The 70,090-nt window shown below is 39.3% G+C and overlaps 7 protein-coding genes and 3 pseudogenes across 8 annotated transcripts; 3 read left to right on the top strand and 7 right to left on the bottom strand.

Moving 5' to 3' along the window:
• Window positions 1–1,059: 1,059 nt before the first annotated feature.
• On the bottom strand, window positions 1,060–3,460 carry LOC137747293 (senescence/dehydration-associated protein At4g35985, chloroplastic). The gene is made up of 5 exons (XM_068487380.2): window positions 2,698–3,460; window positions 2,190–2,317; window positions 1,937–2,103; window positions 1,659–1,743; window positions 1,060–1,393 (listed from the first exon to the last, which is right to left on the bottom strand). Exons 1-5 carry the CDS (start codon window positions 3,286–3,288, stop codon window positions 1,201–1,203), a joined length of 1,164 nt encoding a protein of 387 aa, XP_068343481.2. The 5' UTR covers window positions 3,289–3,460; the 3' UTR covers window positions 1,060–1,200.
• Window positions 3,461–5,699: 2,239 nt separating this feature from the next.
• Window positions 5,700–7,517, bottom strand: LOC137719877 (Ribonuclease H-like superfamily protein). Its single transcript, XM_068458873.2, has one exon. It carries the CDS (start codon window positions 7,515–7,517, stop codon window positions 5,700–5,702), a length of 1,818 nt encoding a protein of 605 aa, XP_068314974.2.
• An 8,923-nt stretch (window positions 7,518–16,440) lies between these two features.
• Window positions 16,441–18,265, top strand: CB5LP (cytochrome B5-like protein). Its single transcript, XM_068488815.2, has 6 exons — window positions 16,441–16,583; window positions 16,906–17,023; window positions 17,128–17,159; window positions 17,253–17,330; window positions 17,420–17,511; window positions 18,013–18,265. The coding sequence occupies exons 2-6, from the start codon at window positions 16,945–16,947 to the stop codon at window positions 18,077–18,079; spliced, it is 348 nt and encodes a 115-aa protein (XP_068344916.2). The 5' UTR covers window positions 16,441–16,583; window positions 16,906–16,944; the 3' UTR covers window positions 18,080–18,265.
• A 432-nt stretch (window positions 18,266–18,697) lies between these two features.
• On the bottom strand, window positions 18,698–23,893 carry LOC137747630 (uncharacterized). Its single transcript, XM_068487772.2, has 14 exons — window positions 23,504–23,893; window positions 22,778–22,833; window positions 22,472–22,646; window positions 21,915–22,016; window positions 21,562–21,633; window positions 21,240–21,356; window positions 21,069–21,146; window positions 20,837–20,899; window positions 20,636–20,732; window positions 20,263–20,341; window positions 19,969–20,180; window positions 19,648–19,793; window positions 19,280–19,402; window positions 18,698–19,155 (listed from the first exon to the last, which is right to left on the bottom strand). The coding sequence occupies exons 1-14, from the start codon at window positions 23,597–23,599 to the stop codon at window positions 19,006–19,008; spliced, it is 1,566 nt and encodes a 521-aa protein (XP_068343873.2). The 5' UTR covers window positions 23,600–23,893; the 3' UTR covers window positions 18,698–19,005.
• A 4,727-nt stretch (window positions 23,894–28,620) lies between these two features.
• On the bottom strand, window positions 28,621–29,893 carry LOC137746665 (rRNA methyltransferase 1, mitochondrial-like; annotated as a pseudogene).
• Window positions 29,894–42,611: 12,718 nt separating this feature from the next.
• Window positions 42,612–54,117, bottom strand: LOC137746965 (disease resistance protein Roq1-like). Of its 2 annotated transcripts, none has more exons than XM_088689518.1 (9): window positions 53,673–54,117; window positions 53,079–53,153; window positions 51,179–51,834; window positions 46,597–47,689; window positions 46,083–46,364; window positions 45,478–45,960; window positions 44,811–45,356; window positions 44,148–44,693; window positions 42,612–44,025 (listed from the first exon to the last, which is right to left on the bottom strand). In XM_088689518.1, the coding sequence occupies exons 4-9, from the start codon at window positions 47,272–47,274 to the stop codon at window positions 43,366–43,368; spliced, it is 3,195 nt and encodes a 1,064-aa protein (XP_088545644.1). In that variant the 5' UTR covers window positions 47,275–47,689; window positions 51,179–51,834; window positions 53,079–53,153; window positions 53,673–54,117; the 3' UTR covers window positions 42,612–43,365. The 2 variants fall into 2 exon arrangements, with proteins under 2 accessions (XP_088545644.1, XP_088545647.1); XM_088689521.1 differs by having other exon boundaries at window positions 44,148–44,690.
• On the bottom strand, window positions 49,021–51,720 carry LOC148698823 (toll/interleukin-1 receptor-like protein pseudogene; annotated as a pseudogene).
• Window positions 54,118–57,499: 3,382 nt separating the features above from the next.
• LOC137747222 (mitochondrial import inner membrane translocase subunit TIM17-2) lies at window positions 57,500–59,757 on the top strand. The gene is made up of 2 exons (XM_068487292.2): window positions 57,500–58,518; window positions 59,456–59,757. The coding sequence occupies exon 1, from the start codon at window positions 57,815–57,817 to the stop codon at window positions 58,499–58,501; it is 687 nt and encodes a 228-aa protein (XP_068343393.2). The 5' UTR covers window positions 57,500–57,814; the 3' UTR covers window positions 58,502–58,518; window positions 59,456–59,757.
• Window positions 59,758–60,422: 665 nt separating this feature from the next.
• On the top strand, window positions 60,423–61,673 carry LOC137747221 (6-phosphogluconate dehydrogenase family protein). Its single transcript, XM_068487291.2, has one exon. The coding sequence runs from the start codon at window positions 60,452–60,454 to the stop codon at window positions 61,496–61,498; it is 1,047 nt and encodes a 348-aa protein (XP_068343392.2). The 5' UTR covers window positions 60,423–60,451; the 3' UTR covers window positions 61,499–61,673.
• Window positions 61,674–62,701: 1,028 nt separating this feature from the next.
• On the bottom strand, window positions 62,702–64,242 carry LOC137746517 (ubiquitin fusion degradation protein 1 C pseudogene; annotated as a pseudogene).
• Window positions 64,243–70,090: the final 5,848 nt, after the last annotated feature.

The raw sequence follows: 70,090 nt of genomic DNA, 5'->3' as shown, positions 1-70,090 counted from the left end.
GTTCGATCGAAAGAGTCGTTGGAGCTTTGGGGAACGCGGCCGACAGGCCCACATGGGTGGGTCCTGGGTGGTCGGAAGGAGTGCGAGTTAGGCGTGTTTGGCGAGTCCACGGGCTGTGTTTGGAGCCCAAATGCTGAAAACCACTCTCTTCGGTGGGGCCCACTCCGATTTTGGGCTAAATTTTGGGTAGTTTCTGGCCTTACTTCCCCTTTTAGCATCTAGCCCACATTTTCCCCTTGGGTTGGAGTGAGTGTGGGGGAAAATTTTGGAGGGGAATTTAGCACTTAGCCCACCATTGAATGTGGTCTAAGGGAGATGAATAATAAGAAAAAGACCAACTTCTTCCCCTAAACAATATAGTTCCATGTTTTTTCAGGTAATAATCACGTTGTGATTGTTAACGGTAGATGTAGTTTCATGTTCTTTTTTACTCTTAAATTGCGTTTGTTACAAGGAAGTATATATGTAGTATAATGTACCAACTCGACCCAAAAAAGTAGGCTTATTATTAGCTACGCTCCTTGTAACTTCATTTTGACCTCACTTTGTCTCCTATAACTTAAAACTCATCGCTTTATTCTTTGAAACTCAAAATTCGTTTCACTTTGTCTTGTAGACTCTCTCTTGTCCTTGAAATTTATAGGTCACTTCCTGAAACATATGTGAGACCCACCACCGAAATAAATTTAATTATAAATCTTCATTATGTATAAACATTCAACAATAAAAAAAAATAATTAAGTTTAAAAGAAATTGAAGAGATGAAAAAAAAAAAATTGATTAGCCTGGCGTTGCCAAATTAAACTCACATAAGAAATTAACAGATCAAAGGCAATGTGAATCGAATTTTGAATTTTATAGAGACGATTTTCATGTTCCAAAGGCAAAATGAGATCAAAATTGAGTTCTGGGTGGTAAAGTGGAGCAAACTATTGAGTTTCAAAGAGTAAAGTGACGATTTTTTAGTTAAAGGAAATAGAAGAAGATTAAAATCGAGTTCCAAGAAACGTATATAAAAATAAGGCAAAAAAAAAAAAAAAAATGAAAGAAGATAAAGAGTTTCAAACTTGAAATTCCCACTTGGACTATGCAATTGCTTGTTAAGAATAGGTTCAATAACGATTAGAATTAATCCATAGTGGCAACTTTTTACACATCCATCAAACATCCCAACACTAATTAACAAATCTCAGATGGCTTTTAAGAATCTTTGCTTCTATTTTTGACTGCATTGTTGACTCCTTTTTTGACAGCATTCTTGAGCACTCCTGTTTTGACAGATGATGCTGGATTGATGGCCTTTCTAATTTTGAAGACGTTCCAAGCAATGCAAACACAATGCCCTGCTGTTGCAATCGCATCCTCAGTTGCCTCCCCTGCACTCTCCCCAAACCTGCCGGTTCTCAACATTACTAGCAATTCAACTCACATATCCAAGAATCAAAAGTGTATATATGACGGGAAATATGCATAATTAGAACTGGTTATAATCTTTTGATAGAAAATATAAATAAAAGGACACCAAACAGACTGTAATTAAGCTGTCTATAAACGCGGTTTAGGACTTCATTATGTAGTATAGTGTCACTCCAGTTGTATATAATCATTGTAATAGTCAAGACCCTTCAATTGTAATTTGTATGATTGGTCATTGTTACCTGTTGCTGACGATTCTACCAGCAGCACCTTTGGTAGCTGATAGGGCTTGTTTCTCTGCAACTTCAGCTGCATCCAAAATCTTATCTGCAATTTGCAGGATGAACCATATTTCAATATGTAGCCTTGGCAATGTGGAGAATTTTTCGAATATGCATTCAAACGAACGGCTAGATTTAAATGTTTTAGATCAAACCATCATATATGACAGTATACTGAATCTCAAAACGCAATGTATGGCAGAATTTTCGATGTAAAGAATGTATGAATTTGAACTTACTGATGGCATCAAGTGAAGCCAAGAGGACCTGTCCCGGAACCAAGGCGAAGAATGCCTTCCCTGGTTTGGAGTTAACTACCGGCCCCATCACCGATCCGGTCGCAATACCAACCCCATCAAGCATAGCTTTGCTGAGCTTTGATGTCATCTTTGACAAATTTTTCACACTGAATCATGGCAATACAAAAGATCCATTCACTTGAGAACTTTTCAATACACGCTCACAAAATAATGTAAAGCAAATGTGTCTAACCGTTTTAAGTTCTTGTTGATTCCACTCTTCTTTTTTGCAGCAGATTTGCTGCTACTGCTTCCTTGTTCCTTGACATAACTTTTCCCCTCCACGGGACGAGCCAATGTCGCTTCCCCTCCTTTTTGGACCTGTTTTCTTCTCCCATCATGCAAATTATTGTTAGATGTTTAAGCTGAAACTGATCATTTGAACAAAAAAAAAAAAAAAAGTTTTAAGTTGTCACAGAATAAGTTACCAATATATATCAAACTTATATCGTCCCAGACATATTACAGTACCGCAATTTGTAAAATCTTTGACCATTAAAATTTTGTAAATCGGGATATTAACTTTTGTTACATGTTGTACTGTTCTTAGGGTAAAAAGAAATGTTGGCTCGGCCAAGTTAACTAGGGCGTGTGTTTCCCATATGAAGCGAAGTTCGAAATCTTGGCACCTAATTTAAATAAATTGTGTGTAAAATACTAAAATTAAACCGCTTGTTTAAAATAAAAAGCCAAAAACAAACCTGATTGGTGTAAGCATTGCTACACATGAAGATCCCCCTCACAATCTGACCAGTCCCTCCTGCAATCGCCTTGGCCAACACATTATTATAATCCTCAATCCTTGGAGCATACTCCTTCCAATCAACCCCCTTATTTTTATTATTCTTGGTCGATGTGGCACTAAAGCAAGAGTGCTCCATCAAAAACGAGTCCAGAAACGCCAACTGACTCTCACACTGATCGGGAAAAGTGACACCGTAGCTCAGCGGATCGCCGTCTTTCATGGGGAGGGAGAAGAGGTAGTTCAAAGCGTCGAGCTTCACGACCGGCTCGTCGTTTGTCAGCGGCCACTGAAGTTCTTCGCCAACTTTGATTATGGTGGCCAGAGTAACGTTGTTTTCCAAGATGTTTTCGAGGACGAAGTCGCCGCTTGCGAGCTCTAGGGTTTCTCCTTCGTCCATGAGGTTGACTCTGCATCCTGGGATTTGGAGGAAGACTTGCTGCTGGATGTTTTTGGGTTGTTGGTATTGCTCAGCAGGGTTTTGGGTTCCGTACTGCGGCGGAGGTGTGGTTTTGGGTTTGGAAATGCGTGAACGACTGAAGCAACCCATTTCTTTGTTTTGAAGGAAGCTAAATTGTTTGTGGTTGTTTTGAGAGGGATTGGAGCAGCAAAGAAGGTGACGAAAAAGGTTGCTGGTTAAGAGGAAAAGTTGTTGAAATAATTGATGCTTTGTTTGTATCTTTATGCTATTCGTCTGCGTCAGTGTAATTATCGTGTGGCTTTCGGTGGAGAATTTAGAGGGTGCCAACTGTCGATATGATGCTGAATAATCAGTAAAGTACAGACAAACCTTGCAGGTTTCAAAGAGGTTTGAAGTGTGAACTCAAGTGCTTTTGTTTCAGATTATCGACATAAGGATATTATTTGTAGAGGCAGATTGTCTGTCCTCTTGTTATCGCATCTTCTCTTATTTATGCAATTACGGTTACATTATATTAATTTTTTAATAAAAATAATAAGACAAAAAATAATAGGAATATAAAATATTGATGTGATTTAACTGTTATTATACAAATAGAAAGGGATGAGAAAGGTACAAGAGGACACACAATCTACCTCCATTATTTGTGTTTCCATGTCACTTGTGACTAATGTATTTTATTGTTGGATATTATTATCGGATAGTTTAATTTTTATTGTTTAGATATTATTACCGGATAGTTTATTCTATTTTTTATCATTAAAAAATTATTTTTGTAAAAAATTATTTAATTTATAGATCTCGTTTAGTTATTCATGCATGTGAAACAATAAATAATTTTGATAACAAGTATTTTTTTTTTTATCACGAGTTAATCATTTGTTTGATACATGTAAATAGCTGAAATAATATTTTAAATTGAATAATTTTTTGTAGATATAATCTTCAAATTATGATAAAAATTGAATGTGTTCGATTGTAATATTTGTAAGGTGAAATTAGGTTAACCATAAGTGGGGTCCAAGTAGACTCCCTCCATATAGGAGAACACAAACATTATTCTATAGAGAATTAAGTTTACTATCACAATAGCATTAGTTTTAATAAAATAATTCATATCATTGGATTTGATGGGTACATATATTGGATCATGATATTTTACTTGCTACTTAGTCCTACGGCTTTAAATTTTAATAAAATAATTTATATTATTAGTATAAAAATATTATTGTAACTAAAGAAGAAATATAATATCTCACTCGCAACCGAAAGCCTTAATTGACTAATCTCCTACGTTGAATGTCAGTCACCCAATAATATTAAATTGAATGGTGAGCGAACTTCAAGTATTAAAGCAAAAGTCCAAACGCCCACTGTAGCAAAGCACATACGTGTGTGACAGATTCCAACAAACACGCACTGGTGTGTTGATATTCAACAGCCTGCACTTGCGAACCACGTTGCACGGACACTTCGAAACCTCGAAGTGTCGGTGTCGACATTCTAACATGAATTTAAAAAAAAAGAACTAATCATAACTGCTTCATACATGATTGGGATTGGCTGAAACGGATGAACAACCAACGCTTCACAATAGATGGAATTTGGCTACTATTGCATATATATAATGAATTCCTTGCTCATAGAGAAGAAATTCTAAGTTCAAAGATCTATCACCATTAGAATATAAAGATCTTTAAGTGAGTAGAAGAATTCTTTTACAACTACTATAACTTCAACAGGTAAGTCTTGTACTCATATATATTAATATGTGATTTAGGATTCATGTTGAGTTTAATATTAGTTCCAACACACACTTCACATACATGGTCAACAGTATGAACACGATCAAGACACAGTAGAGAAATTCTTGTAAATATAAATAGCATTTTAGGGCAATTTTGTAAACCCAAAATTTGCCGATCTGGACAACAGTCGGTCCTCTCTCTCTCTAAATCTGTCGCGGCTCCTCCTTTCTTCAGTTTCTCTCTCTTTCGAAGAGACCCGCAGAGCATTTTCTTTCATCTCCGAACAGATATCCTCAAATCATTGACTGGATTTTCTGAACTTTCCGCTGAAGGACAACCTTAAATCATGAGTCAGTAACTCATCATCTTGACCCAACCAATTAGTCAGACAGGTACATCGTCTCTGCGAATTTGCTTGAGTGAGTATGCAATGCATATAAAACACTTTCTTCTATCTAATAAGGGTGCGTTTGTTGTATCGGACTGAACTAATTTCAGGGACTAAGATGGACTGGCTTAGACTAGACTAAAGCTATCGGACTAAGTCATGAACCTTTTTTTTTTTTTTTTTTTTTGTGAAATTCAATTGTTTTTCAAATTTTTAATTCATATTTACTAATATTTTACTATTATTAATCTACAATTTTTTTTTTTTTTTTGAAACACAACGAACCATATTTAAGAAGCCTACAAGAGGCAAGCAGAAGTACAATACTAAGCAATGATAATGGAGATACCACCAAGACCCCCCTACCAAGCAGAGGCGTCATCCCCATCACCACCACACCCAAATTAGTGAGGACATGGAAGCCCATCATTGTTCAATACAAAGACCAACGAAGATGGAGGCCTATCGACCCACACAACATCACACATCTCCGGAAAATTAACCGACGCTAACTCATGCGCCACACTATTGGCTAACCTAGGCACCCATGACCAACGACAGTCAATAAAAGCCCTCCCCAGCTGCTCAACACGAGCCAACACTGGAAAGGCTTCCCAACTGCCCCCAGACAGCGAGCTAGAGAGACAATTTATAGCCTCCAGCGAATCAGATTCCAAAATGACATACCTGAATCCCAGAGTCGCACCTAACTGGCAACCATGCATCAGCGCAGTGGCCTCCGCAGCAGCCGCCGAAGGAACCCTGATAGCGTACCTCGCAGCTGCCACCATCCTTCTGTCCTGACCCCGCGCGATCACTCCGACAAAACCCGATTTTGAGGCCTTGGACCAGCTAGCATCCACGTTGATCTTCACAAAGGGATTGACCGGAGCACACCATTGCGCGGCCTGATCGTCCTTCCTCCCAACACCCACAATTCTACACTCTGCCGCTGCCTTTGCACCAAAAAAAGAGCTCACCGCCACAGAGATTGCAGCCACCACTTTTGGAGGACATAAGGCCACCCCATTGAACACAAAATCACACCGGGCCTTCCAAATACACCAACACGTAAAAACAATATAAGATCGCCTCCACCTCGTATCACCCGTGTTGCACATATTCGGTGAGAAGACTGCCTGAACCCAGTCCACCCAATCTGGGAGAGAGAGCCGATCCACTTTATACCCCAACGCCCCACCAAACCAAATTGGTTCCACCCAAGAACAGGACAAGAACATATGCTCTATGGTCTCGTCTTGGCAGCCACAAATAGGACAAATGGAGGTCTGCGAGGATCGCCGGCGGAAGAGAGCATCCCTAGTAGGAAGACACCCATGCACAGTGAGCCACAAAAAATGCCTCAACTTGGGAGGCACCTCCAACTTCCAAATACCTTTCCAAAGATTACTAGGGACCCCGCGAACAGAAGGCCGACGAGTATCTCTCCTCTCAAGCGATCTATCTTGCAGCCATCTATACCCCGACTTGACCGAGTAACACCCGTTTTTGTTGAACTCCCAGACAAGCCGATCTTTACGATTTAAATCACCCAAAGACGTCTCCTCAATAGCCTGCATATCCTCCCCCGAAATGATATGCTGCAAGAACCCAAGGTCCCACCGCCCCGACTCTGGACAAATAAGAGCATTAACACGTAAGCCAGGAGTAACCACAACCGGCCCAATCGGCTTTGGATGTCCAAGGGGCAAAGATGGCAGCCATCTGTCCTTCCACACCCTAACCTCCTGACCCCCCAAAATCTGCCAATGAGAACCCTCCCTGATCAAGTCCCTACCACAAAGAATGCTACTCCACGCCCAAGACGCCCGACCGCCCTTCTTAGCATCCCATATCGAGCAATGAGGAAAATACCGCGCCTTAATAACCTGAGCCCATAACGATTCAGGTTCAGTAATTAATCTCCAGCATTGCTTAGCAAGCAAAGCATCATTAAATTCCTGAAAGTTTCTGAAACCTAAACCACCCAACTCTTTAGGAATGCCCAGAACCTCCTTTGACACCCAATGAATCTTATGGGCTCCCTCCTTACATCCCCACCAAAACCCAGCCACCATCGCATCCAACTCATTACAAACAACTTTGGGGAATTTGAAGATACTCATAGGATACGCCGGAATAGCTTGGATTACAGCCTTTATTAAAACCTCCTTACCGGCACGGGAAAGCGAGCTTTGTTTCCACCCTTGTAACTTTGCCATAACTCTTCCCTTCACATAAGCAAGGCCCCGCTGCTTCGATCGACCCCAAATAGCAGGAACCCCCAAATAGGTCCCCGGATTGTTTACCACACCCATGCCAAGTAACCTCCCCATCTGAACAGCGACCCCTTCGGCACATTAACCCCGAAGAAAACACTAGACTTATTTAAATTAATCTTCTGCCCAGAAGCACCACAGAAACTATCAATCAAAAGTCTCAGATTCCGGCAGTTTTTCTGATCAGCACGCAGAAACAAGAGAGTATCATCAGCAAAGAACAGGTGAGATATAACAGGACCCGAGCCGCCCATCTTGACACCCTCCAACCGACCCTGTTCAACCGCACTTTGAATCATTTTGGACAAAACTTCCCCCACAAGAATAAATAAGTAAGGAGACAAAGGATCCCCCTGACGGATACCCCGAGAGGGAGCAAAGGACGCCCCGGCCTGCCCATTTAGGAGAACCGCAAATTGTACCGACGAAACACATCCACTAATAATCGATCTCCATCTTCCACAGCAACCCATTTTTTCCATAACTGCATCCAAAAAGTCCCATTCCACCCGGTCATAAGCTTTCTGCATATCCAGCTTAATACCCATCTCAAACTTGTTCCTAGCTTTCCTCCCCTTCAGAAAATGAAACATCTCATGGGCGATACCAATGCTGTCCTGAATTTGTCTGCCCGCCACAAAAGCATTCTGGGACGGAGAAATAATTGTTGGTAATAAGATCTTTAGCCGGTTGGCGAGAATCTTAGAGAGGATTTTGTACGAATAGTTGCACAAGCTGATAGGCCTAAATTGCGACACATATTCCGGATTTGGAACTTTGGGAATCAACACAATATGGGTCAGATTTAAAAGCCTCGTACCTGCTGACTCCTGAAACAAGTCCCTGACCAGAGCAAAAACGTCCTCCCTCACAACCTCCCAGTACTTTTGATAGAAAATCCCCTGGAAACCATCAGGGCCCGGAGCCTTTAAAACGCCCATTTGCATAGCAGCCTCCTTAATTTCCTCCTCCGTCACCGGCGCAATTAAAGCCACATTCATCTCGCTAGAGACCGAGGGATTCAAACAGTCCAGCAACGTTCCCCAATCCCGATCCCCGGCCGAGCAAAAAACAGAGGTAAAATGGTTTTCCACTAACTGGCGGACTTGAGACGGGCGATCTACCCAGCTACCATTCTCATTCCTTAGCTTCATAACCTTATTTCTCCGACGCCTCTGGAGGGTGGAAGAGTGAAAGAACTTAGTATTGGCATCCCCCTCCCTCAACCATTTAACTCTTGACCGCTGGCACCAGTAGCTCTCCTCTTGAAGCCTAAGCTCATCCACTATCCGAGACTTCTCCCTTATCTCGGCATAATTCGGACCCCAATCCCGCTGAAGTGTATCTAACTGGGATAGAAGCTCCTGGATTTTGTAGCTCCGCCCCTTGAACTTCGCGTGGTTCCACCTACTTAGACGAGAGCGGCATTCGTTAATTTTTCTCACCCATCTAATCACAGGACTGCCATGCTGCCGACCTTCCCAACACTTTTTCACCAGATCCTTACACTCCTCCTCCGCCGCCCAGTAAGCCTCAAACCTGAACAATTTCCTCCCTTTCGGCCCCTCAACACTCGAGTTCAGGACAATTGGGCAATGGTCCGAGGCTAAGTCCATTCCATGCACAACATGAGAATTCGGCCAGCACTCCTGCCACCGCTCGTTCGCAAGGACCCGGTCTAAGCGTTCCTCCACCCAATCCCCTCTTCTCAAACCTCTCCAAGTAAAGGCCGACCCATGAAAGCCCAAATCCAGCAACTGAGAAGAAGACATGAAATCTTCTAAGAACCTGGGCCTATTATACAACACCTCAGCACCTCCAGACTTCTCATGGTCCCAAATAAACTCATTAAAATCCCCTCCACAAATCCACGGGATATCCGTGGGGGAAAAGTGATTACCCATCCAACTCCAGAACACTAACTTCTCATTTCTGTACGGTGTTCCGTACACCCCCGTAATCCGACACCAGTTGGTTTGCCCTTCTCCTTTCATAACAGCATCAATAATATGTTTGGATGAAAATATAATCTGAACCTCCAGGTTATCCTCCCACCATAAACTCAGCCCTCCTGATCTTCCATTTGGCGAAACATCAAAACCATTTGAGTATCCTAAGCGCCTCCTCACCCCACGAATTCTATGATCTTTCATCTTAGTCTCAGATAAGAAAATCATAGAGGGTCGTCTCTTACGAATTAGCCCATGAAGAGCCCTGACTGTCGTGTCCGACCCTAGCCCACGACAGTTCCAGAAGATATAACTCATGGCTGACCTGCGGCTGTTGAAGGCCAGCCGCCACCGCCCCGAGCTGTCATGCCCGCCTTCCTTGCCACCCTCCCCTCACTGCCAGTTTCCGACCCCCCATCCGATAACTCCTTTCTCTCCTGATGCTCATTTATTCCTTCCTTGTATGCACCTGCAATACTTGCCGCACCTTCCACCAATAGACTCACTTCCTTGGAATTTATGCTCCTCCGTAGTTCATCCACCCTACCTTGGCATTTCTCCTCCATCTCCAGCCCTCTGGGTTTCTTCTGTAAGCCTGGAGTTAATAATATCTCCTGCGATTCCACACCCCTTTTGAACCCCCACATTGGGTCTCCACCCTGGGCCGACAAAACTTCATTGCCCCCCTGATTATTTCCCCATTGTCCTTCCCCCCTTGGTTGTATGCGTTCCAAACTAGAACTGGACGATGAGTCCTCGCCCTCCACCCGCTTCCTTCTCCGCCACCTTTTTGGACCTGTGCTCTGAACCGTTGATGTCCCCCCCGACTCGACTATTTGTATATGGTCCTGTCCCTGCACAAGCGGATTCCTTGCTCTGTCTTGATTCTTCATAACCGCATTGCCTGGTCTGCGCACCGCACCTGCCTGCCGGCGTTCTCCTCTTCCCACGCATTCCACTCTCGGAGCTGCAACCACATCCCTGACCGGAGGCGCCTTTAACCATTCTCCATACGCCACTGCCTCTTCTCCAGACACCTCAACCGTGCACTCAGTGTTGATATGCCCTATCCGACCACACCGGTAACAAAAATCCTGGAGCCGTTCATATCGAAATTCCACCCAGGTATCCCTGTTAGTATCCCTCCGAATCCAACATCCCTTGAATAACGGCTTCTCCGTATCCACTAGGATTCGAACCCGCAGAAAACCTCGAGCAAGGCCGGGATCCTCCATGGCTAAAAATTTTCCAGCCTCCTTGGTTAATCGCTGGATGTTATCTACAGAAGCTAGGCCCAATGGAATTCCCCTGATTTGAACCCAAAATGGAACGGGATCCAGTTCCAGCTCCTCTAGAGCGAGCTCCGGCGGCCATTTCACTACAGAAAATACCTTTTTCATCACTGCCCATGGTACTTGCTCAAGGATTTTGGTAGCTACACTTTCATCTCTGGCCGATATGACAAAGACATTCTCCCGTACCCATTTTATTTCAACCTCACCCAAATCTTGCCAAGCTGCTCTAAGAATATTCCTGACTCCCCATTTATTCACTGGTTTCGGCGTGAGAACTTTCCCAACCAATTTAATTCCCTGCTCCATGGATGATAACTCCAACGTCTGATTCAATTGAACTACTAGCTCCTCCACCCCCCTATTAGCCATTCGGTTTGAAGCCAACTTTCGCACTCTCCCAATCTGATTCGCAGAGTACCCTTTAGTTTCTGCACACTTCCTCAGAGAGCACAAAAATTCCACTCGGTTTGCCTTCTGAAGCCTTTTGTCAGCTCGGCCTAGTAAACAGCTCACCAATAAAATCCTCATAAATGTTAATAGTCGCCCATAAAGATCTCTGGTTTGCCAGACTTGTTGGGAAAGGCCACCTAACTGCACAACTGCGTGGAGCCATTCACTTTCACATTTAAGAGCTATTCGGCCCTTTGTCAGTTTCCCCATTACTCCTCACCCACCAGACCACCTTCCAGACTCAATTAGCCTCACCCCCCGGACTAACTAAATGAAATTAAAGCCCCCTACTGGACTCCTGCCAAACCCCCACAACCCTCTAAAAGAAGACTGCCAGTTATGAAAAACCCCCAAATCGACCCTTACCCTAACCCCCAAAAAGACCCTTCACCCTAACCCTACCCACGCAAACCCAAATTGGGTGAAAAAAGCTTCCCCCACCAGTTCAACACACCAACCGCAGCAACCCTCAACTGAAGCACACCCTGACTTGAAAAAACCCTCCCCCTGACCGCTGCCCTAACTCTGCCCTCACAACCCCACAACTCTCCCTATTCACGATACCCAACAACCAACAAAAGGAAGTACCAGAGCAGAACCAAGAAAATCGCAGAACACGCAATCAAAACAAACCTGTACCCACGCACGAAGGCGGATCTCACAAGGGAGCAAGCACTCTCACGCCGCGGAGAGAAGTTCACATTGAATTTTCTTTGGCTAATAGTCAGTCTTTCCTACAATTTTTTTTTTCTCACTCACTCTCTCTCCACTCTATGTATCTTTTCTTTCATTTCTCATGTATCCCGTTGTTTCCGTCGAATTGAACTCTACTCTGCATCTCTGTCCTCTCTCTCTCCCTTTCCTTTTTCTTCTCCCAATTTCAAGCTTAGTCAAACCTTCTCTTTCCCTTTCCACCTCTTGCCCTTCTCTTTGGGTGTTTTGCAATTCCTAGATGTGGTATTTTTGCAATTATCAGAGGCTTGGCGAGGTAACTGGTGGGGAGTTAGGGTTTGTGGAGTTGGGGGAGTGAGAGACAACGGTGGCATGGGGTTGGAACACTTAGATTGCTTGTGGGGCTGCATGAACCTCTTCGAAGTCTCTGTCATGGCCGTTCCGACTTCGCTTGTAGAAATTCGAGATGGACTTGGATTTCTTAGATTTGTTTCCATCAAACCCAGTTGAAGGCTAACGCAAGAGACGGTCTTAGTAGTCCGAAGCATTTTGGGGGGTCTCGCTAAGACCTCCTAGCGAGGTCGTTAGTCCCTGCGAGTCCCATCTAATCTCATTAAAACTAGTCCTTGCCAACCCAAACACGAGACTGGACTAAGTGTTAGTCCAATCCAGTCCAGTGATAGCTAGTGAGGGCAAACAAACGCACCCTCCTCTTACCATTTATGAAAAAATAAAATACAAAATAGAAGTTATATATGTTATGTTCAATCAAAGTTTTAAAAGACGCTAGAGCTAGTTGGACGGTGAATTGACGTCTAGCGGCTAAGCGGGGTTTAAACGGATTTATGTAAATTTAATATAAATTAATTAAATTTACTATATCATGTATAAATAATGTGTCTTTTTACAAAAATAATATATGTGATGTTAGGGTTTAAATACATACTAATGTAAATTGTCTTAAAAGAAAAAAGAATAATAAAACAATAGAAGATTGAGGAGATGGTAAGGAGAGTTCCAGGAGGATCCTTGCCGGATCCCTTTTGTGAGGATTTCAGGGATTCTCTAATTACATCCGTTCATCATATATCATGCGATCAGAAATCATTATAAATTTTTTATTTAAAATTGAATATAAAGAGTACTTGACAAAAATTGACTGCAAGATGTACGATGAATGAATGTGATTAGAGGATCTCCGACTCGGAATCCTCACAAAGAGAATCCGACGAGAATCTTCTCTCAAGAGAGAGTTATTATTCTTTTTACTAGTTTATGTAAATGGTCTTAAAAGAAATAAAAAAAATTAAAAAAATGGTAAAGAGAGTTATTGGGATCAGGAAAGAGGAAACTTGTGCAACCAAAATAGAGGAGATTAGGGGTGGGCATAAAAACCGCCAAACCGCAAAACCGCATCGAACCGTAAGAAAAAAAACCGAAAAAAACCGTGTTGACCGGAAAAGTCAACTTTGAGTGAAAAACCGAACCGAACCGTTCAAACCGGTTTCGGTTCCGGTTTCGAAGGACCAAGAACCGTTCGAACCGAACCGAACTGTTTTATTAATAATAAATAAATTATATATACACACACATGTCGTGGTATAATAAGTTGAAAAAATTGGTTTCACTAAATTGCAAAACAGAGGATCCTATCCCAATTAGGGTTCATTTTCACTTACACACACACGGAGACACCTTCACGCCTTCACGGCTTCACGCTGCACGCACGCCGCTCATTTCAGATTTCCTTTCCCCCATTCCTATTCCTAAATCCTGATTCCCCCATTTCAGATTTCACACAGATACTGTTGAGACCGAGTCTGCCTGCCAAACCCTCGCTTTCTGCAGCTTCGACCTCTCTCCTCGCCCTCGGGTACTCCCTTTTTTTGTTGTTGTTTCAACTTTCAGCCATTGTTCAAAGTTTCAATTTTTGAATTTTGGGTTTTGGAATAGCTCATTAAATTGAATTCTTGATTAACTTGAATTTCAGGTTCCACAAACATTGTTGTCATTAAGTCAGAGGATGAATACAGCAGCGCAATCAGCAAAGCTAAAGGTAATTTTTCTGGGTTTTTCGAATTGTTTTGTTGTAAGAAAACTTATCAAACATTTATGCAAGTTAATATTCTCATGAAATTTGTCCTCTCAATATTAAACTGTTGTTGCGTAGGGGCAGAGGCATTTAAACTATTGTTAATTTATTTTCTCATGAAATGGTGAGTGTTCCTAAGTGTACTCAGTAAAAGAGTGAAGTTGGTGCAGGGTTCTTCCTTGCTGTCATCGTCTCACGTTTCAACTCCAAAACTTTTTGTGAAGAAACCTGTGTTGAGATTCATGTTTGGATTTAATATTTAGATGAACTTAATTACAATGCATGACACTTCAATTTATGATTTTTGCGAAGAGGCATTTAATTGCAACAATGTTTTAATTTTTAGTACCATTTTCTGGAATCACCATTATTGTGATCATAGTACCCTGTCTGTCTTACCTTTGCTTTTCCCTCTCCTTCACGTGTCTATGATCATCCCAGATGGTTCTTTTTTCTGTTCTTACTATAGTAGTTTGTACTGTGAGAAGATTTAAGGCTAGTGTTTTACTTATTTAGTAGTTACTGTGAAATTGGTCCCAATTTCTTGCAAGTTGGTAATAAAATTTAACATGAAGCCTTCTCTGCTGCTGATTCAAAGTTTGTAGTAATGTATTTTTGATAGGAGGGCAAGCCTTTTATATTGTTCCAATTAGTCCACAATATTTCCCCCAGTATTATAAGGGTGATACAAAAAGGTCTATTTTAGCATATGTTCTTCTCGCTTCAAATGTTGCATTTTTTTGGGGCTGTTGATGGCGTGCTCAATTGCTGTTTTGTTAATTAACTTTGGGAAACTTATGAGTTGAAAGTTGCAACTCAATAATGACTGCAGTAGCCTGCCTTAGCTTAGAAATGTATGTCACTTAACCACGTAAGAGCAAATCTGTATGATCAATTGAGTTTAGATGGTCGAATTCTTGTTTCTCTGTTTGGATGAACTCAGTAGACATATTTTAGGTACTATGAACTGATTTAGTTGTTTATCAGTGACCTAATTATAGTTTTGTCAAACTGCATTTCTACTTATTTGTCATATCAGAATGCATCTTTCCCTGATCAGACAGTACAGAAATTTCATTGTACAAACTATTCCGATCATTTCTGAGTTGTTTGAAGTCTACTTTGAAATCCCATTTTAACCAGACTTTTTTCAATTATCCTCTGACTGCTATTTCAAGCCGTGATTACAGTTACAATGATTTTGGATTTTGTAGTAGGAGCAGTCGTGGAGGGAACATAAATGGTTGTGGCAAACCACATGGGAGTGGCAACGGCAGTGGTCGTGGACGCGGGCGTGGTCGTGGTGGAGAAGGGAGGAAGAAGCCTGTGGAGAAGTCGGTTGATGAACTCGACAAGGAACTCGATAGCTATCACGCAGATAACATGCAGGGTTAGTTCAAAACTGGAGCTGTGGAACTTTGCTTGCTGGTATCAGTCAGTGTTTGAGCTATGGTAGCTGTACAAAATATGACGGTTGTGATTTTCGGGATATAGACTAATTTCTGCTTGGATGTTAATGTGGATCAAACTAGATGTGGTTCAAATAATTTATTATTAGGAACCGTAAACCGGCAAGAACCGGATCGGAACCGGTGTAGACCGAACCGTAATGTTCTAGTAATAAATTTAAGTGGAACTGCACCGAATCGAACCGTTAATATATTTCGGTTCTGGTTTCAGTTTAGGGGTGGAACCGCACCGAACCGCACCGAACCGCACCGTGCCCACCCCTAGAGGAGATGGTGAGAACATAAAGAATTCACCCGTCCGTTTAAATTGAAAGTTAATGTGGTGGCCCCCACCCGTTCATCTTCTTCCTCGTGACCTGCAACATCATTTTTCCGGATTGATAAAAAATTTTAGATCCCTGTGTCTTCTCATATGCCGGCCTAGCTTTCGCCTAGACTTGCATAGCTCCGCCTAGACCCGACTAATCCCACCTAGCGTCTGCCTAGTATGTTTTTCGATTTTGCGATCGATTAGGAATTAATGGCAGTGGTCGATAACCGTCCAGCACCTAGGCAACTGCCTAAGCCAATTTTTAGAATACAATGTTAAATCAAGAGTTGCAACCTAAGCCGTCTATGCACCTTTTCTTATTTTTTAAGTGCCTATTAAATAATTATAGCAATGGTCACTAAATGCGAGGTCTAGACAGCACTAACATTGAACATGACATTATGCAAAGTTGTGCACCTTCTAATTTATTGTCATAAACCTAGGTGTACAATTTTACTTGAAGCAGTGCTAGTAACTTTTGTTCTCTACCAAAATGGGTAAAACATATTTGTTCAAACATCCATCTCGTATACAAAAATAAATAAATCTTCTCCTGCTTGGGCCCATTGAGGCCTAATACTAAACCATTATCAGATATAGGCTTCTCACAATTCAGCAACAAAATCTATATGGCCCACACGATGACACAACACAGAGTGCAGAGAGAGAGAGTGCGTCTGAATCATAGACAGTTCCCCCTCTAAGATCTCGAAGCGAATCCGCCTATCAAGCTCTCAGTCGCCATCGCCGGAAAACCCACTCCAATCTGCAGGTCTCTCTCTCTCTCTCTCTCTCTCTCTCTAATGTTGCGCTCTGCCTCAAAATCTAGAATCTTTAAAAACCTCGGTAACTCCAAACACATTCTGGTAACTCGTACTTCAAGAACCCAGTTGGTCTTTCGAGTCGGTTAAAATCCTAGTAAAATGCTTGGTTTCAAAAAAATGCGAACCCAACAAACAGTGTCTTTTGTGTGTGTGTGTGTGTGTGTGTGTGTGTGTGTGTGTTTATTATCTAACTTAATTGAAAAAGGAGCTTGAGCTCATGTGAAATTATCCACATTATCTTATCTGTTCTCGTTGGTTGGTTGGTTTTAGAATTCCGATTCGGAAGTGTAAAGATCTCAGCTTTGAGATATGATGATCGCCGCGGTGGCGCTGGTGGCGGTTATCCTTCTGGTAGCTTTCTTTTTGATCCCACGAGGCCCAAAATATGGTATTTTCTTCTTGGTTAATCTTGAAAAAGAAAATGAAGTTGTACGAGATTCAAAAGATTCAACTTTTATAAAAAAATAAAAAAAAATGTTTGTTTCGATGCAGGGAAAGTAAAGAAAGTTCTGTCGAATGAGAAGGTAATTGTAATTGTTAACAACATTAACACCCAAAAATTAAGATTGTTTTTTAAGGAAGTGTTTGTGTTACCTTAATTTTCTGGTTTTCTTCAGCCCGCCAGATTGTACACGAAAGCTGATGTCTCGTTGCATAACAAGCGAACGGATTGTTGGATAATTATTAAAGACAAGGTAACATTTCGATTTTTCAGTTGCTTAGGCTCTCTTGTTTTCCATGGATTCACACTTGCATAATCCTTGTGCTAACAACAATGTTGTAGGTATATGATATTACCTCGTACGTAGAGGAGCACCCGGGTGGTGATGCCATTCTAGATCATGCTGGGGATGATTCGACTGAAGGGTTTTTCGGGTGAGTATCGCTTGTTTTCTATGTCACTAGATATAAGCTTGTTTTCTTCACTCACACTCATGGTTCCATCCCTAAATTCCTACGACAAAGCCTCACTCACCAACTGATAACTTCGTGATTGATTATTTCGTTGGATGTGTGCTAATTAATGTAAGTGACTGCATAATTTTCAGAAAAGCCTTGTCCATCTACTTGGGATTGATTACTGATGTATGTTTAGGAGAAGCTCCGAACATAGTGTCTCATAATATGTTGTAATTGTTCTTAGTTTGTGCAAAGTCTGAATGTTTGTTACGTTGATAGTTCCGGTACAGGAAAGGCAGAAGTTCTTGTCCTCCTGGGCTCTGTTTAAAACTAACCCACTTGTTCTTTCTTAAATCTTTCCTAACCCGAAATCTAAGAATCAACGGAATGTATGTAGACATCAGCACATTCTTTTGCATTTGCAAGGTTATATCAGTTCCTGATATTTTCTTGTTATCTCTACTTTTCGTGTGGTAGGCCGCAGCATGCAACCCGAGTCTTTGACATGATCGACGACTTTTACATTGGAGATCTGGTGCTGTGACCAACTCGGAGTCACTTTTCTTTCTCTTTTGTAATATCGGTTGGAGAATGTACTTTGCCATTCCGTTTTCTCTTTGCATTTCCGTTTCTTGATTGCAGCAATGTATCTTTACACACCTTCCAGTGGGTTTTAGGGAGAAAATTTTCCTTTATCCGCTGACTAAATCGAAGGGGCTCATTACCGAGATATCTTTTAGTTGTCGATCGTGTTCGTGTTTAAATTTTAGGGCTCCTCACAAGTACGCCCTTCAAAACTCGTATTTCATAGTCAAAACGCTTGCGTTTCGTTCTCTAATTCAAACTTTCAAAGTTTTTCGGCTTTTGAGATTGGCATGACTTTTTACTTTGGCTCTTGAGATTTAAAATCAATAGAAGTGGTCTTTAAACTTGTCTATCATCAATTGTTTTCATTATTTCGTGAAAAATCTTCGTTAAATTCAAGGTATTTTGTCAAATCAACCCTTTTACATGAACTGGTGGTTTCTTCAATGATACGAAGTTTTTTTCACAAAAGAACCAAAATGATTGACGGTGGACAATTTTAGATAGCATTTTGGCTAAATATCTCCTTCGCTACAGATGAAAATGAAGGGAAGAGCCAACAATGCAAGACTGGAAATGGAATCAAATCTCTACTTGCTATCATTTGAATCTCAACTGTAAGAATTTGAATTACATAACTAAAAAGTAAAGGGTGCAAATTACAAATCAACCGAGGCAGGTCAGGTTTGAGGCTGAAGAACAAATGGATTGAATGGGGTTTTGAAAAAATGAGACTAAAATTCCTAAAACACTTTACATCAATCAATAATTGAATGGCCAACCAATCTAACCCCAACAATTTTTTTCTTCTAACAATCTCGTCGCCCATCCGATCTTTCAACGCCGGGCAAACCGATCGAAAGGCGTTTTCTCCAATCACATTCGCTAGATATCGTATTTCTTCGGCTGACGCCATTGTGCCAAACTTCTGGCCAAAGAGCTGAGGAATGGCAGTTTCGGAGGAGCTCCTTTCTTCCCTAAATGCTTTCCTCCCAAGTCCGTATATATCGGACCCATATCCTTGCTTCGTTCAATCTTCAGCGAAAACATACAAATTATAATTCAGAACATGCAGCTCAAACGTTGTACATTGTTTCCCTTCATATGTAGGGAAAAATGAAGTCTTTAAAGCTAAGAAGAAAGGCCTTAGACGGCATACCTTGAATATCTTCCCATCCTTTAAGTGATATCGAATACCAGACCAATTTATCGACTGAGAGAAATGAGAACGGAAGGCAGAGATGGGGTACAAAAAATTATCCACTATAAGTGCGATAAAAACCTGCCAAATCGAAAACCAGTGAATGAGGATTAGAGAATACCCAGTAGCCATCATCAAGACGTTCCAGAGCTCCAACGAAGTATGAAGTTTGGATCTTTAAAGAGATGGAGATTACGAAACACTGTTTTTTCTATGGTACTTCAAAATACTTTCAGTCAAGATATTTAGTTAAGTGTAATATACAGCATTCAAGACACAAATAATGAAATTCACAATTCTTCGAGCGTATAGAGATGGATACTTACAAGGCTCCAGTTGTAAGTAGCAAGTGAGAGTTTAGGAGTCTCTGGCGATAACAAGTTGCATAAATGAACTTCTATCCTGGTCAAGTTCCACATTGAAAGAAGTTCGATAATTGTGCATGTCGCTAGGCAGCCTACCAGTTTCAATCCTGAGAAAGGGTGGTTGAACATTTAAGAGTTTGAGAAACGTTTGGTTTTTTTTAGGCAAGGAATCATAATCATATAAACGGGATAGAGAATCAAATTTTATCTTGCACACTGATTTTCTACATTAGCATTTGAATCAACGCTATTAACCTACCTAAAAGAGAAAAGAGTGCTCACCACCAAAAGTGAAGGTTGTTTCCTCGATTGAATACCCTGTAATATGCATTCGTAGGGCTGCGGTGATATGAATAATGGCCATTAAGAATGGTGTTACAAATCCCCATGACAGATAGCAGTGGACGGTAAACAAGGCACGGTTCATAATCCAGTTAACTGTTGTTGTATATGATTCCAACACAAATGTCTGCTTCCTCAAGTAGTTCCAATACCTACATGAAAAGTCAAAGGATGTAAGCATGAAGTATGACTGCATTTTTACTTTTTTTTAGTAAACAAGTGTGCATTACAAACCTTGGAAAACTAAGATCACTTGCAAGCGGATGGGGGAAAACGGCAACTGGAGGTGATGTGATGAGCCTTTTATGAGCACCTGGAAGAAGGTCATAACATCAGCAACAATGCATAGCCACTTTAAAACCATACAGAACCAAATCATGCAAAAATCCCTGATGTAATGTCTCCCTTCCCTTGTAAACGTTTCCGCCCAAAGGCGATTTAAAAACACGAAAATACAATGGGAGAGCACTAGTTTAACATTCGAACAGCCAAAAAAAAATGGTATGCACAAGACAGGGTATAAGTTGGCAGGGTAATTATATCAGATTGACAAGATGAATGCATCTAAGCCTTCACCTAGCACAGAAAACATCAATGAGTATATTACCGGCTATAGCTGCAAGAGTCATATCATCAGAGTAACCGCCATTTTTAAGTCCTGTGACCACTCCATAGCGGTCGAGTCTAAAATCATCTGCATGCATCTGCAAGGAATTTAAAACAGTTAAAACAGCAAGAAATTTAAAACAACTAAAACGGCATGACGATTTTGTGCATGCAGGACTTAAAGAAGGTTACTACTACTTACCATCATGCATCCTCCCCACAGAAAGAATGTCCTTCCACCAGTAGCAAAGCCCATTGAGCAAGGCTATACAAAACAAGATGACAAGGAGTCCGACTTCAATTAAGATATAGTAGGAAGCTTAAGATAAAATACAAGAAATAACTACTAAAAATTATATACGCATGTATTTACTATTTAGATGTTAAAATACAGATATATGTATATGAATTTTTTTTGAAGAATAAGTAGGTACCATATGATATTCATAAATGCAGTAACTCCCTAAGCTTCCCGAAGGCAAATCAAGGGGGTATCCGGTTTGGATAAATATCTGCACAGTATTTTAAAACAGAATTAACACCATAACAGAACCCACAGCTAACACACCACAGTATAAGATAGGATCAGCATACAAAAATCTTACATCAGGATTTTTCTCCATTTCGGAGGTTAGGGCTCCAATTGATCCAGGGTGAAGTCTAACATCATCATCCAAAAATAATACATACTTGCTGTCTTTGTGCATTTTCTCCACTCCAATCTGCAAAAAGAGATTACGATCTAGTAATTGATATAATTAGTCACTACAGAATGACATGCTTTGAAGTTTGAACCATGTATGAAAAGAGATTTAAACAAGAAGAAAAGTTACATAACAATGAGTCTGATGCTTTATACAGTGTAGACATATACCCTACTGCACAAGCATAGTAGCAAAGCATAAATTATTTTAATCAGGTACATACCAATTGGTTGTGAATTTTCTGACTACAGGTTGTTGAAAGACCAGCCACAACAATCTTAGCATCAACCTCGTCCTGCATGGAAACGAAGTTAAAGTTAAAACACATCATCTGGGCACACATGTAATCATATACATTTTACACATTAAACTTATAGGGAAGATGAAAGACCAGCCACAACAATCTTAGCATCAAACTTGTCTTGCAAGGAAATGAAGTTAAACTTAAAACAGGTCATCTGGGCACACATGTTAGGCATTAAACTTATGCTTCCAGGCATATATTATATGACTTTTCCTGGATGTTCTTGAGTTCTTATATTAAAGAAACCATAATTATTGGGAAGTTGTGTATACCTTAAGATCTGATAGCAGCAAAGATACAGCACGATAAGCAGGGTCTTCTCTGCTTTCCACGATAAACATAAATTCTAAGGGACCACCGTAGAGAGAAGTGACCTGTGTTCGTTAATGAAACAAAATAGTTCAGACCATACTGGAAGAAAACCTTGGATACAAATTCAACCTATTAAATCAGTTAGCACAAGGATTTTGAACACTTCACCATATAATCTATCATTTAAAAGGTGTTGAACATATGATAATTGTTCAACAACTCCTTTTTTCCCCAAAGAAGAAAATATACACACACAAGAGCGTACCCTCTAAACCAAAGAAAACTCCTAGCATCCCCGTCAAAAGATTTATAATTTGATATGTAAATTGGGGATTGGCAACAATACTTACATGTATTGAATACAATCACCATCTTGATTGTATTAAATACAAATATTCACATGAATTATATATGACCATCAGATGGTGATTGTAGTAAATACATTTAAGTATTGTAGCCAAATTCATAAATTTATGTTGTTTTTATTGACAGGACCAAAGCAATGCGCCCCTTTAACCTGACTTCTCCAATTGTGTAAATTGTGTTCTCCAAATCCCTTCAAAGGCATAACAACTGTTACTCTGGGCAGTCTGAGCTGATTTGAGTGCTCAAGTTCAGCGATATCATGGCAAAGGAAAGCAAAGCTATTGCCTCGTTGCATACTATCCTTCATCCGATTAATCTCCCTATTCCTGTGCGGTTCACAATACGAAGACAAAAAAATTGTTGAATATCAAGCACATAATGGATTTAACACCGAACGAGCACGGTGACCATGCTAGTAGTTGATATTACATTGAAGTCGGAATATAAACTCAAGTACCTGACATAAGCCGCACAAGCCCATCCGAAGGCAAGAACCAAACAGATTAGACATCCCTACGGCGCAAATACAGAAATTTAGACGTGCCCACCAAAAGAAAAACATAGTTTAACTATGTTAATCTAATACCACAAAGATATTAATCTTCCAAATCTCAGTGCCCAATAGAGTGTAATTTGAACTTCATATGAAAAAAAAAAAACTAATCTTTCAATTTGAAAATAACATAAATAATCGCCTAAGAAATTGCGAAATCAAGAAGTAATATAAGTCGATTTTTGAAGTGCCAATAACATTTCCCAATCCTAAAGCAGTCTACTTTTTTTTTCAGTTTAAACCTCATTTTCTGGATTTTTGACTTCTCTCTCACCCAGAAATCAAATAGTTGACCTCCATTTATTGCAACTACAACGAATTTCACACAGAAATTCGAAAATTACTTTTAAGCTAAAAAGCATGAAGCTTTAATTTTTTTTTTTTTTTTTCTTTCAATAATCGAAAATAAAAACTGCCGCCATAAACCGAAATTGAAGAAACTCAAACTTCGAATTTGAGGAATCGGCAATTCGAGAACCTGAGTTCGAATCAGCCGCGACGCCAAATTACAAATCAAACACAACGAAAAGAAAATTTTCCACTGAATTTTCTCGGCAACCAAACGGACCGGGATCTGAACGAAACATAAAATGGCGAAAAAAATCGAAACTTGAAGGAAAAAAAACAAACCTGGATCTGAACGAAGACCGCTAGGGGGCTGCAGAACGCTTTGCTGAGAGAGAAGAGTATCGAATCGAGAGGATCCAATGCAGACATTATTACCATACGCTCGTGTGATTGTATATCTCTCTCTTTATATAAATATATATATATATGTATATATTTTAGGTCTCTTTCTTTGTTTCTCTCGGATTGCTTGCTAGAGGTAGGAGGAGTCTAAGATTAAGGCGAGGAGAGAAGCCGCAGACATTCTCTCAGACCGCCATGGCCGACGAACAGCGTCGATATCGCGACGGAGGGACGTAGGGGAGAGAGAGAGTGAGAGGAGAGAAAGGGGATTAGAGTGAGAGAGCGCGTAATTTTATATTTCGAAGGAGACAGAAAATTTCCAATTGCCTCGCTGGCTGCGGCTCATTGACCACACAATATAACAGTATTTCCTTCGTGCACTTTTGCTGGCTTTGAAGAGAAAGGGTTGAAAAAGAACGAAGACCGATACCGTTACATTTTAATTCCTCGTTTTTCATTGGTTGTTTAGTCCGACTACAACAACGATATTATTTATATTAAGTGATGCGAGATAAATTAGTATAGTGATATCAAGATCTTCGGATACGAGATTTAAACTTACAGTCTTTCATTTCTAGATGAAAAAAAATATTGTAAAATTGTAGTATTAAGTAACATAATATTATCAATCTTTGGGTTGTGAGAACATCCTTGGGCGTAGGAAAAATCTCTCAATATTGCTAGACGGAGGTATATGTAAAATAATCTTTCCTATTTAGTCGCATATCATCATTTGGAGAGATTTTTCAATGTGTTGGATGACACAACATGCACATCAAAATTATAATTCAAGTGGTTGGACTGTGTCTCGGCACATTGAAAAATTTCTCCATTATTTGACACATTAGCATCAATATCAAAGAGTTTTGGCACACATATCAACGTCAAGTTATTGGTTGTAAGGAAAAAGGGACTTTTTACATGTATGAGCTAAGCATTTTTTGCGTAGTATAGAGATACGGGAATTTACTACTTCATGAAAGAAAATTATTTCCATGTGTCATTTTTCTCATTTTGCTTACACTCTGATTCTCATTTGATTTATTCAATTGAAATACCGATACCAAAGATAAAAAATGCTATACAAACAGAATGGGCCATATTTTATGTATAGTAACGTAGACAGCTACGAGTTTATATTTTCGGTATAACATTGATAAATAAAACACGTGTTATATCGAATAAATTGATAAAAGAATAAAAATATTAAAATAGAGAAATTGAGACGGCCAATCAGAGGTCGTGAGGTGTCATCTTGTCATAAAAGGAAGATGCTTATTTAAGATCCGAATCTATAACTTCGTGTCGTTTTGAATAACATTGTTGTGCGTCACTGTCTTTGTACGCTACCATCGGATATCCTTTCTGTCGTGTTTGTTTTCTTTAATCCCTATCTTATTATTTAATTAATTGATTAATTAATTTACTCCCATAATCCCTTTTGTTTTTGCTAACTGCACGACTCAATCTATATCTTCTCTTTCATTTTCATTTTTATTTTTATTTTTATTTTTTATGTTTGGTCGTCGAGAAAATTAAGAAACTATAAAGAAAAAGAAGTTTAATACAATTTCGTAATTATTTATTGTGCAAAGCAATTATTGACCATGAATCAAGGCAGTTCGTGTACCAACAAGATTCTTTCCGGATCCCTTTTTATGAGGATTCTGAGAACTCGTGAATCATGTCCGTTCTTCGTACATTATGCGGTCAGTTTTTGTCAGATATTGTTTGTGTTTAATTTTAAATAAAAATATTTAAAATGATTTATGACCGTACGATGTACGATGAATGAACACGATTTACGAATCGCTGGGATCCTCACAAAGAGGATCCGGTGAGGATCCTCTTTGTTTCGTGTACGCTAATTGAGTTTACTAAAATACTTGTTTTGATTTATTTTATCAAATAACAATGGTAGACTGCTGCATGTTTTGAATTTAGTTAGTCGGAGAAATGTGCTCTACTTTGATGTGAAACCGTTTTTGGTAAAAATGTTTTTGAAACAAATTCTTATATAAATTTAAGTGGATCTTGAAAAAGTACTCAATGTCTTTTTTTTTTTTTTTTTTTCAAATCTCTTTCAAAGTCTTTTTAGGTATTTGTCTACCCTTTTGCTTTGACGGCTAACAACTTGTCTTGTAGTCGTATTTTCTAACCGAAGCATCAGTAAGAGTTCAGTTCACATGTCTAAACCATCTTAAATGATCTCCACTAACTCTACAAATCAACCTAATTCATAGGCTCACTCAATTAATTTGAAATTTGATCCATTGAATAAGGATAGAAACCTATACAAACACATCATCTTGTGATCACATTGGTAGGTACAAGTAGCATCATACAAACTTATGTTTCAATGTTGCATGTAACATCTTGAGCTACCAGAGACGACTTTTGGAGATAACTTTGGGTCCGGGGATGTATGAGTAGGACACACAACGTTGGTAAGTCAAAGGAATAAATTTTACCAATCTTGACATAAGTATCGCAGGCTGACTCTTGGTTACAAATTATAAATTGACACGTATTATAAAGACAAAAAAATAATGTTTGCAAGTGCGTTGAACCATAATTTATCTGCAAGGAGCACAATAAGGAGCTAAGTATTTTTTCGAAGTTAATTAAAGAGTTTGTTTAGAATTGCTTTTGAAAAGGTTAAAAGTGTTTTCTATCAACCGAATCACTTATGAATTGTAATAATATTTTATGGACAAGCGGGTTACATGTTTTTTTTTTTATAGCATATTTGGCACCAAAAATATTTTTGATCATGTTTAGCAGAAAAAGTTAAAAGTGATGTGTTTTAAGATGCACTTGCATTTTTGTAAAAAAAATTTGTAGTTAGTGAAAATGCTTTTGAGTACAAGTGCTTTTAAAAAAATACATTTCCAAGAAAGCAATTGAAATTTTAATAAAATTTCTACATGTTTATAATAAAGACACTTCTAACAAAAGTGCTTATGAGTATAAGTAATTCACACGTATGTAATTCCAAATAAGCCATGAGAAAGAATGGAACAAATTCGGTGCCACCACCGTAGTTGTGACGATATTCCTTGCAAGTTTTGCTGTCGCCCCAAAGAGGTGGAAAAGTGCTTTTGACTAAAGTGGGCTGTCAATGGGTTGGTTTAGCTTAATATTGGCAAGGAAAGGCGGCTGGGAAGATGGGGGGACCAAATCAGAACCTCAGACAGAGAGAGAGGCATGAGGAGGAGGCATCTTCAATTGCACATTTGGCATCCTCTTCGTGAATCACATGGTCTTGCCAGATTTGAAGCCAATGGAACATGTTGATGGATCATACAACTAACATGGCAACAGTTTATATTTTAATTTTTGCTCTTATTTTTTTTTTTTATATTTGGGATGGTTGGATTTGGTATATTGTGATAGGGGTCCCCACAAACAAATCCTTCTAATTTGACTTGTACCTACAATTCTTGGTCGAAAGAGGACTGTTAGCTTTTTGAGGGCATTTCCAACGCATAGGGAGTAAGATTCTCTGTCCTTCAAACTCTCTTTTCCTCTAATCAGAAATTCTGGGATGGGAAAAAGAATGCAAATATAGAGTTATTTTTTTTTACATTATCCAATGATACGGGTCTTTTACATCATAAAATTTCCGGCCAATTGGAGTAAAAAACTAGGCTTTAAGGTGTAAATTGTTCATTTCAAGACAATTTACATCTCCTGTTGGAGATGCCCTCAGAATTCCATATGCATCGATTCGCTTCCAGACTCTTAAGGCATATTTACTAAGAATCGGCGTGCGAGATATGTGTATTATCCTCATTCTTAAACCCGAACAAACAGAGAATGCAAAAGTAGGTCCCTCGTTGAAATTCGGTATGTCACGACTCATATTTGAACAACTAGGTATCAGATCATTGGGGGAGTAGTTTTACAACTAGAAGAACGGGTATCATTCTCATTCATGACTTCTCCGATTCACGCTTCAAACAGCACTGGGAATCTGGATTGGATGAGCTTTGGGATGGAAAATAATGGACAGAATGTGACACAACTGCTATGGAGATCCTATTCACCTATTCAGGTTGGCAAATTTTGCAAAATTTCGTTTGATCACATGCATCATATAAGATTCAGGAACTGGAAAACAAAAAAGATGGATGCCATTTTCGAACCACATATGCTCGAAAACAACTATGCATAGGCGATCAAGAAACAAACAAAAACTCATAAGCATTTGACATCATCGCTATATCATATGCAGAGCCTACAGAACAGGTCTCGTACCGCACGTTTAGTTGCAGAAAACTTAACTTTCAGCTGTAAATGCAGACAATTCTGCAGTGTAGTGAGTAACAATTGAAAGCTAACCATACTTCATATCATCGCGAGATTTGTGGTACTCATTCATTAACATTGGAACACCACGCTCATAGATTAGAGGGAAATGTATGTGTTTTGTGATAAGGGATAACGGAAAGTTGCAGGAAACACGACAGCAGTCTTTGAAGACGATTAGTTGCTGTTTCTAGTTTCTATGAACAAACGTGAATAATAGCGTCCAAGTAGGGCCGGCCCTGAGATTTTAGGGCTCTGTGCGAAAGTGAATTGGAGGCCTTGCTAAGAATTTATTTATTGATTTTTTTTTTGTCCAAAAAAATAAATTTAGTTTTCAATTGAGCTTCTATAAATTCTAATAGCACAAACAAATTTAACAAATTAACAAGTGGAAAGGTGGCGTATTGTTTTACCTTAACTATTTAGAGGGTCAGGATTCGAATTTTCACGTTATTGTGTGAAATTTTTATATTATTTTGTGAAAGCTTGTGCATTTAATAAAAATAAACTTAAAAAATGATGGAGACGAGGTTCAAACCCATCCTCTAGGCCGATGTAAAGAAGCAATAATACCATTTGTGCTAAGGCTCAAGTTTGCAATATTCTACACATACTACAGTATATACGCATATGCATGCAAAATTGAAAAATCGGGGCCCTTCTGATTTGGGGGCCTTGTACCACTTGCCCCCCACCCACCCCCGCGGCGGCGGCTCTGCGTCCAAGCTTCAAATAAATCAGTAGCATGAACTGTGATGCACAATTTAATGATCTCAACTCATTTAAGATAATCATTTTAACACCAAAAATTAGAGTTGTTATGGCACACATTTCTGATCAAGAGGCTATACGGAAATAAAAACTGTAAACCTACTCCCAACTTTAGATAAAGCTCTACAAAGTGCTAATATAAAGTACAATGTTTATGACGAACCTCAGTCAAGTTCGTCAGTCTGTTGATTAACTACATGGACATTCTCATCGTTATTGTTTCCTGTTAAGCGATGAAGCAGCACACCAGCTGCAACACTGACATTTAAGCTCTCCACGGCCAAAAATGATCGGAACTCTTCAGCTGAGCATGCATGATTCTCTTCCACGGTTTCAGTATCATCAACTCCACCAGCAGTAATTTCCACAGGAATATTCCCGGGATTCTAATCAAATCAGTGCAAGATCTTTCCACCAAAGGTCTCAACCCAGTGCCCTCACTTCCCAGAACAAGAATTGTTGGCACACTAGGTGCAACCTCTTTCAAGGGTAGAGCCTTGGAAGAAACAGAACCTCCGAGAACCCGCTAACCACTTTCAGCCGAGGATGTTAGGAACTGCATCATATTCTTGCAGTATCTCAACTCCATCAACTCAAGTGAGCCTGCACTTGCTTTGCTCACAACGCCACTCAGTGGGGCTGAATTCTTGGCACATAATACCACCCCAGAAGCTCCAAAGAAGTAAGCCGACCTGATGATTGACCCCACATTCTGAGGATCTGTAACCTCATCCAAAGCAATCCAGAGAGAACTCTTATCTTCCTCAACTGAAACAGGTTCTAATTCGTTAATTTTCACCATCTCCAACGGAGAGGCATCTAGAACCAGACCCTGATGAGGTCGATTATCAGTAGCCATATTAAGATCATGCTTAGAGACATCCTTTACGTTTAACCCAATCTTGTCAGCCATCATTAAAATTCTCTCAAAGCCCTTGTCCTTCTTCTTCCTATTATTTTTGCTCAAATCCATCCCTTCTTGAATATACAATGCATAAAATTCTCTTCTTCCAGCTGACAAAGAAGCCAAAACTGGACCAACACCATAAACACTCGGCCAATCATCCTAGGCACGGACGATTCAGTAGCCTCTTTCCATGTCTTCTTACCCCAATCTTCCTGCCTATTCCACCTTCGAAACTCAGGTCTCTCACGTCCAGGTTTTACATTTTCCATTCCCCTGAACTTGTTTTGAATACGATCCCACCTTGGATCATCAACTGCCTAAATTCTTCTTCTCCTACTTCTTCTTCTGCAAATTGTTTTTGCGATCATCCCCAAGCGCCTAACTCTTGCCTCTCCGAACCTTGTCGGGTTCTATCGGCCTGAAGATCTCCTTTTGGCGGTAAACCATGAACTCCTTGCCTGCAGCCATTCTCAGATTTCTCAACCCTTTGCCAGTTGCTCAATGCTTTATGTTATGCTCTCGGTAAAAACGTCTGCAATCGAAATTCGATCCGCAGTGGGTAAATTTTTGAAGTGAGAGCATCTTCTGTCTATATTAAGTGAATTACTACAGATGACAGAAATGGAAAAAGGCAAAATTTTTGAAGTGAGAGCATCTTCTGTCTACATTAAGTCACACCCAGATCGATTCTATGGTGAGGCACGATCAAGCCGGTGATGCATAGTCATCATCAGCTCATCCACATCATCACATATCCGAGTTTATGGACTACAGATCACAGCCAGCTTCACCATCAGCAACTCAATATTTCATACTTCTTTCAGATTCTTATGATTTTTCCAGTAATTGTTTTGAATTTTGAAGATATATTGCATCCTGGAACATTTCAACATTACAAAAACTGATATAAGACACGCTTCTAATGACTTGATAAATACCACTCGAATTCGCAAAATTACTTGCCCTCCAAGTGCACCCAACGCTTTCTAGTCAAATGCATGTTCTCATTTTACCAGCGTAATCATACTTAATAGTCAACACTGGACATTAAAGTTTGGGACTTGGTAGGTAAATTCAAGCTAGGGGCTCAAGTCTATTCATCCCTAAGCTTACTCACCAATTCCCTCCCGTACGGATAAATTTGGTTTGATAACATCCTTGGTGTTGACCAGGAACACATCACCAATGTAATGATGGTTCGTGGGAACATAAACACAACACAACTCTTCATCTCCAGAATAGCTCTTCAAAATAATTTTGGGGACAAGGAGAAATAAAGTCACCACTACAAACAGTCTGAAAAACCAATTACGTTTAAAAGCACAGCCTGTACAACATCATTTCATCCGTTGTGTTCTCGTTTTTCACAATGAAAAGTTATTAGCATACCCGAAGGACAACGGATGAAGTGATGAACCCGAATGCATGTTCACAAATCCAGGACCTAACATGTATATGGAAGATGAAAGGTCAGTTATACATTGTAAAACCAAAACAAAGCAGAATCACTGAAAAAGTATGTTTTGACTGTAAACCAGGCATTATATAATGAATGTGAAAGAAGCATGTAGTGTCATATGCTGCATTACGGGTATATTTCTTGTCTAAATCCAACATTGACCATACCATATGCGATGCAGGAGCCAAGTTAATAAATTAGAGTCCTAGTGTCTCATGTACTAAATGCAGTTTACATGTACTCTGCAGGTTCATTGTCTTTGAGTCTCTCTATGTTACAAGATCAATGTATTAGGTGTTCATAAATTAGTCTTTAGAATTCCAAGTATATTAATGTGAATCTTTCCAGATCCATGTACAAATTAGCTTATAAAAGGAGCTACTCTGTAAGCTTTTGGATTTCCTGCTTATGTGTGAAGCACAAGTTGACTTGGAGTGATTCCAAATTTCCAAGTCGCCTTCGGTGTGATGCCAGAATTTATCCAATTGCTCAATTTATGTGAGATGCACCTTTGGCGTGATGCCAAAGGCCAAAGTGATTCCGGATCTCTCTTTCGTTCCCATCTCTTCTTATTGTTACATACTGTAGATAAGATACAAGGTCACTAGTGCAATCAAAAACCATTTTCTAAGAATAAGACGATTAAGCATCCAAGTTAAAGAAAATCAAACCCCTAGCTTCACCAGCATCTGGATTTCCTTTCTCTAAGGATTGAAACTGTCTTTACTGAATTCAGATTATCGCACCAAAATTTGTGTCTAGGATTAGATGAAGAGAGAAAATGGACTAGATACTTAGCTCAGCAACGTCATACCCCAAGATCAATAACTAATGCAAGTTAGAATGTACCAATCAAATAATGGGGTTTAAGGAATGCATTTCAGAATACTTTGATGTTTTTCAAAGATTGAGTTGTATATTCATTGTAAGTGTTACAAGAGAGTGAGAACACTCTTATAAAGAATCACAAAGAGAAGCTACAAGGGAGGAGCAAACACAATCCCTAAGAACCTGCACTAGGCCCGTGAAAAACAAAAGAATAAAATAAGGAAAGAAGCTCCTACAAGTAAGTATGAAGTCCTAAGAGGTAAGGGACAAGACAAGGTATGGGAAGACAAGAGAGTAGGGTTAAGACCATCACTTTAGCCCATGACTTAGCTAAAGTGAGGATGACAACCCATCCTTGAGATCCTTACAAAATACTTTGGGAAGTTAAATACCAACTCCATGAATTAAGGAGTTGACAACATGTCACTAGGAAATCAAACTCAGCCATGCATGCAACCCGAAACCCTAAAGTCCATTAGACACCTTCCAATACTCCCCCTCAAGCTGGATCCAGAAGGTTGATGGATCCAAGCTTGGACAAAAGTCGCTGAAACTGATGAGAAGGCAAGGGCTTTGTGAGAATGTCAGCCAATTGGTCGGAGCTTCTGGTGTAGTGTGTCTGAATTACTTATGACTGCACCTGCTCACGAATGTAATGACAGTCAACTTCAATGTGCTTCGTTCGTTCGTGAAACACGGGATTGGAAGCTATGTGTATGGTAGCTTGGTTGTCACAGAATAGAGACATAGGAAGAGTTGCAGAAAACCCTAAATCACATAGAAGACCCTTGAGCCAGATTAATTCACATGCTGTTGAAGCCATTGCACGATACTCAGCTTCGGCACTGGATCTGGCGATGACAGTTTGCTTTTTACTTTTCCAGGTGACCAAGTTTCCACCAACAAAGGTGCAGTAACCACTAGTGGATTTGCGATCAATGGCATTGCCTGCCCAATCTGCATCACAGTACCCCATGATGTGAGTGTGATCATTCTTTGTCATAAGAATACCACGACCAACAGACCCTTTCAAGTAACGTAAGATCCTCTTTACAAGATTCAAATGATCGATGGAAGGAGTGTGCATGAATTGACTGACAATGCTCACTGCATATGAGATATCGGGTCTGGTGATAGTTAGGTAGATCAGCTTACCAACAAGCCTCTGGTATGAACTGATATTTGAGAGTGGAGTTCCGCCCACGTTAAGTTTGAGCTTGCTATCAAGAGGAGTAGTGGCAGGCTTGGACTCACTCATGTTAGTGTCCTTGAGAAGATCCATGACATATTTTCGTTGATTAAGAAATAAACCCTTGTGAGAAGATGCCATTTCAATCCCAAGAAAATATTTCAACACCCCAAGATCTTTAATCGCAAACTTTTGTTGTAGTGACTGTTTGAGTTTGAAGATCTCGGCAGCATTATCACCAGTGATTATTAAATCGTCCACATAAATCAGCACCACTAATTTCCCACCAGCTCCAGTACGAACAAATAATGATGAATCAGCACCACTTCTTTTGAAACCAGCACTATGAAGGACTGAACTTAGTTTAGCATACCAAGCACGAGGCGATTGCTTCAGTCCATAAATGGACTTATGTAACTTACACACCAGATCAGGGACCTGACTTTGAGGATGTCCAGGGGGCAATCGCATGTAAACTTCTTCTTCGAGATCACCGTGAAGGAAGGCGTTCTTTACGTCCATTTGATACATAGACCAACCTTTATTGACAGCAACAGACAATAACACCCTAACTGAGTTCATTTTTGCAACAGGCGCGAATGTTTCTTTGTAGTCCACCTCAAATGGTTGAGTGAACCCCCGAGCCACTAGCCTGGCTTTATGCCTCTCGATTGAACCATCTGCATTAAACTTGATCTTATAGATCCATTTGCAACTCACTGCCCTTTTTCCTTTTGGAAGTTTGGTGATGTTCCAAGTGTTGTGTTGGTCTAGAGCTTTGAGTTCATCTCGCATTGCTTCTTGCCACACAGCCTGATTATTAGCCTTATGGAAACTTTGAGGCTCCTTGTAACTGGAAATGTTGTTAAGAAAGGCAGCATGCGATGGAGTCACCTTTTGATATGACACATAACTTGACATTGGATGCTTTGGTTTATATATATATCAAAATCTTGAAACCTGGTAGGAGGCTGCCTATCACGCCGAGGATTGCGTCGAGGTTCTGGGAGAGATGACTCACTTTCGTGTAATATTTCAGCAACATCTTGAGGGTTTTCTTGGTTCTCGCTGCCTTCATCTTGTATGAAACCATCAGGCTGAGAGTTTTCATGGTTACATTCGTGGAGACCAGCATCAGTGTTGTCATGACTGAGCTCTCGGTGGTGTAGATCCTCAGGTCTGATTCTTGGTAATGGGAACAGGTCCAGGATGCCATCCCCTTGGTCTATGATTTCACTTGCTTTTAAAAAAAGAGTTAGTCTCATGGAATCTAACATCTTTGGACACAATCACTTTCCTTAGTTAGGGATTATAGCATTTATATCCCTTTTGAGTGGATGAATAACCAAGAAAGATACATTTAGCAACTCTGGGATCCAATTTTTCTCGGTATTGAGATTGAACATGCACAAAACAGATGCAACCAAACACTTTAAGATGTGAGACATCAATTTTTCTTCCTTTCAGGACCTCTAGGGGAGACTTGAGTTCCAAGACTCGACTAGGTAACCTATTGATGATGTATGCAGCTGTCATAACACCTTGGGACCAAAAACTCTTTGGTACATGCATTTGCAACATCAGTGCTCTTGTTTTCTCAAGAAGATCTCGGTTTTTACGTTCGGCTACCCCATTTTGTTGAGGGGTTCCAACGCAACTCGTTTGATGCATAATGCCATGAGCACTTAAATAATGTTTCATGATATGGGACATGTATTCGGTGCCATTGTCAGATCGTAAGGTTTGTATTTGAGATGAGAAATGGTTTTTTACAAGGTTATGGAAATCTTTAAATACTTCTACAACTTCACTCTTAGACTTTAGCAGATACAACCATGTGACTCGAGAGAAGTCATCCACAAAAATCACAAAATACTTGTAACCATCAAAAGATTCACTAGTTGGTCCCCATACATAGGAATGAACTAGTTCAAAACACTTACTTGTTCAAGACAGAGAAGATTGAGAGGGTAATCTAGTGTCTTTAGACAAGTGACATGCTTCACAAATCATATCATCCCTTCCTAAGTTTGGGAATAAAGCTGACAAAATGGGTGAGGAAGGATGAGCTAAACGTTGATGCCACAACCAAGTATCACGAGTGGAGTCGAACTTGGCTTGAAAGCCTCTGGGATTGCTCTTTGACATGTAATAGAGACCATCTAAGTAAAACCCTTCACCAATCGTCCTTTTGGTGGCACAGTCCTGAAAAATCACATTGTGAGGAGAAAAAATGGCTAAACAATTCAAGGTATTTGTGATCCTTCCCACAGATAGAAGTTGGAATGGGAAGGAAGAAACATACAAAGCTACTGACTCGATTTCATCAGACATCAACTTGATTTTTTCTCTCCCTAAAACCTTTACGTGATTTCCATATGCTATTGAGACTTGAGAAGGTTTTGTCAATCTTTCAAACTTTTGAGAATTAGACACATGGTTGGTCATATGATCTGTGGCACCTGAATCTATAACCCAAAAATCATGCAACATATTTAATTTGAGGGCAGTTTTAAAGGTTTTCATAATACCTGGCATGTCTTCTTGGGGTACAGGATTTGTGTCTGTCAAGAATCCTGTAAACTTGCCAAGCATTGTTGTCGATGTTCCTTCTTCCATGGTATTAATACTGTCAATTTGAGCACCTCCTTTCTTGCCTTGAAGAAACGACATGAACTCATTCATGAGTTCTGTTGGATTTGCTGTGAAATTCTTGAATGAATCTGACCTATTGGAGATGGAGGTGGATGCATGATTTGCTCGATGTGGAGTCCGATTCACCCTTTGTACACCCTTCATGAAATCAGGCTTTAACTCTGGATGTAAAATCCAGCATGTGTCCCTAACATGACCTGTGTTATTGCAGTGTTGACACTTTAGGTGAGGGTGCTTTCCTTTGTACCTTCTTTCGTTGGTTACATATGCCCCAGACTCAGGTACATTTGGCATTGTACTCATGTTCATGACTTTCCTCCTTACTTCCTCACGTTGAATCGTTGCACACACGCTTGGAAAGGAAGGTAGTTCAGTGTTCATGAGCATGTGACATCGCAGATCTTCATATGTTGAGTCAAGACTGGACAAGAGTTAGAATATCTTGTCTTCTTCTGCCCTCTTTCGTAGCAACACTGCATCGGTCGTATGAGGACGATAGGTTTCCAACTCGTTCCACATGGTCTTCATGCTTCCCAGGAGTTGCACGAATGGCTTACCATCTTGTTGCAGATCGGAGATGTCCTTCTTTAATTGAAAGACCCGAGCAGCATTATTTTGGCTGCCATACATTTCCTTGACTGCTTCCCATAGTTGATAAGAGGATTCTGAGTAACTGAAAATTTCAGCTAACTTTCGTTCTATGGAATTCAAGAGCCATGACATCACTAGCTGATCCTTGCTCAGCCAGGATTCATAGTTTGACGAGGAAGTATCAGGAACTTTGATGCTTCCATTTATGAACCCTAACTTGGACCTGCCACCCAACGCCAACGACACAGCTCTTGACCATGGCAAGTAATTGAACTCATTCAATACGACTGAGCTTAACCTTTGATTTGGGTTGACATCCACTTCATGCACATTTACGGAGGAAATTTCCGGGGAGCTATCAGCCGTTGATGCTGCCGGATTTTCTTGAGACATTTTTGAGATTGAAAACTTTTGGAAAGCAGTATAACAGGAGCAAGTTAAATTTCCTGCTCTGATACCATGTTGTTTTTCAAAGATTGAGTTGTATATTCATTGTAAGTGTTACAAGAGAGTGAGAACACTCTTATAAAGAATCACAAAGAGAAGCTACAAGGGAGGAGCAAACACAATCCCTAAGAACCTGCACTAGGCCCGTGAAAAACAAAAGAATAAAATAAGGAAAGAAGCTTCTACAAGTAGGTATGAAGTTCTAAGAGGTAAGGGACAAGACAAGGTATGGGAAGACAAGAGAGTAGGGTTAAGACCATCACTTTAGCCCATGACTTAGCTAAAGTGAGGATGACAACCCATCCTTGAGATCCTTACAAAATACTTTGGGAAGTTAAATACCAACTCCATGAATTAAGGAGTTGACAACATGTCACTAGGAAATCAAACTCAACCATGCATGCAACCCGAAACCCTAAAGTCCATTAGACACCTTCCAATATACTTCATACCAAAAATGTTGATTCCAAGTTGAGCATGGATTGGAGAGAAGAAGCTATCCACAAAGTGAATAAACCACCATGCGATATAAAAAGTGATCGCTATTGGAAATAGGATGCAATGCAATGGAACAAAGAGTGAGCAGCTAATATGATATATATGAGCAAAAAGCAATCTCGAAGAAAGAGAAGGAAGCCTTGACCTCGTTAAACAGATGCATCAAGAAAAATCCACACACACCTGACAAATTAGCGTAAAATTACATTAAATGGGCTCAGTCTAAAACTTATAAGAGGCTAGGTTGTACATTCGTTGAATTCATCTAGCGAGGGCTATTTCTCTATCTTATCCACCTATTCCTTTGCCTGTAAGAAAACTCCTAGAGTTCAAACAAATGATATACTTCTGCTTTCAGAAAAAGAGAAAAATAGATTATAAATACATGGCAACGATCTAAGTTTAAGTTCCTGTCACTACTAAAGCATTCCATCTTTCAGCATACCTCATGGCCTGTGTGGTGAGAGGAGGAGGAATATGAGGAGGGTGTTTGGACGACGCATCTTCGTCACCGGAGTTGGCCACCGGGATGAGAAGCTCACAATCTCACGGTACCTGGTTTGGTATTGCTGTGCTTTGAAAAAAAAATGATTCTGCTGTGTTGTAAGAATAAACAGATATGAAATAAAGCAGCAGAGTGTTTGGTAAACTTTTTTGTAAAAGTGCTTTTGAAAAAAAAAAGCAGTATTATAGTGTTTGGTAAACTTTTATGTAAAACAGATGTGAGAAAAAAGCCGATTTTTCAAAGCTGGGTTTTGCAGCTTCTTGTTTTCTTCTTGTTTTTGGCTTTTTTTGACCCAAAACTGTGAAAAAAAGTTGAAGCTGAATGTTTACTAAACACAAAAATAGCTCCCAGCTTTTTTTGATACCAGCTTTTTTCAGAATCATCTCAGTACCAAACGAGGCCTCTGTCTCCGCTCGCTATTCCTTTGTAGTTTCGGCATTTCAAATGTTTTGTTTTGATTTAATTAAATTAAATTATTATTTTAATTGGGTGAGGATTATTAAAGAATGAAAGTCCTATTAGATTAGGAATATGATTGTGTAAATCCTAGTATATCCTAGAATATCTCTTATATTCCTATTAGGAGTATATTACCTATTAAATGTTGTAATCCTAAAGGGAAAGATTTTACCTATCCTACTAGTATAAATAAAGGCACAATGAGATGAAATAGAACACACCTCAATTACACATCTCTCTCTTTCTCTTTATCTATGCCGCACCCCTCTCTCTCTGGCCTCCTTAATTGTTCAGTAAATTATGCCTACAACATGTTATCAGCACGCTCTTGACACTTGTTGTGCCCACTTATATGAGAAAATTTTCAATATGCTAAAAATACAGTCCAATACATTTAGTGTTATAATACAATGGGTTGATTTTTTATTATTTATTATTAATTTTTTTTAAGTTTTAAGCCAATTGTATTACGACGCTTGTTGTACCAAGTCGTGTATCCGACAAACTAACAAATCTCTGCACTCCCATGACCACTAATTAGTCTCTAAGAATTCCATATCTTCTTCTCCATATATATTGTGGTACTTTTTAGTATGCTAGGAAAGAAACAGTATATCCTAATAATAAGTTAACCTTGCACAATTTTGCTCCATTTAACCATATTTTAATGTCATCAGAGACAAAAACTGATTGACTTAAATTGAACTTACTTCGTAAATAGTTCGACCCTTAACAAAAAATATCGAAGGGATCGAGCAATCCTACTAGCCTGTTATAATTTCTCAATTCATCAAAGCTAGTTAGTCAGCATAAAAACATGAAAAACAAACTACTAATTTCTTATGCAGCAGGTGCATAATCATAACCACCATCATCGTTGTCACCATCATTAGCTTCCATAGATGCTGCTGGAGCATAGTCATAAATATGAATCATTGTCATCACCATCACCTTCTATGCATGCTGCAGGGGCATAATCGTATCCGTCATCACCATCGTTGTCATCATCCCCATGCTTCTTGCACCATCCATGAGGCACTTATCATCAATTTTGAAAGGGGAAACAAATTGCCAAAAAAGACCTCTCTTATCTCAATATTTCTTTGTTAGGGGTTGTTTGAGAGCACTTCTCTATATTTCATTATTATTAGGAAGAAATATATATAAAACTAGACGAATACTAGGTTGTTTGAGAGCGCTTATCTATAAAACACTTTTGTTAGTAACACGTTTACGAAGAAGTAGTTTGTTATTTGGCAAACAACCCAATATGTACCTTTATATTATAAAGAAGTGACTTTACAGCATAAAAAACGTGTTTTGATATTGAGTGAAGTGTTTGGTGCGAGTATTTCTTAGTCTATTATGCCTGATTTATGTTATATGATGTTCAAAGTTCAACAAACTTTGAAACATACTTTTCAACTTCTTTAGGCTTCCTCAAACTTCAACTTTCAAATCTGTGCAGTGGTCTATATCAGGAGTGGCGCATCCTTCCATCGGAAGGTGCTGCCTTGTGGCTTCCTTCTCAGAATATTTTGTTTACTACTGAGTTGTACAACGGACCCCTTTTCGGTGTTGTCTCGTTGTCCACTCGTCATTGTGCATCATGGTGGAGCTGTTTGTTTTTGTCAAATTGGTCTTCGCCTTTGTGTGTTGCGTTTTGTTAGTCTCATTTGCTAAGTTGCTAACGATGACTTGATGTGATCTCACTCTTTAGCGATGATTTTTTGTGGCCTTGCATTTCAGCGATGTCCATTGTGGTTATCTGTATTTTTCTATTGCTGCTATCGTTTATTGTAACAGATATGTATTGGTAGCTCTTGTGCACTTGGCGTTTGTATGTTTGACCTTGTGGTTGTCGTTAAGGGGTTTCCTCTTATTTGTCTATTTGTGTAATTCACTCCAGATCAATTTATTGGTCACTGAAGCTATGTACCCAAGGACATCCTTGTAATGGTTTGTATTGATTAATGAAATTCACTATCGTTTCCTGTCAAAAAAAAAAATAATAAAAAAATAATAATAAAAAAAAAACTTCAACTTTCAAAAATGTTGCAATCATAAGGAAATAATATGTCCAAGTCTAAGTCCGAAGTCATTTTATGTCTTTCCTTTCCCTTAACAAAAACCAACTTAAATTCTTTTTTTTATCCCTTCCCTTTGTTCATCTACAAATGCTATCTCAAATAAGATATCTTTTAATTTGAAAAAGTTATTTATGTATCTACATTGAGCTCCACTTTAAATTAACGGTAGAAATAGGTGGGCATGGTGTTTAAAAAGAGAGAAAATACAAAAATAATGTTAAAATTGGCAGCACTTATTAAAGCTGCTATTTCATGTGACTAAAACATTTCAATTAAAACCAAACTCAATTGTGTTTTCTAAAAGTTAATGATGTCACTATAAATTTGACATCTTATTTAAAAACGCTCTTATCATTTTTCAATTTAAGCTCGGTCTACTCATTTCAATCCGTTCTTAAGAATCCAAAGCTGATGTTGAATAATTTAAAAGACCAACCAAATTACATTCCTAATTAAGAAGCGTGTATGTATAAATATTCAACAACTCTCTTATCTAAAGATTTCATTGCCAAAAAATTGAGAAACATTTGAGAAACAATGAGAGATTAAGCATTAATTAATCCGCCCCCTTTTTAATTAGCGGTACAACAAAACACAACATTTCCTTCAAGTCTCATATGCACGTAATAATCCGGCTAGCAGAGACAGAGAAGCGCGTTCGTGAGCTTCTCATTCCGGTGGCGGACTCCGGCGACGAAGATGCATCGTCCAAACCCACCTCGTCTTCCTCCTCCTCCTCCTACCGCACCGGGGGAGGAAGATGCTCCTTTTTCTTAATCTTCATAACAATCATTCTTATCTCTTTTATCTCTGCGCAGACGTTTTCCAGAGTTGTTAGATGTTGGTCATCTAAAAAGTTCATGATAGGATGATGGCCATTTCTTTCTTCTGGCTCCTATTTTGTTTAAATCATGTTTGTATGCAATACTATATCGATACTTGTGTGTGTCAACCATCAACCCTATGCTGTGGGGAGGGTCAATCTTTAAAGTTGTTGGATTTCTGATTATTCTTAAGATATAGAGCTGAGAGTAGTTGTTAAATTTATTAGCTTGAGCCATGAGGTATGCTGAAAGATGGAATGATTTAGTAGTGATAGGAACTTAAGCTTAGATTGTTGGCATGCATTTATAATCTGTTTTTCTCTATTCTTCTCGCATTTGTTTGAACTCTAGGAGTTTTGTTACAGGCAAAGGAATAGTTGGATAAGACAGAGAAATAACCTCTCGCTAGATGAATTCAAGAAATGCACAACTTAGCCTCTCATAAGTTTTAGACCGAGCCCATATCTTGTAATTTTATGCTAATCATGCCGTGTGCGTTGATTTTTTTTGACGCATCTGTTTAATCTAGTAGCTAATGAGATCAAAGCTTCGTTCTCTTTCTTCAAGATTGCTTTTTGATCATATTCACTCTTTGTTCTTTTGCAGTGTGATCCTATTTCCAGTAGCGACTTTCTATATCACGTGGTGGTTATTCACTTTTTGGACAGCTTCTTCTCTACAATATATGCTCAACTTGGAATCAACATTTTTGTTACGTCGTATTCTGAAATGCATTCCTTAAACCCCATTATTGGATTGGTATATTCTAACTTGCATTAGTCATTGGTCTTGGGGTTTGATTTTCTTCAACTTGGATGCTTAATTGTCTTATTCTTAGAAAAAGGTTTTTGATTGCACGAGCGACCTGGAATCACTCTGGGAAAGGGCCGATTCTGATTGCGAAGCTCATGGGAATCGAAGAGTACCCCTCGAGACCCTTGCAGGCCGCTATGAAGAAACAGTTTGAGGAAGGTGAGAAGACTGTTTCAAGTCAATATCTCGGCAACCAATTACTGCAACAATCACAATCTCGAAACGCTCATCTCAGAAATGTAGCATGTAACTCAACTGAGCGGAAAAGAAATCACTTAAAGAAGGAAAATCCAGCCAAAAATCCTAAAGTAACTAAATCAGTTGTATGTCTTCCTTGTCTCAAAATCGTTTTAGAAAATTTCTGCTTTTTTTTTTTTCATTTCTTCACCTTACAAATATAACTTTACGAAGCTAAACGTAGTAATGTTCTTTATGCAGACCAAATATGTCGTGAGTGAAGAAAGTGAGAAGAGAATTATTACGGAATATAAAAGTGACGCTTCCCCAATCAAAGCAGGTCTTGCAGGACGAAAACCCTAAGGAAGAAGAAACAGATGCCTTTGTATCTCAGAGTGAGTGGAGGTATGGCCTTCTTGAATTACAAGAACTTGATTATGTAATGTCCAGCGTTGAATATTAAGTATGGTTGCACTCGTAAAATGAGAGCGTGCATTTGAGAAGAAAACATTGGTGCATTTGTATTTCTGCGAATTCGAGTGCTCTTTATTGAATCATTGGATGCATCTTATATCGGTTCTTGTAATATTGAAATGTTTCTGAATGCAATATATCTTCAAAATTCAAAACAACTACGTTTTGGAAAAACCATAGGAATCTGCATGCGCACAATAGGAAGGCAATTAGAACTTAGGGGAGAGAGAGGGAGGGGGGAGATAGATACCTGTATGATGTTCTTGCCAAAATCAGCTGTGAGATTGGTAAACCTTTTCATATCAGTCCATGTCATGGGGTTTAATAACTTATCCAAGCGTGGTGCCTCAGTGAGTTTGGGAGAATCACTTGCTTCCAGTTCTTCATATTTGACATTTCCAAAAAATTGGGCATTGTTTCCAATGCTGGGCAATCAACGGCATACAGAAATTTCAAACTTGTTGGTAAATCACAGATTGTATGAAGATATATGCATCCATTCCCTCCAAGCTTTGAAAGGCCACTGAGGCTGGGTAGGGTATGAACATCATTCCCTCCAAGATCCTTAGGGATTGCATCATTAGGTAATTTGGGCAAATGACGAGGCACAGTAATCAGAGATAAAAGTGAGATTCTTCAATCCTACTATGGAAGGTGGTACTTGTCTTATGGCTGTAGAATCTGCTTCAAGAACCCCAAAGAACCTCAAACTCCAAAGTAACAGCTTGAAAAGATAGTCGCTATATAGTAGCTCCTCCCAATCTTCTCTGCCTACATAACATTGCACGAATCGACCTCAGGATATTACTCATACTGAACTTTCACATTTGGTGGTATATCAGGGATTGTACGACGGTTAAAGCATTTATCTAACCGCAGAGTTTCAAGCTTTGAAAGACCACTGAGACTGGGTAGGGTATGAAAATCATTCCTTGAAAGATCCAAAACTTGTAAAGAAATTAGACTCCCAAGATCCTTAGGGATTTCATTATCAGCTAATTGGCAACTTGAGAGATGTAATTCCCTTAAAGAGTTTAAGCCGTGTAACGAATGTGGCAAATGAATACTTTCCACACCTGATAGGGATAAACGAGTGAGATTCTTCAATCTTACTATGGAAGGTGGTACTTCTCTTATTGATGTATCCTCTGCTTCAAGTGTTCTCAGTGATATCATCTCCCCTATATCCTCATGCAGTTCTCTGAATTTTGAACAGTCATTAAGAATAAGAGTCTCAACAGATTTCAATTTATAGAAATCCCTTGGTAGAGAAATAAGCTTATCACACCACTCAAGGTTCACCAAAGAAAGTCTTTTAAGATGACCAATGGAGGGGTGAATCTCGGACAAATTCAAACAGCCATCCAATATCAACTCTTCAAGATTTGGGACTTGTGAAAAGTCCGGTGATCTTTGTAAGGAAGAGGAATAGCTGAGATCAAGGGTTTTCAAGTTATGTAGGGACTGTTGCAGAAAATGAAAAGAAAATTGAAATTAATATCTGAAATGAAGATGTTATGAAAAAAAAGAGATGAAATCCAAAAAACAAATAGAAACAGAACATCATCAGGTGTAATTGATTGTACCTTGGAACCCTCCCAAACTTGTACCAGTTTGCTCCACTGCATCTCTAAAACAACTAGTTTATCTTGATTAAAAAAGTCATCTGGTATGGACTTTAAAGGGCATCTTTTCCAACGCAACTGTATTAACTCTTTGGTTGTACGCTTTAAGCTGATGTGGTCAAGGGATAAACGAGTGAGATTCTTCAATCCTACCATGGAAGGTGGTACTTCTCTTATGGCTGTATGCTCTGCTTCAAGTGTTCTCAGTGATATCATCTCCCCTATATCCTCATGCACTTCTCTGAATTTCCAACACCCATGAAGAAGAAGAGTCTCAATAGATTTTGACTTATAGAAATTCCTTGGAAGAGAAATAAGCTTACGACATTGTGTAAGGTTCACCAAAGAAAGTCTTTTAAGATGGCCAATGGAGGGGTGAATCTCAGACAAACTCTCACACCCTTTCAATATCAATTTTTCAAGATTTGGGATTTGTGAAAAGTCTGGTGATTTCTGTAAAGAAAGGGACTGGCTGAGATCAAGGGTTTGCAAGTTATGAAGCGTCTGCTGCAGAAAATCAAAAGAAAATTAAAATTAATATCAAAATGAAGATGTTATAAAAAAAAAGAGAAGAAATCCAAAAAACAAAAGATACAGAACATCATCAGGTGTAATTCATTGTACCTTGGAACCCTCCCAAACTTGTACCAGACTGCTACGCTGCATCTCTAAAAGAACTAGTTTATCTTGATTAAAAAAGTCATCTGGTATGGACTTTAAAGGGCATCGTTCCCAACACAGATATTTGTATTCTCCTTTGAGCTCTACGCTGATGCAGTACTCGTCAAGGGATAAACGAGTGAGATTCTTCAATCTTACTATGGAAGGTGGTACTTCTCTTATGGCTGTATGCTTTGCTTCAAGTGTTCTCAGTGATATCATCTCCCCTATATCCTCATGCACTTCTCTGAATTTTGAACAGTCATTAAGAATAAGAGTCTCAACAGATTTCAATTTATAGAAATCCCTTGGTAGAGAAATAAGCTTATCACACCACTCAAGGTTCACCAAAGAAAGTCTTTTAAGATGACCAATGGAGGGGTGAATCTCGGACAAACGCTGACAATTTTTCAAAATCAACTCTTCAAGATTTGGGACTTGTGAAAAATCCGGTGATTTCTTTAAGGAATAGGAATAGCTAAGATCAAGGGTTTTCAAGTTATGTAGCGACTGTTACAGAAAGTCAAAAGAAAATTTAAATTAATATCTGAAATGAAGATGTTATAAAAAAAAGAGAAGAAATCCAAAAAACAAAAAGAAACAGAACATCATCAGGTGTAATTCCTTGTACCTTGGAACCCTCCCAAACTTGTACCAGACTGCTACTCTGCATCTCTAAAACAACTAGTTTATCTCGATTAAAAAAGTCATCTGATATGGACTTTAAAGGGCACCCTTCCACGCACAACCATGTTAACTCTTTGGGTAGATGTTTGTATCCTCTTACGGCTGTATGCTCTGCTTTAAGTGTTCTCAGTGATATCATCTCCCCTATATCCTCATGCACTTCTCTGAATTTCAAACACTCATGAAGAAGAAGAGTCTCAACAGATTTTGACTTATAGAAATCCCTTGGAAGAGAAATAAGCTCATGGCATCGTGTAAGGTTCACCAAAGAAAGTCTTTTAAGATGACCAATGGAGGGGTGAATCTCGGACAAACTCTTACAATTTTTCAAAATCAACTCTTCAAGATTTGGGACTTGTGAAAAATCCGGTGATTTCTCTAAGGAAAAGGAATAGCTAAGATCAAGGGTTTTCAAGTTATGTAGCGACTGTTACAGAAAGTCAAAAGAAAATTTAAATTAATATCTGAAATGAACATGTTATAAAAAAAAGAGAAGAAATCCAAAAAAACAAATAGAAATAGAACATCATCAGGTGTAATTCATTGTACCTTGGAACCCTCCCAAGCTTGTACCAGTTTGCTCCACTGCATCTCTAAAACAACTAGTTTATCTTGATTAAAAAAGTCATCTGGTATGGACTTTAAAGGGCACTCTTCCCAGTACAGCCATAGTAACTCTTTGGGAAAATGTTTGTATTCTCCATTAAGCTCTACATCGTAGAGCTGGAGCAATCTCAGGTTCTTCATATTGGCAAATGCTTCTGTACTGAAACTAGCATTGTCATAACCATAAGGTAAACATAGAGCAAGTCCTTCAACTTCTTCAGTTCCCTGTTAACAAAAGGTTATACTGCGTAAGAAAGGGATTGCTTATGTTTACATGTATTATTATTTATCAGGCAAAATCACATACAGTGAATATATGCAAGTACTATTGTTGGCTAATTGAGTTTTCCTTGCGCAACCGCATATATTTACACATGAATGTTGTTTAAAGTATAATTAATAGACATGCTTTTCTTGTACGATGCAAAAATCCAAAATTTTATTGGGATGTACTTACAGATTTATATGTCAATACATCGATGACATCTTCACAATTCCATAACCTGCTCCATTTTCCAGGGTGATCAGGAGATTTCTCAGAAATGATTACTTTGGCCATTTCTTGAAGCAAATCATGCATACTCAACGTGTTGTCTTCAACAGTTATAAGGCATCGTTCACAGAGGACACCAATTCCTACTGTTGCAAAAAATCCACATGCATCTAATAATTTTGCAACACGGTCCGTGTCCTGTCCAATAAAGAAACAAGCTATGTTAAGGAATGTAGCCTTCTCCGTATCATCTAGCCCGTCAAAGCTCATTCTTAGTGGTTTTATTATTTTTCCATTAGGAATTCTTTCCAATTTCTTCAATTGACATTCCCACCATGCTATGGTTCTTTTAAACAAAGAAGAACCTAAAACTTCAAGGGCTAGTGGCAAACCATCACAGTAAGAAACAACTTTTTCTGAGAGTTGAAGATATCCTTCATTAGGCCAACTATTTCCAAATGCATGCCAACTAAAGAGCTCCACAGCTTCTCCTTCATTCAATTTCTGAGCCGGATATACTTTGTCCACATTTATTAGTAGACGTACATTTCGTGTCGTTATGATAATTCTACTTCCTGGACCAAACCACTTGTGATTTCCAGCTATTGCATTGAGTTGTTCCACTTCATCTATGTTGTCCATGATGACAAGTACCCTTTTATCTGAAAATTACTCTTCTATCTGACAGATACCTTCATCAACCGTGCTTATTTTAGACTCTTGATCCAAGATGTCACAAATAAGTTTTTTTTGCAAATGAACCAGGCCATGTTTACTTGAAGTGTCGCTAACGTCGGCAAGGAAACTCTTCGATTCAAACTTAGGATGAATTTGGTTATAAATGGCTTTGGCAGCTGTTGTTTTACCCAATCCACCCATCCCCCAAATTCCAACCATGACCACATCTTTCGATTCACCACTCGAGAGATAAGTAATAATATCTCCAACACGAGAATTGATTCCAATTGGGTACTTGGCCACATGTAATTTGTTTGTGCTGGGGAGCCATTTCCAAATATTCTCATAAATAATTTTCTGAATAAGCTTTGCTTCATGCCTGAAAACACAATTTGTAAGAAAATACAAATGGTGGTGCAGACTTGCAGTGACTTACTATTTGCAAGAATTAACTAATCAGAAGAAACATATATTGTTGATATAAAAACAAAATGTAGATGAAATGTGTTTTCTGGTGGAGCTGATTTTCTTTGTGGACAGATAATTGACCTATTATTACGAAAGTTGTCACGTCGACAAATAAGTAACCTATTATTACAAATTATTTACAACTTGTACCAGTAACACCTATTATCAAATGTGTCCTTACGCCATTAGATAACCTACAGAATCTAGACAACAAAATCTAATTATTTTCTTTCCGTGTTTTTAAATATTGTATTGTGTGTTCAATAATTATATCTGCAAGACTATGTACATTAACCTATGCATTTTGAGCTTCTCGTAATTTACCTAGATTTATATTGATTTACTAATTTATATTCACTAATTTAATCTGCAAGACTATGGATATTGTATATATATGTTTACTAATGTATTTGGAAACTGTTATTAACACGTCAAAATCTCATTATACACACCTCACAAGTTTATTTTTCTTTTTAATTATAGAAAGTTTAGAGTGCCAAATAAGAATTTTGAAGTGATAATAACAATTTCCATTTATTTAAATTGCATATTCACTAATTTATCTTTTTTAATTTGTGGCATTGCGGGCTTATTGTAATTGTGCATTTTGTTCTCTGAGTAATTTACCTATATATTGTATATTTATCTAGATAGCATAGGCAAGTTATTTACCTATAAGGCACGTTTGGTGGGATAAATTTTTAGTTGTAACGGGAATACAAGTGGTACATCACGTGTTTTAATAAGAGTGGTGAGAAATTTTATTTTTTAAGTTATTAACTTTATAGCATACATATTCCATCATTTATATAGTGACACGTGATGTACCATTCCGTGTATTAGTCACACTGAAAAATCTCTCGTTTGGTGGAGTGGTTAGGCTAGGATTGGATGGGATGGGTTTGGCTATCCATCTACATTTTGGTGTAGATGATCTTTGGATTGAAAAGCAGAGGTGCAAAGAAAACACAGATTGAAAAGCAGAAGTGCAAAGAAAACACAGAAAGGCCGATCCCACGCACTAAACCGAACATTCCAGAAACGAAAACAAAGCAATTGAGATCAAAGAAAATGCAAAAAGGATAGTAGAAAATTACTGGACAGGGGAGGGGGCGAAGGTGAAGACGATTGAAGCAGCAGAAGGGGATCAATCAAAGTGGGGATCATAGTAATTGTCATCGTAATCGACGGTGGTAGAAGAGTCATCGGAGAAGGTTCGTTTCTGGAATGTTGGGTTTGTGCTTACGACGACCCCACGCCGCTGCTCCTGATGATTCCAGGGCTGCTGCTCGCGACGACCAACCCCACCTTGTACGACCCCTTTTCTGGACTTGTAACCAAAATTGGAATCCCATCATCCCTAATGCTCATTATTCGCATCAAACACCCGGCAATGGACTTGAGTCCATTTTAATGGTTGACAGCCTATCCCCATCCGACCCACAAAACGAGCTTATAGAGTATCATCATGTACAATAATTTATCCAGCATCAATAGGTAAATTGTTATCATACAACTTTGAAAATCTAGTTTAAAAATTTTGCCTACTAATGCCCATGCAGGTTATATTAACATGAAAATTTAATTCTTATGGAATTTAAAACAATCATTAATTAGCCAAATTTACCCACAAACATAACTAAATATATCATCACATAATAAGGGCCTTTAGGACTGCAAAATTATGTAATCTATGTCATAAAGCAAATTTAATGAATTTTTCTAGTTAAAGCCCAGTCAATGACCAAGGGTTTGTTGTCCCTAGTTGCATGTCTCTTCATTATTATTTTTTTTCATGTGTCATTTCACTTAATTTTCACTTAGTATTACGGTTTAGTGATATTCTTCTTCACTTGTAAGTGACATGTCCTAAGTTCGATTCTCGCCAAATGCGAATTTTAACCACATTATTGCTAGCCCATTGTGAGGCTTAGCCTACCCCTCTCCTTTTAGCGTAGATAATATCGTTTGTTCAAAATAAAAAAATAAAATTACTAGTCATATGTCCACACGTTATACATGTATAAGTAAACTTGTCTATTAATTGTTATAAAAATAATTTTGTCACTTTTTTTTTTAAATAAAACTTTGTAATTAAATTTGTGTATTACTTTTTATAAAAATATTTGTCACTTTTTTTTAACAAGTGATATTATCTACACTAAAAGAAAGGATTAAGCTTAACCTTACAAGAGACTAATAAAAAAAAATTATGAAAAAAAAAAAGGAAATACAATTGGGCTGGAACTTGGAAGAAGGGGAAGGGGCTGAAGTGGGAGACGTGAGCTTCAACAAAACCTACTTAATTTTTTAATCTAATTTTTAATTTTTTTTTTTTTTTGGGTCAATGATATATTTTATTAGATTAAGTGTTAGATTAGCTACCGACATGATGATATGCAACATCTCAACTTGTTTTTACCACCATGGTAAAGAGCCACTTGCATCTAATTTTTAACTAGTAAGTAGGGTGTGTTATGTTTACCAGGCTGTAATGTTTGTGTAAAAAAATAGCAAAATTTCTATTGTATGTAATTACTAAATTGCTCATGTATTCTGTTTTTGTACTATTTTAATAGAGAGGATTAGAATAATAATATGAAGCTTTAATTGACAAATAAGATTTTATTAATACATTAATAGGTATTTAAAATATATATACACATAACTAATTAAAAAAACTAAAGCATTAAATTGTTTGACCTTGATTTACCTTGTTCCTAATCATGCCCAAATTAATAAACCCTCTCTCAACCATCTCTCTCTACGATTTTCTCACTGAGAGACCCCAAACCCTAACCCCTTCCGTTTTTCATCTCCTTTTCAAAAAAAAAAAATTATTAATACACAGCACAAGTAGTCCCGAGCGCTAATCACTCCTAAATCGCCGTTATATCAGGTCTTGATCGACGGATTCGATGCCAAGCAGATATGGCAGCAAATCGACCTTCAATCGCAGCCGCTCATCCCGACCCTTCGCCACGATTTGAAGCCGGAAATCATGGGCTTTGACGACAACGGTGAAGGGAGTGAGTGTGAGGAGAGAGATAGAAAAGATGAAGAGGAGAGCGAGGAAAATGAACATGTGAAAGTGAAAGTGAAAGTGAAGGGGAAGGTAATAATGTGATAGGGGATGGGTTTTCGGTGTTTGGGTGTGGTTGTCGGGTGTTCGTGTTTTTTTACTTCAATTCCTAGTTTTTTTTTTTTTTAATTAGTTACATATAATAATTAACAGTGTTAATTCTAGAGTTAAGTGGAAGGGAAGAGACACAAATACGAGTCACGACGTGCAGTCTGGAAAAATATATGTGATGGGCTAAAAGGCAAAGAAAAGGGAGTTCTATGGGGGAAGCTAAATTTTGCGGTTAAATAATTAAAGTTGAATAAAATAAATAGTTACCCGTTCTCAGTGTTTTTAAGATCGTGACCAGACAAGTCTGCAGCCTTAGTAAGAGCCTCTCTCCATTGCTCTACCCTTTTTCTCTTAGCTTCCCGTTTGTTGTCATCTTCTTCTTTACTGATGTCCTCTTCGTGGTTCTGAAACATTGGGGCTAAGCTACCTTCCTGCTTCCTGATGTCTGAAGTTTCAACATGATAGAATATTGGCAAAACATGTTGCCCCAGTTTGGATCTGCACTCCATGATCTTCACTAGCTCGTCGAGGCACCAACTCGAATCCGCATACCTCTTTGAGAAGACAATGATCGAGATCCTCGACTCTTCGATGGCCCGCAACAGTTCGGGTTTTATTTCTTCCCCAATTTTCAGATCGTCCTCATCAATAAAGGCCTTGTAGCCCTTTTTTTCCAATGCTGCATGGAGATGGCCCGTGAAGCCATTGCGTGTGTCTTCGCCTCTAAAGCTCAAGAACACGTCGTACTTCCAAAGTTTTGAGGAGGATGATGAAGAGGAGGCACCGTGGGCTGTCATGGTGATATCCATCGTTATGGCGCTGCAGCGGGTTCAGATTACGACTGAAAAAAATGGCAGTGGTTGTGTTTGGGTTGCCAAACCAATGATACTGAAACACCTAAACGCAAGTCAAGATCCTTCAATCTACAAAAACAGAAGTTTATAATTTAATAATGTTTAGGTATCGACTTGATAAACAACATACAGCTGGGCGAGAAGGTGCAGGGAAAAATAGAGGAAAAGAGGAAAGAAAGCAACACAAAAGGACAAAGACTATCCAAAAGATTCTTGGAAACTCTGAAAGATGCTTTATTTACGTTAAAGAGAGAATGCTTATGTTTGCTTTTCAAGAATACGAGGGTAGAAACAATTATGATCTACCTCATTATATTTCCTCTTACATTAATTCCCAACCAATGTCAGTCACAATCTCATTTAAATTTTTTCGCTCTATGTTTTATTTTGTTTTTTATTTTGCAATGTCGTAATTTAAATCTTTTATTTTCGATATTACTCTTTAAATATCAATTGTGCTAAAGTTCAACCAAATTCAATAATCTAAATATTATATAATAAAGAGAAGCGGTAAGAAGACTCTTCAAAGTGAGACTTTTTAGGAATTCTTCACCACCTCAAGTTTTTGGTAAAATTTTCGTGTCAAGATTATCAAAATATTGTGCCAAAAACATAAGCTGGTGGAAAGTTCATAAAGAGTCTCATGTTTTGAGCTAAGTTCCTTGGCATTTCCTTGTAATAAATAGACAAACCATATTATTGAGTAAAATTTGAAATTAATAACATTAATCAATGATTAAACTAATTCTTATTCAAAGTAAAGCACCTTCAGGCCAGGCCCTAGGGAGACAAAAGTGCACCGACACATAATAGGACAGAGGACCAAAAAACAAAAAAAAAAAAAAGAAGTGGAAAAGCAGAGCTGCTTTTGGAGTAAAAAACTAAGTGGAAAAGCAGGAGTTGCTTTTTGAAAAAAATTAAGGAAAGGACGTATCCAATGAAACACCACGACCGCAATCTGATCACTGGACGTCTAAGATTGAAAGTAGAACAGTAGAAATCTAATAGTTGATCCTTACAAGAAGTTATTGAATAATTTGTAACGGACAATTTCTTGACATGTTCATGCTCCGGGAAATAATATTCATCAGCATATGTACAAACCAAACTAAATTCATGAATTTAAAAAATTATTTGCTTCCTCTGCCCAGCCCAAATTAATTCAAACAAAATTTTCACAACACAAATTAAGAGATCAAACCAAATCTACACAATCCAAATAAGAGTCAAACCAAATCTACACAATCCAAATAAGAGTCAAACCAAGCTAATATTTTCCTTTTGGTAGAAAAGTGAGGCAATTTGTAGTGTACCTGTAATCAGACCTCTGTAAATCAGGTTGACCTTAATTGATCAAACTGCACCTACTTTCTGAAATTCTGAAATATCTATCAAAATGAAATCACACAAAATCAAATTTGAAAAACAAACATACAAACCCTGCTAATTCAAATAAGAAATACACACAGTTACCAAATAAAGAGCATGGTCAAGTTAGTGATTTGATTTAGGCACAGAATGCAATAGCAATCTATCGATTCATATAAATTAAAAATATTTAAACATATGCTTCAATAATGTTTATATTTATTATCTACTGTAAGCAATTATTTTTATTTAACAGATTTCATTATTTTGTAAGCAATTATTTGTTTACAAATCCGAAAACGATTTATTCACCTAAGTTTCTAATCAGAATAACATAAACATTTACATTAATAAAGAACTTGGAAAATGGTATGACCTCCAACTGTTCATACATCTTCCCATCTTGTCTAAAAACTAAACACCACATATGGGTTCTTCCACTAGATGATATTCATTTTTAAACCTACCACTTCACCCAATGGGTTCCTCCACTAACAGTATATAAAAAATAAAAAAAAATGAAAGGACATATAACATACCCAAAAAATAACAGTAGTGTTCCAACGCTGCCAAATCTGAGATTTATGAACTGAGGTAGCAAAACGCAAAATAAAAACGAATTTTATGACTTTCCACAAAACTCCCAGAACCCTAGTTCTACAGCTAGCTTTACAGAGGACAACTTCCCTCAAAACGGAGAGCGCAAACAAAATCCCTTAAAAAACGAAAATCGGGATCTGTTTGGTGAATATTTTGTGAAATAAGGAACGAAAGATTCGAGAGCAACGGAGGATTCAAGAAAAACAGAGGGCGAAAGGTAGACACGAAAAGCACAAACGAAGCCAAAGGTAAGGCGGATAAGAAGGCACGGTCGAAGTACAGAGATTAACAATGAAAAACGCGTGGGCACATGGGCAAAAAGGGCTTTCCACTGTAGAAACTAAAACAGTGCGGTCAACAAAGAAGAAACCAATTATGCAGCCTCGAAGAAAAGGAAATTGATGGTCTCTAGAGAAAATATAAGAAAGTCCCAGTGCATGAGGGAAGAAACAATCCAAGTTAGGGCCCACCAAATATTGCCACCCACTCCCATTCATCTTGTAGAGAAATTTTTAGTTGTGATACGAATATATATGGCACACCATATATTTTTATGTAAGTGATGAAAATTTTTAATTTTTAAGTTATTAATCTTTTAACACATATAATCCATACCACCTCGTGTGACGGTTACATTAAAAAATCTCTCAATCTTGTCAAACTCCTGAAAAAAATCAAACGCAAGCACCCATTATTTAAATAATGATTTTTAATTATCCTTTATCCTTCACATTTAAGTTTTTTTCTTTTTATCATTTTTGTTTGTGGCTAATATTGAAGAAACTAAATTTATAGAAAAAAATTTATAAATTAAATGACATAGAAGTTAATGATTAAATTATTATTTAATTATTGATTAATGTACTTATTTTTTATTGATTATATATTATTTAATTTGTAAATGTATTCTACAAATTTAGTCTACCTAACATCACTGCTTATTTATTATATGTGGTTGTTGTCGGATTTTTTTTTCGAGAATCTTAGAAATCCGTAAATCGTGTCCGTTTATCGTATATTAGACTATTATAAATCATTTTAAATATTTTTATCTTGTATTATAGAGAGACTCAAAGACAAACCTGCAGAGTACATGTGTGAACTGCATTTAGTACATGAGACACTAGGACTCTAATTTATTAACTTGGCTCCTGCATCCCATATGGTATGGTCAATGTTGGATTTGGACAAGAAGTATACCCGTAATGCAGCATATGACACTACATGCTTCTTTCACATTCATTATATAATGCCTGGTTTACAGTCAAAACATACGTTTTCAGTGATTCTACTTTGTTTTGGTTTTACAATGTAATACTGACCTTTCATCTTCTATATACATCTTAGGTCCTGGGTTTGTGAACATGCATTCGGGTTCATCACTTCATCCGTTGTCCTTCAGGTATGCTAATGACTTTTCATTGTGAAAAAGAACACAACAGATGAAATGATGTTGTACAGGTTGTGCCTTTAAACGTAATTGGCTTTTCAGACTGTTTGTAATGGTTGTTGGAAATTTTGGGTAGAATTTTCATTGTCCCATATTGGTCACTACCAAAAGGTTTCCCACTTCATAAGGTTTTGTCCCTTATAAAAAGTGATTAGAGAGATGGACCTTGGAGAATAAATTTACATATATACACACACAAACAGGCCCCATAAGGGAAGGGATCCCCATTTTTTTTTTAAAATGAGGGCACCCTCTTGACCGTTAGATTTGACTTTAATGAAATTATGTGGTTGAGATTAAATCACATGTCACAGAATCTCAACCACATAATTTCATTAAAGCCAAATTTAATCTATATAACCGAAATTATGTCAGAAACTCACCAGAGAAAGATATAGCGAAATCTAAAAATGTGTCAAAGTGTCCAGAGGATCTCAGAAGCTAAACCGCACAATTGATTCCTGGTCGAAAGAGATGAGGTTCGAAGGACAGCAGTCATAGGACATTGTGAAAGACTACTTGGAAGTAGCTCTTGATCGGGAGGGTTCTCTTGTCATGCTTAGCAAGTTGCACAGGAAGCTTCAGAGTACGTCTCACTTGAACAAAAAAACACAAATCTGTGACGGAAATTGAAAAACCGAGGCGTTCTGCTGATGGTTTTCAAGGAATGGAAATCCAGAGATTAAGAAGGTGATCAGAGACAGCTTTGTGACGCAGAAACTGGTAAAAAATACAGAATCTGTCGAAAAGGGTAAACTATTTTCGATATATGGATTCATGCTTGGATACTCCCTCCACCAGCTCAACCCAGAGTTCTATGTTTCATACCACCAGTGACTCCACCATTGCAGCAACAACAGCTGCTTCGCAAAAGGCAGGGAAAGGGCCGAGTCTGACTGCCAAGCTCATGGGAATCGAAGAGTACCCCTCGAGACCTGTGCGGGCCGCTCTGAATAAACAGTTTGGGGAAGGTGAGAAGACTGTTTCAAGTCAATATCTCGGCAACCAATTACTGCAACAATCACAATCTCGAAACGCTCATCTCAGAAATGTAGCATGTAACTCAACTGAGCGGAAAAGAAATCACTTAAAGAAGGAAAATCCAGCCAAGGATCCTAAAGTAACTAAATCAGTTGTAAGTCTTGTCTCAAAATCGTTTTAGAAAATTTCTGTTTTTTTTTTTTTTTTTTTTCACCTTACAAATAAAACTTTAGGAAGCTAAACGTAGTAATGTTCTTTATGCAGACCATCTGTCCCTCCTACGGTAATCACTTTGATAATCCTTTACCGCACTTCCCCTTCCAATTCTACTTTCTTTACTCCCATGCTCAAATGGACCACTTTTGCTAACATAAATTTTTTCTGTATCGGCTTCCCCCAATCTTCCGTCCCTCCCAAGGTAATCATTTTGACGATCCCTTACCAAAGGTCCCCTTCCAGTTCTACCTTCTCTACTCCCATACTCTGATGCACCATTTTTCCTAACATAACTTTTTCTTCACACCTCCCAAGAAGCACGACCAGTTTTCGACTTTGTTTCTTCCTCTAACATACTCGCTGAATTGTCCCAAGACGATTTACTACTATCTCCATCTAAACTCTTTGATGGTCCACGGGCCCCTCCCCCCCCCCCCCCCCCCCCCCTCTCCTCTCTAACCTCTTTGCAGATTCCTCCCAAGACGAAACAGATGTCTTCGCCGTAGGTCCTTTCTCCAAACCTCGTGCTCCCTTAGCTTTTGCTGCCGGCAACCACGGCAGTCTTCGCCCAGCTCTTCCCACACCACTCCCTCCATTTACTTTCTGACCAAACCAACTCGAAAAACCTCGTCCTCTTACAAAACACCAATTCTGTGTACCACTTCTCATCCTAAACCCCCCAGAAACACTTCTGGGTTTTGCAACAATTCCCTTTTCCAGAATCTCACAATACGAACCGGTCGAAAACCGAACCAAATGTGACAACCCATAATTTTTTTCACCAAACCTGGATGTGGGTTTTGTGAGTTTGATCGGACTAAGGTTTATTGGGGGTTTTGGATGAGACCCAATTTGTAAAGATTGAAACTTTGAGGTGTGAAACGATTTGGGTCTCGAACAAACCCTAATTTCCAAGAGAAATGGTTGGCCTTTTGCTAAATTCGCATACATTGCATTCACTATTTCAAAAAGAATCAGAAAACTGAATCCGAAAACATAAAAGGGGGTACAGAGAAAGAATAAAAACCTGATTCAGAAACGATTTCTGAAGAAATTGGAGGCCTTTTGATTCACTGTGGAGCTTATCCGCAGTTCAAACGACATCGTATTGCTGAACGGTTCCAGCCACCACTACGAAGCTTTACTGGAGAGTGAGGATGGCGGGGAGTTTAACGGCTGCCTTGGAATCTGTAAGTTGCTATACGACGTCGTACTCTAGAACCTACGATGAACCCGACTGACATGGACTCGGATGGACGATAATGCCCCTTATAGGGCCAAAACGTACCGACCCGGACCCGCTGCATATACAAGGATATTTCCGTCAGAGCACCAAACAAAAACCTAGAACCAGAAACAAAAGCCTTCTCCAAACAAAATCCTTCGAAAGCAGCGAAAAACCTTCTCCGCCCACCACCGCCTCTCGGCAGAAATATGGGGACTCCAGAAACATCCCGGGAACCGTGCCCCGACCGCATCCTTGACGACATCGGCGGTGCCTTTGGCATGGGTGCTGTCGGTGGGTCCGCCTTCCACTTCCTCAAGGGCGTCTACCACTCCCCATCTGGCGCCCGGTTCGTCGGCGGATCCCAGGCCGTCCGGATGAACGCGCCGCGCGTCGGCGGGAGCTTCGCCGTCTGGGGAGGCCTTTTCTCCGCCTTCGACTGCACCATGGTCTACGTCCGCCAGAAGGAGGACCCCTGGAACTCCATCATCGCCGGCGCCGCCACCGGTGGCTTCCTTCAGATGCGCCAGGGACTCGGCGCCTCGGCCCGATCGGCCGCCTTCGGTGGCGTTCTCCTAGCGCTGATTGAAGGAGCTGGGATTATGCTTAATAAGTTTATGAGCCAGCAGCAGCAGATGCCGGTTGTGATTGAAGAACCGGCGAATATGCCCGGTGTGCCTGGTCTTCCTCCGATGGGCCGGGCTCCAGGTCAGCCAGGCCCACCGGAGATGGCAACGTCTGTTAGTGGCGGCTCTGAGGCGAATTTGAGCTCAGGATCGTGGTTTGGAGGGTTGTTTGGAAAGGGCAATGAACCTGAGGCTAAGAGCAGCGGAAGCGAGACGAAGGTTTTGGAGAGTTTCGATGCACCGCCAGTTCCAACCTTCGAGTTTAAGTGATTGATCGGATGATTAAGGTAAGGATTAAGGAGGAAGGGTTTTGATTAGAAGGATGATGATTAGATTCATAGATTGTATTTAGGGAGAATGGGTTGGCATTGAACTGAGGAATTTGGGAAAGTTAAGGTTTTTATTGCTAATTTTCGCAGAAAAGATATGTTTATGTTGTGCTCTGTCTTTTAATAGTTTTTTTGGAATAACCAAGAAGTTATAGCTTGTGTAACGCTTTTCGAATTCAAATTTGCTTTCTTCCTTGAATTGTTCTTCGAGCCGTGGATTAAGTTGTGTATTGGAGATGCTTTTGCTATGCAGAAGAGTGCTTTGCAATAATTTTCGCGGATTACGAGTGCTCAGAATTTGCATACATTGGATTGTTTTCGCCTAATTTTCGTGGACAATGTGATAATTTTGTTGTGACTTGGTTTAGGATTTGCATGCTGGCCTTGGTGCTTGTTTGATCATCGCTTTTCTGTAATTCTTGTGTTCATGCTTTGAGAATTGACTATTTTACACAAACTTGTCCTGGTTATATGGATATTGAATGCTTTGGGAACCAGTTGTTGCGTTGAGGCTCGTAAGGTTCACAAAGAGTAGATGTGAATAGCATCATTCAAGTTTAAGGAAGGCCCGGATTTGTGAACCGCTTGATGTTCTTGTTTATGCATGTCGGGATTGATGTGATCAATATGTAGAGAAGGAAATCCCCTTCCTTTGAGAAGTAAGCCAGATGGTTTATGTTTCGCTGTTCCTCTCAATTTCAAAGCAAAAATGTTGTGTGTGCCATACTAGTCCTGTCCTTTATGCCCTGAATAGAACGTTGCTGAATTGGTATGCGTTGTAGTCTACGAATGTGCGAATATTTGGATTTCTGAAACTACTGAGTGGCGTTGTAGTCTGTGATTCTTTGATTTTGGCCATTGATTGATTAATGGTTCTGTCTTTCCGTTCTTTCAGTGGACAAAGAGCCTAAAACAGATTTTCAGTTTTGTTTCGAGGCGCTTGAAGAGCAGTACATAGTAGAGACACGAAGCTCGCAACAACCATGTCGAAAGAAGATGGGTAAACTCAATCGGTTTGGTTTTCCTAGGTTAACTATTAAGATCATTGTTATAGTCTGGCTGGTTTACTAGTTCCAAATAATTATTTGAAGGTTATATTTTCGGGATTGTACGTTATAGTCTGGCCGGATAACTAGTTCGAGGATGATTGTTACTTTCGTGTTTGCATTAATGTGGAATTAGTTAGCCTTCATCGAATGACTTGGTTTCTGAACAGGTTGTATGGTGCGGCACATTAGAACCTGACCAAATTGGTTCTTTTGTTTCATACAGCGCAGCGGAACATGAATCGTGCTGCGCCAGGACTTTCTTGAATCAATGCCGGTCTTACGCTTACCTCTCTCGTGTTTATTTGATAGTTTAATCCATTCGACACTTGTGCTTATTGATTTCTCCTTCGCCTCATGGTTTACCATCAAGGACTAGCGCTACATTTTGCTTCTCCGTTTCGCCTAAATCAGACGAAATGACCAAAATGGTTTACCAGGACAAAGCTATCAAAATTGAAATCGAACAAAACTTAACGATCGTAAGGGTATTTACGGAAATACACGGTTCTCGCCCTTGCATTTGATATCGATGGTGGATCATAACAGATGTGTTTCTTATCGTATCGAATTCAAAAATGTGACCACGAATCTTTTGATCGTCAGGTAATTAGGAGAACGGAACTGGTAATCCGTTTATTTTTTCTCAAATCACAGCCCAAATATCTCAATCCTTAAAACTTGTCCAAGCAGACCCAAAAGACAGTTAGGTTTGGCGGGTTGGAGCCCCGAACTTGCGCGCCCACCTTGGATAACCCGCCACGTCATCAGTTACTCTAACAGGAGCCGTTGGATTTTATACGAATTTGCAACAGAAAAGTCACCGTCGGCTTTAGATAACCCAAATGACAAAACTCAAAATAGTCAAACTATTTCCACTTCCACTCCTCCGTCCACTCTCTCGCTCCACCAGGACCGCCACTCTCTCCCTCCTCCTCCGCTGTCGCCACATGGCCACCGTCGCGTTATCCGATTCCCCCATAAGTCCGTCAGACACCCGGGTCGGGTGGATTGGAACCGGCGTTATGGGCCGGTCCATGTGCACCCACCTCCTCAAGGCCGGCTACGCCCTCACCGTCTTCAACCGCACCCTCTCCAAGGCCCAGCCTCTCGTCGACCTCGGGGCCCACCTGGCCGACTCCCCAAGCGCCGTCGCCTCCAAATCCGACGTCGTCTTTTCCATCGTCGGCTACCCCTCCGACGTCCGCTCCGTCCTCCTCGACTCCACCACCGGCGCACTCTCTGGACTGCGCCCTGGAGGCATCCTCGTCGACATGACCACCTCCGAACCCTCCCTCGCCGTCGAGATCTCCTCCGCCGCTGAGTCCAAATCCTGCTCAGCTGTCGATGCCCCCGTCACCGGCGGCGACGTTGGCGCCAAGAACGGAACTCTCGCGATCCTCGCCGGCGGCGACGAAAACACCGTCCGCAAGCTAACCCCTCTGTTCTCCCTCATGGGCAAAGTGAATTATATGGGCGGCGCCGGAAAGGGACAGTTCGCGAAGCTGGCGAACCAGACGATCATCGCTTCCACGATGGTGGGTCTGGTGGAGGGTATGATCTTCGCCCACAAGTCCGGCCTCGACGTGGGTCTTTTCCTAGATGCGATCAAAGTGGGCGCCGCAGGGTCGAAGTCGCTGGATTTGTACGGCGGCCGGATTCTGAAGAGGGATTTGGAGCCGGGATTCTATGTGAACCACTTCGTGAAAGATTTGGGGATTTGCTTGAAGGAGTGCCAGAAGATGGGACTTGCTCTTCCCGGATTAGCCCTGGCTCAGCAGCTTTATCTGTCGCTGAAGGCTCACGGCGAGGGCAATTTGGGAACTCAGGCGCTTATTGTGGCGGTGGAGCGGCTGAATAATGTGTCACTTGAATATGCTCCTGCAAAATAATGACTCTGCAAGTGCAGTTTGAATCATTTCTTATAATGGTATCGATGATTTTCTTCGATTTCGTGTCGAAATTTCAGTTTTTTTTATTTTGTACTGTGATGTTTCTTGCTCCAATGCTTATAGTATGAAATGGTTTTCTCATAACAAATTAAGCAATTGTGTTTCGTTTCTTCAATATATGGTTGAAACTTTTGCAGACGCGGGTTAGGCTAGTTAGCTAGGGTAGTTTGTCCATTGCTAGATGGATTGTGTTTAACTGTATGTAAGCACCTGCTGGTGGGAAAGCTCAATGAGTTTATCAACAAGTGCTTTTGCACACTTTCAGCTTGATGTTTGACCCGAAAAACTAACAAATGGTGAAGCAAGTTTTAGCGGTTAATGTGAAACCAGTGTATTGGTTCTTGCCTGGCATTAGATTGATTCTTGATTACCAGTTATAAACTTATAGCGAATGCACCCTTTAGTGGCACCATTCTGTATCATCTGGGACTTCAGGAATTTACAACTGGAGGCGAGATAACAGGTTCAGTCGTATGAGCTCGGTGCAAGCCTGACACGGGATCTGTGTTTGAAATATCAGTGAGGGCACGCACGGTGGTCACGCCCAAATTTAGGTATTTCTTGTGTTCATATGTTTCTTTTTCGTATAACTTGTTAAGGCATGTCTGCATTCTTTCTGTCTAAGATCGGAGAAAGCAAGTTACTTTTGTATGTTCGTAGAATACCTTCGATCTTCCAGTTTTTGTAGTGAGACATGAAATGATAACACATCCAAAGTTGCAAAATTTGTAGCGGGACATAAAATACATAAGCTATATGGATAGAGTTACCCTCAAAGTTAAGATGAACACCACTGATACTGAAAGACCATAGCATTAGTAGTGGCCTCTGAGAAAATAAATTTTCTGTCATTGAGTTTCTCGTCATTCTTTCTTTCAATACTCGTTGTATTTGGGTCGTGGTTGTGTGTTTTTTCCCTAAACAGAGTACACAAATTGAAAAGAGGGATTGGAATCAAGGGCTTAACGTCCAAAACTGTAACGTTAGCTATCGTTTTTGCGAACTTTATACCAAGTATAGCATTTCAGATTAGACAGTGAGTTGCAGTGTTGCACCAATGCGAAGTATGATAAAACATGTTCATAAAGTAGATTGGGTTATACTAGTCTCCAGACTATACACTTACGTATCAAAATCACACAAAAGAAAGGATCATAGAACAGAGAAATAATAAAGGAAACAATTTTATCTGGATTTTACTTGTTACACAAGCCTTCACCCGTAGCCATCTTACGAAAGAACAGACGAAGGAGACATTCCGTAACTTCATCCTTGTAGTGTATACTTCTTCCCTGTGAATGCTTGCAATTTTGGCTTTTCGGCCATCTGAGACTGCTCTTGGCTGCTCTTCTCTGGGGCAACTTTTGGGGTTTCATTCGTGGGACGGTTGGCATTTGAACCAATTTTACCAAACACAAGCTTTCCATTAGGTCGACCCGCTGACGCAGAAGTTGATGACATAGAACCCTTGGTTCCATTCTCACTCTCCTGCTGGTTCTGTCCGAGAAATTCAGTAGAGGAAACCGGTGCAACCGATTGGTCCAATGCTGGTTTTCCGTCCAATCGTCTTGCTGAACCGGTAAAGGGGATGAATTTCGGTATCTTCTCAGACGGTTCTTCATCCTCTTTGGCTTCTGTCGGTCTCTCCTTAGACTGAGTAGATGGCACTGACGGCTTTCGGGGCTCCACGTAATCAAGTGGAGGGGCAAAATCAACCTCGCAGTCGGTATCAATTATGCAGATTGCAGGGGACGGCTTTGTTTCAATTACGTCGATGTAGTACTCCTCATTGTTACAAGGGACCACGAAGGTATCACCAGTGGCTAAACAAGAGTAGCGCCTCAGTGCAGTCTCCAAGACGTCTTTCGGGTCTGAGACGTCAAGAAATTCCATGGTGTGCGGCTGCAACTTGATGTATGTTCCCTTCACAAGGCTCTTGTTTTTCACCTGAACAAGATCGCCGTCTTGCAAAAGCAACTTCTTCATCATCCAGTGGGGTAAAAACGTTAGGCCCTCGTCGGCAACAAATTCCAACACCCCACAGTGAGCAACTCGTCCAGAATTACCGGGATTACTGAGTTCAAACAACATGGGGTAATTGACCTGTAAATTCGACAAAAGGCGATCGAGGGCTGACAAGGGCATTATGATTTTATCGCCCTTTTCGAGATGTTCCTTCTTGAGGACGGAAACAGGGTAACAACGGTAAAGCTGCTCAAAGGAACTAGAATTACTGCTAGGTTCTTCAGGATTGCTGCCAGGCTCTTCGGGCTTACTACCAAGTTCTTCAACATATCCACCACAGAATCCGGAATCAGTGACATGATCTTCAGAAGAATTCCTACTAAGTTCTTCAATATATCCGCCATAGAAGTCGGAATCATTGACATGATCTTCAGAAGAATTACTACTATGGTCTTCAGAAAAACTACTGCTATAGTCTGCAAAGGATTCACCGACATCTTCAGAATCAGATGAATCTCTGCTGTAGTCTGCAGCATCAACAAAGTCGTCATCAGATGAATCGCTGAAGTAGCCTTCAGAAATCATATTTACTGCGTCCATGAAGTCGCAGCTGGATCGTCTCCTTGTGATTTTGATGGATATATTGACTGAGGTAATTCTGGTTTCTTGCGGCCTAAGGAACTGAGACTCTAAACAGTTAGGGCAAAGAATAATGCTTTGTCTGATGCGAATTGATGAGATGCCTGAAAACGAACGTGGCCTCCCTTGTACTTATACACAATTCAAAACCAAATCCTATAAGGATAAGAAAACCCTAATCTCACTGGAAACCCCTAATATTTGAAGAAAAAAGAGAATGAAGTCTTAATCTTAGCCGTCCATAATCCTTTAATTGGTAGCTAATCTTCTAATCGTAGCCGTTCGTAATTCTTTTAGGGCTTTTCGCAATCTGATAATTAAGTAGCTAATCTTCAGGGCGTGAGAGTAAACGATGCGAGGTCTGAAGATTAGCTAATCGTAGGCAAAGGAAAAATTGGCTCCACGGGCTAAAGGATGAGAACGGGGATTGGCATGACAACAAACCTGGTATGGAACGTGTTGTGGTGGATTATTTCACTAAGTTATTTGATTCAAATGGTGGGGAAAATTTAAATATGGTGTTGGACCACATTACACCCTGAATTACCGATGCGATGAATGCTGATCTTCTTCGTATTGTCTCCAACGAGGAAGTTAAGGAAGCACTGTTTCAAATGCATCCGACCAAGTCCCCGGGTCCGGATGGCATGTCTCCTGGATTCTACCAGAAACATTGGGATGTGGTAGGCGCTGATGTTTGTGATGGCGTTCGTTCGATGCTGCAGTCAGGTTGCATGCTCCGCAAAATTAACAATACGCATGTTACCTTGATTCCGAAAGTAAAGAATCCAACGGAGATGTCTCAAATGCGTCCCATCAGTTTGTGCAATGTACTTTACAAGATTGTTGCAAAGGTTCTCACAAATAGGTTTAAAAGTATCATGCCGAAGATTATTAGTCCTACTTAGAGTGCTTTCATACCGGGAAGATTAATTCCTGATAATACTTTAGTGGCGGCAGAAATAGCACATCACATGCATAAACGTAGCTCGGGCTGGAACGGAGTTATGGCTTCAAAAGCTAGATATTAGTAAGGCATATGATCGGTTGGAATGAAACTTTTTGGAGTCTATAAAGAAATGCATGGGTTTCTCTGAGGAGTGAATTCGATTGGTGATGATTTGTGCGTCCACGGTCACTTATTCTTTTAAAGTAAATGGTGGACCAGTGGGTTTTGTTTCTCCTAAACGTGGTATTCGACAAGGAGATCCGCTTTCTCGTTACTTATTTGTGTTGTGTGCCGAAGGTCTCTCGGCGGTCTTTCGAAATGGGGAGGAAAGAGGACTTATTAAAGGTGTTGCGATTTGTAAAAATGCTCCAAGTATAAGCCATCTCTTGTTCGCAGATGACAGCTTTCTATTTGCTAGGGACACTTTGGATGAATGTCAAAATATAAAATCAGCAACTATTGGCAGATTGCTTGGGTGTTCGAAGGGTGCAAGCCCATGATAGGTATCTTGGGTTACCGGTTTTTGTGGGTAAATCTAAAAAGGAGACTTTCGCCTATGTTAAAGAGAGATTATGGAAAAAATTGCAGGGGTGGTGTGGAGGCCTTTTGAGTACTGCAGGGAAAGAATTGCTAGTCAAGACCGTGGCTCAAGCATTACCGATGTATACCATGCAGTGTTTCCTTCTTCCAAAATCTTTCTATGAGGAATTGAATAGGATGATAGCCAAGTTTTGGTGGAGAGGAGAACCCGGGAAGCGCAAAATTCATTGGGTGAACTGGCGAACCTTATGTAAATCGAAAGAGGAAGGGGGTTTGGGTTTCAGAGATCTCTATGCTTTTAACATTGCTCCTCTTGCGAAACAAGCGTGGAGATTTATCATGCAGCCTTATTCGTTAGCTTTCACTCTTTTCAAAGCACGGTACTTTCCTTCCACAGATTTCTTGAATGCACCGGTGAAGACAAACGCATCGTCTGCATGGTGTAGTATTGCAGCCACTCGTCCAGTGATCTCAAAAGGTCTACGTTGGCAATGGGAGATGGTTCGTGTATAAAAATTTGGGGCGACAATTGGTTGCCAAGAGAGAATTATTTCAAAGTTTTCACTCCACCTCCATTGCCGCAACTACTTGAGGCCACGGTGGAGAGTTTGTTTTTGGATTGGACACGAACTTGGAACAAAAACATGCTTCATCGATTGTTTAGCTTAGAAGAAGTGGAAGTTATTCAGAGCATTCCTCTCAGTATTCGTCGTATGTCTGATAGACAAGTTTGGCATTACGAACGGAATGGTATTTTCTCGGTGAAGAGTGCTTATTACTTGGCAAAGAGAGTGGTGGATGCTGGAACATCGGGTTCGAATTCCTAAGATTCGTTAATCTGGAAGAGATTATGGAATGCTTGTGTTCCTGGTAAGGTAAAAATATGTGTTTGGCAGGGGTGCTTGGATTCTCTACCTACTAGAACAAAACTTGCTAGAAAACGTATTGTCAAGTAAACAGAGTGTTTATTTTGCTCTAGGCAGCCAGAAACTGTCGAGCATGTGTTGAGAGATTGTTCGATGGCTCGGGCAATACGATTCGCAAGTTTGGGCATTAGAGGCCGAGATAATTCATTAGTATGTTTCAGAGATTGGGTAACTAAGCTTGCTCATGATTCCTCCAAGCTGACTTTTGACTTGGTGTTGACAACTATATGGAGCATTTGGAGAGCTCTTTCTCCAAAATTTTGTATTAAAAAATGTATAATTCACACGTGTTTGAGATTAATAATGTGACTTTTGATCAGAAAAAAAGAAGAAAGATTGTCAATTTGACAGTGCCAAAACCCTACAATCGCACTGCGTGCCCTTTCTTCTTGTTAACTCTCCGACAAGCTCACCGTTGCCGGCAAGGAGGTCCGCCACTACCACTCTGTTTCGAGATCTGGATTTGAGGCATATCATCGGATATGGTCATGCATCGCAATTTGAAACCCCGTAATATTATTTACCAAAAAAAGGAGTAACATTAGATCGTCAATATAAATGAAGTTACATATATTGTACTAAATAAGACGAACTGTAAGCTTAGCTAATAGTCTGTAAAATTGTGGCATAATCCACATTGCTTGCGGCACCCGATCGTCCCAAGATTTTTTAGAGAAGGTTGTGTAATGGTTCCATCCTCTAAATTGAAGATACCGATATCACCACGTGTTGTTTTGATAATTTAACAAGATGACAAGTGGGACATGTTACCGAATCGTCTGTGTAATATATGAAACAGTGTCATATATATATATATATATATATAATTGTTCGAGAACAATGATGATCAGAATTGAATGAACTGTTAATTATTGGCAATTTGATGTGGAGGATAACCAAGATTAAATATGTCATAAAACCAATTGTTAAAAACAAATAAAAAGAATTGAACAAATGATTGGTCTGTGTTTACCTTAAATTTGAGATATTCAATGAATTGACTGTGAGTAAGGATTTTATGTCATTCAAAATCAGTTGTTATGAAAATATTTTTCAGAATGAAAATAATGAATTCAAAGTAATGATGCAAATATAATTTGAAAATAAGTTTTAGGCTTTTTAGCCAAAATGGTCCTTGAAATTTGAATAACACATCACTTTGGTCTCTGAGATTGAAAATCAATAGAAATGGTCTCTGATATTGTCCACCATCCATTATTTTGGTCATTCCGTTAAAAACTCCATCAAGTGTCCGAAGCTCTTGGCCGGAAGTTTGGGCAATTTTCAAAATTTTGTAACTCAATCGTTTATTAACCAAATTGGACCCATAATATATCTTCATTACCAAATTGGATCCATAATATATCATAAAGAAGATAGGAAAGTGTAGAATAAGATTATACTATTTAGAAGCCCAATGGTTGCCAATGATGGCCTGAAAATAACCTGAAAGGTACTGATTCGCGGGAAAACTGGAAAACTTGCAAGAAACTGGGTAAACTTTAAACGTTCATAACTTTTTCAATACTCAACGAAATCGAGTGATTAAAAAATGAAAATCATACTTCTCGAAGTGACGAAGAGAATGGTACCTTTATCGACATCTACTTCACCGTGATTTGGCCAGAAAATGGCTCGAAAGTGGCTAACTTGAGACCAAGATAACCACTTTCGAGCCATTTTCTGGCCAAATCATGGTGAAGTAGATGTCGATAAAGGTACCATTCTCTTTTTCTTGTCGAGAAGTATGATTTTTGTTTTTGAATCATTCAATTTCGTTGAGTATTGAAGAAGTTATGAACGTTTAAAATTTACCCAGTTTTCGGCAAGTTTTCCAATTTTGCCACAAATCAGTCACCTTTCAGGCTATTTTCTGGCAATCTTTGGCAACCATTAGGCTTCCAAATAGGTATAATCTTGTTCTACACTTTCCTATCTTCATTTTGATACATTATGGGTCCAATTTGGTTAAGAAACGATTGAGTTACGAATATTTGAAAATTGCCCAAACTTTTAGCCAAGAGCTCCGGGACACTTAACGAGTTTTTAATCGAAGGACCAAAATAATGGATGATGGACAACCTCAGGGACCATTTCTATTGATTTTCAATCTCAGGGACCAAAGTAATGTGTTATGCAAATCTCAATGACCATTTTGGCTAAAAAGCCTAAGTTTTATTGCAAAACTTACACTGGAACTTACAATTTATTTACTGACGATTGAGTCAGCAAATAAGAAAATGACTGATGAAAAGGATATTGGTGCACGTAGGCATCCTTGACATTTGAAAATTAAAAGTGTTTACAATTTTTTATTTCTTTAAATACAGTGTGAACTCAAAGAAAGCTTTTACTGAGAAATTGTGGAAATTCCAAACTTGAAGTCTTCTCCAATTGAGTCCTCCACATATAGACTTGTAAAATAGACTTGGATGATTGATTACTTTATTGTGGAAGAACGGGATGAATGGTGACTACTTGGATAATTGATTGCTTTATTGTGGAAGAACGGGATGAATGGTGACTACTTGGATGATTGATTGCTTTACTATGGAAGCACTGGATGAATGATGACTTGCTTTTACTGTTGATGAATAATGGTCTTTGTTGGAATAATTGCTACTGTTACTGTGGAATGTGCAGGTGACTGAGTGATTCCTCACTTTGTAGGAATTATTGATGGAACTTTATTTGAAAACTTCACATTGTGACTTTGGCTTCACTTGGTGACTTTGAAAAGATGGCAATTGTCATGATGACTTAACTTGATGACTTTAATTTTCACATGGTGATTAACTGTGTTCACATGGCTTTATGCAAAAAGGTCTTGGGAGTCCTGGTAGTCAGCCCATTTGGCTGATTGTGGTTTTTGGCTTGCTGAGTTGGCTAGTTGCTGTGAGGATACATCTAAAGATTCAGAGTCTGAGGTTTCTTCTTCTTTAGTATGGAGCATCGCTACTTCTGCAAGTAATTGTTGGGCTAGGTCTTTGAGTTGGGTGGCTTTTTCTTTTCTTTTTAAGCTAGTTGACTTGGATGACTTGGATGTTCCTTTGAGTGATGATGATGGACTAATGTCCAATAATGACTGTTAGGGGATGGTTAGCAGGGATGGTTGTGCTGGTTGTGCCAGAATTGATGGAGTAATGGGAAATTCTGTGAAGACTTGACTGATGATCTTTTGATGGTTGAATTTATCCCACCACTTGACCGATCTGATTCTGTTGACTTTACCGGTTTCGACTTCATAATTCCACTTCATGATCCACGAGACTTTGTATTTAGCCATGAAAATTGGGAGAAGTGTCATTCTGTAGTTGAATCGGCTTCTATCAAATTTTTGTTGGAAACTGGCAGAGATGACCTGCATAAGCTCTTCTGGTATGAGACTGGTTGTTGGGCTATGAATTAACCACCATTTAGGGAACCATGCAGTAAAATTTAATCTAAAACTCTTGTCAAAATTAAAGAATCACAAATGACTAAAATCTTCTATTTAATGAAGAAAGATGTTAA

Source organism: Pyrus communis, chromosome 2 (assembly GCF_041283825.1).
Source record: "Pyrus communis isolate YQ-2024b chromosome 2, ASM4128382v1, whole genome shotgun sequence".
Lineage (NCBI taxonomy): Eukaryota > Viridiplantae > Streptophyta > Magnoliopsida > Rosales > Rosaceae > Pyrus > Pyrus communis.
This window is presented reverse-complemented; position numbering and strand designations above follow the sequence as displayed.

What these genes read in the sequence shown, in the direction of transcription:
- LOC137747293 (XM_068487380.2), bottom strand. Translation starts at nt 3,288, where the DNA reads ATGGGTTGCTTCAGTCGTTCACGCATTTCCAAACCCAAAACCACACCT. An exon ending in GCAATGCTTACACCAATCAG is followed by an intron (nt 2,318 to 2,697) that starts GTTTGTTTTTGG and finishes AGAAGAAAACAG; the next exon opens with GTCCAAAAAGGAGGGGAAGC. An exon ending in GGTAGAATCGTCAGCAACAG is followed by an intron (nt 1,394 to 1,658) that starts GTAACAATGACC and finishes GAGAACCGGCAG; the next exon opens with GTTTGGGGAGAGTGCAGGGG.
- LOC137719877 (XM_068458873.2), bottom strand. Translation starts at nt 7,517, where the DNA reads ATGGCAAAGTTACAAGGGTGGAAACAAAGCTCGCTTTCCCGTGCCGGT.
- CB5LP (XM_068488815.2), top strand. Translation starts at nt 16,945, where the DNA reads ATGATGATCGCCGCGGTGGCGCTGGTGGCGGTTATCCTTCTGGTAGCT. An exon ending in CCCACGAGGCCCAAAATATG is followed by an intron (nt 17,024 to 17,127) that starts GTATTTTCTTCT and finishes GTTTCGATGCAG; the next exon opens with GGAAAGTAAAGAAAGTTCTG. An exon ending in AAGTTCTGTCGAATGAGAAG is followed by an intron (nt 17,160 to 17,252) that starts GTAATTGTAATT and finishes GGTTTTCTTCAG; the next exon opens with CCCGCCAGATTGTACACGAA.
- LOC137747630 (XM_068487772.2), bottom strand. Translation starts at nt 23,599, where the DNA reads ATGGTAATAATGTCTGCATTGGATCCTCTCGATTCGATACTCTTCTCT. An exon ending in TGCTGCTATCAGATCTTAAG is followed by an intron (nt 21,634 to 21,914) that starts GTATACACAACT and finishes GTTTCCATGCAG; the next exon opens with GACGAGGTTGATGCTAAGAT. An exon ending in AAATGGAGAAAAATCCTGAT is followed by an intron (nt 21,147 to 21,239) that starts GTAAGATTTTTG and finishes AATACTGTGCAG; the next exon opens with ATATTTATCCAAACCGGATA.
- LOC137746965 (XM_088689518.1), bottom strand. Translation starts at nt 47,274, where the DNA reads ATGGACAACATAGATGAAGTGGAACAACTCAATGCAATAGCTGGAAAT. An exon ending in ATGTATTGACATATAAATCT is followed by an intron (nt 46,365 to 46,596) that starts GTAAGTACATCC and finishes TTTTGTTAACAG; the next exon opens with GGAACTGAAGAAGTTGAAGG. An exon ending in AAGTTTGGGAGGGTTCCAAG is followed by an intron (nt 45,357 to 45,477) that starts GTACAAGGAATT and finishes TTTCTGTAACAG; the next exon opens with TCGCTACATAACTTGAAAAC.
- LOC137747222 (XM_068487292.2), top strand. Translation starts at nt 57,815, where the DNA reads ATGGGGACTCCAGAAACATCCCGGGAACCGTGCCCCGACCGCATCCTT.
- LOC137747221 (XM_068487291.2), top strand. Translation starts at nt 60,452, where the DNA reads ATGACAAAACTCAAAATAGTCAAACTATTTCCACTTCCACTCCTCCGT.